Below are 61,731 nucleotides of genomic sequence, written 5' to 3'. Positions count from 1 at the left end.
AATGTGCGGATATTTTTATGGCACTCAACTATTCTGACCAAATAACTATACGTAAACGTTACTAAAAAATACATGTTGTAAAGGAAATGATAGATACACTAGTTCTTAACGCAATCGCTGTGTTAGAATTCTAAAAATAACTTCATTACGACATCCAGCTTAGGTATAGCGAGAGAGTACCCAAAATCTGGGCGCAAACGACTATTTCACATGTTCGACAGATATATGAAATAGCATCATAAAATGGGTCCCACTTTTGATGATCTTTCATCAGAATGTTGTACAAGGGGTCCTTTGTCGGGAACAATCGTTGTTTGGATTTAGAATGTCCTCTTCTCCAGTCAATTAGCACGGAAAGCTAGCAAAGTGGCGCTAAGCTCTCCTTCCTGAACAAAGGCACACAACGCAACACGCCTAACGTCCCGAATAAATTTCAATAATCTAATAAAACTATATTGAAAAAACATACTTTACGATGATATTGTCACATGTATCAAATAAAATCAAAGCCGGAGATATTAGTCGTCCATAACGACAGCTTATCAGAAGGCAAATCCAGGTCCCTTCACGCGCTCTCCAGAAAACAGGAAACTGGTGACACGTCATGCCGAGAGCTATTGTTCGACCCCAGATCAAGTTACACACTCCATTTCTTCTCTCACTGCTTGTGAATCTAGTGGAAGACGTATGAAGTGCATGTATTCTAATAAATATCAAGGACCTTTATAGGCAGGCCCTAGAACAGATCATCGATTTCAGGTTTTCCACTTCCTGTCAGGAAGTTTGCTGCAAAATGAGTTCTGTTTTACTCACAGATATAATTCAAACGGTTTTAGAAACTAGAGAGTGTTTTCTATCCAATAGTAATAATATTATGCATATTGTACGAGCAAGAATTGAGTACGAGGCCGTTTGAAATGGGCACCTTTTATCCGGCTACTCAATACTGCCCCTGCAGCCCAAACAGGTTAACCTGTACATCCAACCAGGATCCAGTGCACCTGCTCACTTTGTGAAAGCCAATGTGTTCAAATAGGTTGAATTCTATTGGGCAATGCAGTGGTGTGCAGTGGAATGGATCAAAGGCCAAATGCGTTTCAAGTCTCTAAACTCTGATGTGTTCAAGAGACTCACAGGTACAAAGGAATCCTGTAGGACATAAAACGATTGTCCATACGCCTTAGGCCTTAATAATAAAAAAAACACAGCTGTATTATTTTGTAGCAGCTACAGTATAACCATTATACAGCCGTTTGAGCAGAGCAGAGGCTTTATCTTTTATCTCTACTCTCTAAGCCACCAGATGCTGCAGGAAATATGAAATGGTTATAGGCCCCGGCCTAGCACCATATTTTATGGAGCAGAGTGCACTGTTATCACTGCACTGGACTATGTCAACCTGGGTGAGAGGGGCAGTGGGGGTGACCTGACAATCCCCCTCACAGGAAGCAGGCAGGCAGAGAGCAGAGGGGCTGCCCAGGGAGCTAAGTGCTGCCTCTGCAGTAAGCAGCAACATGTTTAACTCCAGTCTGGGAGGTGCTCTCTATCACTCTCTCCGTTGGATGAGTGTGGATGCCCTCTCCATCTGTTCCTTATTCTCTTTCTCTAATATCCCCCCATTTCTCTCTCTGTGGATAACCAAATGAACTCCCTACTGTCTTTCTTTTTCTCTAACTCTCTCTCTCTCTCTTTTTCTCTCTCTCTCCTTCCCTCCCTCTCTCCATCTCTCTGTGAAGGATGCTCCCGTCTGGGCTTGCTGCTCTCTGATGCAGCGCTGCAGTATATGAATGAGGGATGGACTGTTAAGACAGAGCGGGTCCAGACAGGAGAACCGATCGAGGAAAGAGAGAGAGAGAGAACAAAAGAAAGAAAGAAAGAAAAAAAGAAAGAAAAAGAAAGAAAGAAAGAGGGATAAAGGGGTAGAGAGGGGTGTAAAGGGGTAGAGGGTTGTAAAGGGGTAGAAGGGTGTAAAGGGGTAGAGAGGGGTGTAAAGGGGTAGAGAAGGGTTTAAAGGGGTAGAGAAGGGTGTAAAGGGGGGTAAAGGGGTAGAGAGGGGGGTAAAGGGGTAGAGAAGGGTGTAAAGGGGTAGAGAAGGGTGTAAAGGGGTAGAGAAGGGTGTAAAGGGGTAGAGAAGGGTGTACAGGGGTAGAGAGGGGGGAAAAGGGGTAGAGATGGGGGTAAAGGGGTAGCGAGGGGTGTAAAGGGGTGGAGAAGGGTGTAAAGGGGTAGAGAAGGGTGTAAAGGGGTAGAGAGGGGGGAAAAGGGGTAGAGAGGGGGGAAAAGGGGTAGAGATGGGGGTAAAGGGGTAGAGAGGGGTGTAAAGGGGTAGAGAGGGGTGTAAAGGGGTAGAGAGGGGGGTAAAGGGGTAGAGAAGGGTGTAAAGGGGGGTAAATGGGTAGAAAGGGGTGTAAAGGGGTAGAGAGGGGTGTAAAGGGGTAGAGAGGGGGGTAAAGGGGTAGAGAAGGGTGTAAAGGGGTAGAGGGGGGTGTAAAGGGGTAGAGAGGGGTGTAAAGGGGTAGAAAAGGGTGTAAAGGGGTAGAGAGGGGTGTAAAGGGGTAGAGAGGGGTGTAAAGGGGTGGAGAGAGCGGTAAAGGGGTAGAGAGGGGGGTAGAGAGGGGGGTAGAGGGGGGTGTAAAGGGGTAGAGAGGGGTGTAAAGGGGTAGCAAGGGGTGTAAAGGGGTGGAGAGAGGGGTAAATGGGTAGAGAGGGGGGTAAAGGGGTAGACAAGGGTGTCAAGGGGTAGAGAAGATTGTAAAGGGGTAGAGGGGGGGTAACGGGGTAGAGAGGGGGGTAAAGGGGTAGATAAGGGTGTAAAGGGGGGTAAAGGGGTAGAGAGGGGGGTAAAGGGGTAGAGAGGGGTGTAAAGGGGTAGAGAGGGGGGTAAAGGGGTAGAGAAGGTTGTAAAGGGGGGTAAAGGGGTAGAGAAGGTTTTAAAGGGGTAGAGAAGGGCGTAAAGGGGTAGAGAGCGGTGTAAAAGGGTAGAGAGGGGTGTAAAGGGGTAGAGTGGGGTGTACAGGGGTGGAGAGAGGGGTAAAGGGTTAGAGAGGGGGGTAAAGGGGTCGAGAAGGGTATAAAGGTGGTAAAGGGGTAGAGAGGGGGGTAAAGGGGTAGAGAGGAGGGTAAAGGGGTAGAGAAGGGTGTAAAGGAGGGTAAAATGGTAGAGAGGGGGGTAAAGGGGTAGAGAGGGTGTAAAGGGGTAGAGAAGGGTGTACAGGGGTAGCGAAGGGTGTAAAGGGGTAGAGAAGGGTTTAAAGGGGTAGAGAGGGGTGTAAAAGGGTAGAGAAGGGTGTAAAGGGGGGTAAAGGGGTAGAGAGGGGTGTAAAGGGGTAGAGAAGGGTTTAAAGGGGGGTAAAGGGGTGGTGAGAGGGGTAAAGGGGTAGAGAAGGGTATAAAGGGGGGTAAAGGGGTAGAGAGGGGGTAAAGAGGTAGAGAGGAGGGTAAAGGGGTAGAGAAGGGTGTAAAGGGGTAGAGTGGGGTGTAAAGGGGTGGAGAGAGGGGTAAAGGGTTAGAGAGGGGGGTAAAGAGGTAGAGAGGGGGGTAAAGGGGTAGAGAGGAGGGTAAAGAGGTAGAGAATGGTATAAAGGGGTAGAGAAGGGTGTAAAGGGGTAGAGGGTGGATTAGTGGGATATGTTTCCCCCTAAACAGATTCACACAAAGGTGACCCAATGTCAAACCTCAGGGCACCCTTCACCCCACTACTCCCCCCCCCCCTCTCCTGAATTTCCCTCTCCCCTGTTCATCAGGACTGTGTTAAGTGGGGGTAAGAGGGAGAATGCTCTCTTCCTCTCCTCCTCTCATTATCTCCTCCACTCTCCGCTGACCATCATGACTGACATGACACATCATTGTGGTTAGTGGGGGCGAGAAGGAAATAAAATGCTCTCCTCCTCTTCCACCTCCTCCTCTCTTCCCCCTCCTTTGATCATTCTCCTCTCTCTCCTCCTCCACCCGCTCCTCCTCCTCCTTTCCTGGAGCTGCTCTCTCCCTCCCTACCTCTTTCGCTCCCTCCCTGCCTGCTGAGTCACACGTCAACCTTGATTAAAAGCCTGTCTCACCCCTGACCGCATTTGTCCCCACGCCGCCCTCCGCCTGCCCGCCCGCCACCGCCACAAACCAGCTGGTCAGGAGCCACTCTACCCCAGTGAGCCCATGACCTTGGCGGGGACAGCACATGCACGCACACACACATACACACAAAAAACACAAACACAAGTACACACAAATTCACACTAACACACACAAGCACACTGCTCTTCTCCTGGGAGCTGCCATTTCAGAAGGCTGTGATTATCCTTGCAACCATGCCATCACTATGCCACCACCGTGCCACCATGATGACACCATTATGCCACCACTATGCCACCATGATGCCACAACCATGCCACCATCATGTCACCACTATGCCATCACCATGCCACCATGATGGGGTAAAGGGGTAGAGAGGGGGGTAAAGGGGTAGAGAAGGGTGTAAAGGGGGGTAAAGGGGTAGAGAGGGGGTAACGGGGTAGAGAGGGGGATAAAGGGGTAGAGAAAGGTGTAAAGGGGTAGATAGGGGTGTAAAGGGGTAGAGAAGGGTGTAAAGGGGTGGAGAGAGGGGTAAAGGGGTAGAGAAGGGTGTAAAGGGGTGGAGAGAGGGGTAAAGGGGTAGAGGGGGGGGGGGGGGTAAAGGGGTAGAGGGGGCAAACATACCACCACTATCCCACCACCGTGCCACCATGATGTCACCGTTATAACACACCATGATACCACTACCATGCCACCATGATGTCACCACTATAACACACCATGAAACCACCACCACTATCCCACCACCATGCCACCATGAAACCACCACCATGCCACCACTATCCCACCACCATGCCACCATGATACCACCACCATGCCACCATGATGTCACCACTATAACACACCATGATACCACTCCATGCCACCATGATGTCACCACTATAACACACCATGAAACCACCACCATACCACCACTATCCCACCACCATGATGTTACCACTATCCCACCACCATGCCACCATGAGGCCACCACCATGAGGCCACCACCATGAGGCCACCACCATACCACCACCATGAGGCCACCACCATACCACCACCATGAGGCCACCACCATACCACCACAATGAGGCCACCACCATACCACCACCATGAGGCCACCACCATAACACCACCATGATGTCACCACTATAACACACCACTATCCCACCACCATGCCACCATGACGCCACCACTAATCTACCAGGATGCCACCACCATACCACTACCATGCCACCATGACTCACCATGACGCCACCACTAATCTACCATGAGGCCACCACCATACCACCACCATGAGGCCACCACCATACCACCATGAGGCCACCACCATGCCACCATGAAGCCACCACCATGAGGCCACCACCATACCACCACCATAAGGCCACCACCATGCCACCATGAGGCCACCACCATTCCACCACCATGCCACCACCATGCCACCATGATGCCACCACTATAACACACCATGGTACCACTACCATGTCACCATGATGTCACCATGATGCCATTACCATGCCACCAGGATGCCACCACCATGCCACCATGATGTCACCACTATAACACACCATGGTACCACTACCATGCCACCACCATGCCACCATGATGCCACCACCATGCCACCATGATGCCACCATGCCACCACGATGCAACCACCATACCACCATGATGCCACCACCATGATGCCACCACCATGCCACCATGATGCCACCACCATGCCACCACCATGATGCCACCACCATGCCACCATGATGCCACCACCATGCCACCACCAGGTTACTAATAATAACATAATAAAGTCGGGTTGATTTCACATAATACATTCCCCATGGATAGTTTCTAAGTAGTTTACCTAATGTGAAACTCAATGGCAGTGTATTTAGATACAATCAAGAGAGTGCCTCTAAAAAACACTAGAACACCAAAACACTACCTTACACCTCCACCGCTTCTGATCTGATCACAACATTAGCATTTCACACCCTATACCCAGATTGTGGATGATCGCAAGTGTGAGTTGATTAAAAAGCTGCTTGCTTACTGTGTGTGTGTGTGTGTGCGTTCGTGCTTGCGTGTGTGGTAGTGTGCGTGCGAGACTGCTGATGTCTCTAAATCAGCCGTCATCGCAGCAGTAGTCTGATCCCCAGGCGCTGAGCCCTGACTCTACCTCTACATAGATCAATAATTAATACTGCCTGCTCCCGTCTCTTCCCAGCACTCAATGGACACTTACCTTCAAATACCTCCGTTTCTCCGTCCTTAACAACAGAGTGAAAGTTTCAGTGAGTGAAGGATAGAGAGAGAAAGACACAGAGAGAGAGAGAAAGAGAGAGAGAGAGAGAGAGAATGAGAGAGACAGAGCGAGAGAGAGAGAGAGAGAGAGAGAGAGAGAGAGAGAGAGAGAGAGAGAGAGAGAGAGAGAGAGAGAGAGAGAGAAAGAGAGACAGAGAGAGCGAGAGAGAGAGGGGAGGGAGGAGAGGGAGAACACTGCATCAGCTCACCTACAGAACAATGGGAAAATGTCTGCGCACACACATAATCCATCATACACTCCCGGTAGGGAGCTGTCCGTAGGACATGAGGTGCTGAAAACACAATATCCCTGCACCGATGAGTTGTAGAAAGATAGGGGAGTTGGAGTGTGGAGTGTGGAGCTATGCAAGGTGTTGAAATCAGAGGGGCCAGTAAGGTGAAGCCTCAGCACAGCAGGAGCTGTCCACATAGGTGTGGTGCTGAAATAGTAGCATCGCTCTGGCTGTTAGGGCGGCTCCACTATGGTGAAAGGGGGAAAGTTGAGGTGTGGATCTGTCTATGTTGCTGAAATTAGAGGGCCAGTAAACTGAAGCAATACAAATCAAATCAAATCAAATTGTATTGGTCACACACATATATTTAGCAGATGTTATTGCTGGTGTTCCTAGATCCAACAGCGCAGTAGTATTTAACAATTCACAATAATACACAAATCTAAAAGTAAAAGAATGGAATTAAGAAATATATAAATATTAGGATGAGCAATGTCTGAGTGGCATTGACTAAAATACAGTAGAGTAGAATACAGTATATACAGTCGTATAAACAGTCGTGGCTAAAAGTTTTGAAAATGACATAAATATACATTTTCACAAAGTCTGCTGCCTCAGTTTGTATAATGGCAATTTGCATATACTCCAGAATGTTATGAAGAGTGATTAGATCAAGTGAAATTAATTGCAAAGTCCCTCTTTGCCATGGAAATGAACTGAATCCCCCAAAAACATTTCCAATACATTTCAGCCCTGCCACAAAAGGACCAGCTGACATCATGTCAGTGATTCTCTCGTTAACACAGGTGTGAGTGTTGACGAGGACAAAGCTGGAGATCACTCTGTCATGCTGATTGAGTTCGAAAAACAGACTGGAAGCTTCAGAAGGAGGGTGGTGCTTCGAATCATTGTTCTTCCTCTGTCAAACATGGTTACCTGCAAGGAAACACGTGCCGTCATCATTGCTTTGCACAAAAAGGGCTTCACAGGCAAGGATATTGCTGCCAGTAAGATTGCACCTAAATCAACAATTTATCGGAACATCAAGAACTTCAAGGAGGGCGGTTCAATTGTTGTGAAGAAGGCTTCAGGGCGCCCAAGAAAGTCCAGCAAGCGCCAGGACCGTCTCCTAAAGTTGATTCAGCTGTGGGATCGGGGCACCACCAGTACAGAGCTTGCTCAGGAATGTCAGCAGGCAGGTGTGAGTGCATCTGCACGCACAGTGAGGCGAAGACTTTTGGAGGATGTCCTGGTGTCAAGAAGGGCAGCAAAGAAACCACTTCTCTCCAGGAAAAACATCAGGGACAGACTGATATTCTGCAAAAGGTATAGGGATTGGACTGCTGAGGACTGGGGTAAAGTCATTTTCTCTGATGAATCCCCTTTCCGATTGTTTGGGGCATCCGGAAAAAAGCTTGTCAAGGTGAAGACAAGGTGAGCGCTACCATCAGTCCTGTGTCATGACAACAGTAAAGCATCCTGAGACCATTCATGTGTGGGGTTGCTTCTCAGCCAAGGGAGCGGGCTCACTAATAATTTTGCCTAAGAACACAGCCATGAATAAATAATGGTACCAACACATCCTCCAAGAGCAACGTCTCCCAACCATCCAGGAACAGTTTGGTGACGAACAATGCATTTTCCAGCATGATGGAGCACCTTGCCATAAGGCAAAAGTGATAACTATATATACACTGCTCAAAAAAATAAAGGGAACACTTAAACAACACTATGTAACTCCAAGTCAATCACACTTCTGTGAAATCAAACTGTCCACTTAGGAAGCAACACTGATTGACAATAAATTTCACATGCTGTTGTGCAAATGGAATAGACAAAAGGTGGAAATTATAGGCAATTAGCAAGACACCCCCAATAAAAGAGTGATTCTGCAGGTGGTGACCACACACCACTTCTCAGTTCCTATGCTTCCTGGCTGATGTTTTGGTCACTTTTGAATGTTGGCGGTGCTCTCACTCTAGTGGTAGCATGAGACGGAGTCTACAACCCACACAAGTGGCTCAGGTAGTGCAGCTCATCCAGGATGGCACATCAATGCGAGCTGTGGCAAGAAGGTTTGCTGTGTCTGTCAGCGTAGTGTCCAGAGCATGGAGGCGCTACCAGGAGACAGGCCAGTACATGAGGAGACGTGGAGGAGGCCATAGGAGGGCAACAACCCAGCAGCAGGACCGCTACCTCCGCCTTTGTGCAAGAAGTAGCACTGCCAGAGCCCTGCAAAATGACCTCCAGCAGGCCACAAATGTGCAACAGCATGTGAAATTTATTGTCAATCAGTGTTGCTTCCTAAGTGGACAGTTTGATTTCACAGAAGTGTGATTGACTTGGAGATACATTGTGTTGTTTAAGTGTTCCCTTTATTTTTTTGAGCAGTGTATTTTGGGTCCATGGCCAGGAAACTCCCCAGACCTTAATCCCGTTGAGAACTTGTGGTCAATCCTGAAGAGACGGGTGGACAAACAAAAACCCACAAATTCTGACAATCTCTAAGCATTGATTATGCAAGATTGGGCTGCCATCAGTCAGGATGTGGCCCAGAAATTAATTGACAGGGCGGATTGCAGAGGTCTTGAAAAAAAAGTGTCAACACTGCAAATATTGACTCTTTGCATCAACTTCATGTAATTGTCAATTAAAGCCTTTGACACTTATGAAATGATTGTAATTATACTTCTGTATTCCATATTAACATCTGACATAAATATCTAAAGACACTGAAGCAGCAAACTTAGTGGAAATTAATATTTGTGTCATTCTCAAAACTTTTGGCCACGACTGTACATATGAGTTGAGAAAAGCAGCATGTAAACATTATTAAAGTGACTAATGTTCCATTATTAAAGTGACCAGTGATTCCATGTCTATGTAGATAGGGCAGCAGCCTCTAAGGTGCAGGGTTGAGTAGCCGGGTGGTAATCGGCTAGTGATGGCTATTTAACAATCTGATGGCCTTGAGTTTTTCAGTCTCTCGGTCCCAGCTTTGATGCACCTGTACTGACCTCACCTTCTGGATGATAGCGGGATAAACATGTTATGGCTTGGGTGCTTGATGTCCTTGATGATCTTCTTGGCCTTCCTGTGACACCGGGTGCTGTACATGTCCTGGAGGGCAGGCACTGTACCCTCGGTGATGCGTTGGGCAGATCGTACCACACTCTGGAGAGCCCTGTGGTTGAGGGCGGTGCAGTTTCCATGCCAGGCGGTGATACAGCCCGACAGGATGCTCTCAATTATGCATCTGTAAAAGTTTCTGAAGGTCATTGGGGCCAAGCTGAATTTCTTCAGCCTCCTGCGGTTGAAGAGGCGCTGTAACGCCTTCTTTTTCACACTTTCTTTGTGGTTGGACCATTTCAATTAGTCAATGATGTGTATGCAGAGGAACTTGAAGCTTTCCACCTTCTCCGCTGTGGTCCCATCGATGTGAATAGGAGCATGCTCCCTCTGCTGTTTCCTGAAGTACATGAACACCTCCTTTGTTTTGTTGACGTTAAAACCATTTGATACTGCTAGTGCTGGCGCATGAAAACTCCTTATGGTGCCGGAAGTATTTGAATTTATATCGCGCCATATTGCTGAATGGGGCTGAATGTCAGAAAAAAATCGCTAAGGATCATGGTGAAAGTGGTCATAACTAGCAAAGGATCATGGCAAAGGATCACGGCAATGGATCATGGCAAAGGATCATGGCAAAGTCATTTTCATCCACCTGAGAGTGTCTGGTTTTAATGTCTATGGTGCCTCCTTGTCGCCCGTGATTGGTCGGTGTCAGCACGTGGTCCTGTGTCACAATTGAGGCAGGAAGAGCTTGAAGCTGCATGTGAGTCACACACAAGCAGAGCCACACATAACACAACACCCTTTCGTTCTCTCCATCATTATTGTTCTTTTTTGTCCCTTTGTTTTTTGCCAACTGATGCCTGAATTGCTATGAATTTCTGAGTATTTGTGGATAGGATCCATGCATGGGTGAGAGGACAGTAGGGAGTTACTACCACAACACACACATGTCTACACACACCTGTTTGTTTTACTATCCTTGTGGGGACCAAACAATTGATTTCCATTCAAAATCATATTTTCCCTAACCCTAAACCTAACCCGAACCCGAACTCTTAACCTAACCCTAACCTTAACCTCAAACCCCTAACCCTAACTCCTAACCCTGACCCTTAACCTAACCCCTAACCCTTAACCACTAACCCCTACCCTCTAACCGTAACCCTAATTGTAAACCTAAACCCAAAATAGCCTTTTGTTATTTTGGGAATGGCCGAAATGTCCCCACTTTTGCTATCCTTGTGAGGACTTCTGGTCCACACACACACACACACACACACACACACACACACACACACACACACACACACACACACACACACACACACACACACACACACACACACACACACACACACACACACACACACACACACACACACACACACACACACACACACACACACACACACACACTCCACTGGACAAAACTGTGAACGTAGTGGTATTCAAATTTGGGGTCGGCAAAAATGTTTTAAATAAAAATAAAACAAATAATTTAGGAACAAAAAATTAAGAGTACATATTATTGTATGGGACAATATACACACGTTTTTGAGAAAAATAATTTGGAAAATACAATTTTATTGAGTAAATGAAATTCCTGTGAAACAAATGGGGTCCCCAGAAATTCTGGCAGTAAAAATGGGGTCCCTGCTGAACAAATTAATAACACGGGGGGTTAATGGATGTTGTGATAAATGATAAATGTGGGAATCTTCATCCAAATATTGGCAGAGTAAGCTGTGCATTACCTACTACAACTGTCACAGAATCATATAGAAAACATACTGTATGCCCTATGGAAAACTCCATATCATTAGAGCCATGATTAATGAAACAAGACGTCAACAGCAGTCAAACAAGATGGTAACCATTAATCATTTATGACTTACACTGAAAAGTGCTGAGGCAAACCACCGGGGACTACTAAAGTTAAGCCATGGGATGGAAGACAGCTAGAACACAATCAACCTAAGCATCCTGGGAGGTTCGCTCAGAACAAAACCAACTAGTGAGAAAAAAAAGATCAAATCAACAAAGAGCAAGTTAAAAGACGAGAACAATACTGTTTCTCCCTCCATTGACTTCTGTTTCCCGTTGCCGTGAGGAAGCGAGCCAAGTCTTGAAGATGTATGGTTGGAAACAGAACAGCGGGGTTACACACTGAGCAGTGGGTAACTAGAACAATCTGCCCCTTGCAGATCCTACCCAGTCCTGGATCCTTGGAGAAAATTGCTTGGCAAGAGCCTTGAATCGATAAGCCTTCCGAAGAAGTTTGATAGGCTTGGGAGAAGCTGACCTTTCTCCACACAACATCTTTACTTAGATGACTTAGGGGTTATAGTGTGTAGTGTGTGTGTGTGTGTGTGTGTGTGGGGGGGGGGGGGGGTTTGTGTGAGTTGGTGCGCGAGTGTGTACATACATGTTTGTGTGTTTCCAAATACAGGTGTGTGAGACTGGCCGTAGAGGCAGAGGGACAGAGGTGGAGGCAGACTGAACACAGAGGGGGAGACAGACTGAAGACAGAGGATGAGACAGACTGAAGACAGAGGATGAGACAGACTGAAGACAGAGAGGGAGACAGACTGAAGACAGAGAGGGAGACAGACTGAAGACAGAGAGGGAGACAGACTGAAGACAGAGGGAGGAGACAGACTGAAGACAGAGAGGGAGACAGACTGAAGACAGAGGGGGAGACAGACTGAAGACAGAGGAGGGAGACAGACTGAAGACAGAGGGGGGAGACAGACTGAAGACAGAGGGGGGAGACAGACTGAAGACACACGGGGAAACAAACTGAAGACAGAGGGGGGAGACAAACTGAAGACAGAGGGGGAGACAAACTGAAGACAGAGGGGGAGACAGACTGAAGACAGAGGTGGAGGCAGACTGAACACAGAGGGGGAGACAGACTAAAGACAGAGGATGAGACAGACTGAAGACAGAGAGGGAGACAGACTGAAGACAGAGGGAGGAGACAGACTGAAGACAGAGGGGGGAGACAGACTGAAGACAGAGGGGGGAGACAAACTGAAGACAGAGGGGGAGACAGACTGAAGACAGAGGGGGAGACAGACTGAAGACAGAGGGGGAGACAGACTGAAGACAGAGGGGGGAGACAGACTGAAGACAGAGGGGGGAGACAGACTGAAGACAGAGGGGGGAGACAGACTGAAGACACACGGGGAAACAGACTGAAGACAGAGGGGGGAGACAAACTGAAGACAGAGGGGGAGACAAACTGAAGACAGAGGGGGAGACAGACTGAAGACAGAGGGGAGACAGACTGAATACAGAGGGGGGAGACAGACTGAAGACACAAGGGGAGACATACTGAAAACACACGGGGAGACAGACTGAAGACACACGGGGAAACAGACTGAAGACAGAGGGGGAGACAAACTGAAGACAGAGGGGGAGACAGACTGAAGACAGAGGGGGAGACAGACTGAAGACAGAGGGGGGAGACAGACTGAAGACAGAGGGGGAGACAGACTGAACACAGAGGGGAGACAGACTGAAGACAGAGGGGGAGACAGACTGAAGACACAAGGGGAGACAGACTGAAGACACACGGGGAGACAGACTGAAGACACAAGGGGAGACAGACTGAAGACACAAGAGGAGACAGACTGAAGACAGAGGGGAGATAGACTGAAGACAGAGGGGGGAGACAGACTGAAGACAGAGGGGGGAGACAGACTGAAGACACAGGGGGGAGATAGACTGAAGACACAGGGGGAGACAGACTGAAGCCAGAGGGGGGAGACAGACTGAAGACAGAGGGGGAGACAGACTGAAACAGGGGAAGCATCAGAGAGGAAAGCTGTCAGAATGGGCTCTGCTCTGGAGCCTGGGCAAAGGAACCATCTGTGGGACACACACACACAAATACACACACACATTTGCACCACAAATATCTACACATACTCATTGGCAGACCAGGCTGGTGTGTATGTGTATGTACTGGGGCCATATCTATCCATATCTAGTGTTTTCCCGGGTCATTGCCACAGAGCAGAAGCAAACACCACCACAGAGCCAAATGGTGAGTCACACCCATTGAGTTATAAAAGAACTGGAGACTGCTTCCAAGATGGACGCCCGTTGTTTTCAACACAATCTACTCACATTTCTCATACTCTGTTTCCTTGTCGCTGCCATCTACTTCACAGAGCTGATGCTGCCTGAGCACTAGCACTTAGTGCACACTGGAGCAAGCGATGACATCATCACAGCCCCATCTCATCAACAGGGCTGTAGTGGAGCAGGTTAAGAGCTTCAAGTTCCTTGGTGTCTGTTACGCACGCCTCTGAGAAGAGGGAACGCAACTCCCTGCTATAACTCAACTCTCTGAAGTGCAAGAGGTATGGACTGTAGGTGCGAGTAAGGATGACACAAAAGCAGATTTTACCGTTTACTAGAATTTATTTTCTTACACGGTAATATGGGGAAAAGGGGCTGGACGGAACCAAAGCAAAGAAAGTAAATATCAAAGTTCCCCCTCTCCTATCTAACCTGCCTACCCACTTAACTTACCTAACTTAGCACCGTCTGGTGCCCTAACCAAAATACAGGGGGTGGTCCGCCCAGGTCTTACCTAGTGTGCCTAGACAGTAAATATACTACGGGTATATGTATGCCCGCGGGCCTCTTGCCTAAGCACTCCCAAAGTGCCTTCTCCTTCCCCCCTGGGAACACATGAAACAGAGTAATTATTAATGATTTCACAAACACTCAAACACAGGACATAGAAAAACTGCTACCAACAACAACATTACATACCACACTTTCTGATACACAACCCACACTATATCACAATCTAATTTTTCTCTCTCAATCTCCAAATCTCTACTCCAAATCTCATCTCCTCTCTCTCCTGGCAGAACACTGGCTTTTATCTTCAGGTGGCAATGGTGATTAGAGTCAGCTGCTTCTTGACGAGGGGGGGGTCAGCTCCAATCACCAATTAGCCTGGGGTTGACCAATCAGCTGGTTGGGGAGTACTTCAGGAAGCCATCTCCTGAAACACACACACTAAAATACAAAACAGAACACAGAAACTGGGGAACGTAACACGCCCACCACAAAAATTGCAAACATACAGTTTGTGATAACAAAAACCAACGCTTCCCCAGTTAGTAAACCCGTGATAGAGCGTCAGCAACCACATTCGCTGAGCCCTTCCTATAGGCTATCTGTACATTATATCCTTGTACAATCAGAGCCCACCGCATAAGGCGGCGGTTCTGATTGTACATTTGCTTTAAGAACACTAAAGGATTATGGTCCGTGAAGACCATTACAGGAAAGGCACTGGATCCCACATATACCTCAAAGAACTGTAAGGCTAGCAATAAAGCTAGTGTCTCTTGTTCAATTGTGGAGTACCTTGACTGACACGAGTTGAACTTACGAGAGAAGAAACTGACGGGCCGATCCACTCCATCTTCATCTTCCTGTAAGAGAACCGCACCCACCCCCACTATACTAGCGTCAACCTCCAACTTAAAAGGTTTGTCAAAGTTGGGGGCGGCAAGCACTGGGGCACTACAAAGTAGCGCTTTAGCGGACTCAAAAGCATGGTTACAGTCCTTGGACCACCTAAATGGTACCTTGGGACTAAGCAGAGATGAAAGGGGAGCTACTACCGTCGAGAAATTCTTACAGAATGTACGATAGTACCCTACCATCCCTAGGAATCTGCGCAACTGGCGTCGAGTCGTGGGAGCAGGAAAAGCAACAATTGCTTCCACTTTGCCAGTTACTGGGCGCACTTGACCTCGTCCCACTTGTTTCCCTAAGTAAGTCACCGTAGCCTTCCCAAACTCACACTTGGCCAAATTGAGGGTTAAAGAAGCATTCTCCAACCGCTGAAACACACTTTTCAAAGTGGAGAGATGATCAGACCAAGTAGACGAATGTATCACCACATCATCAAGGTATGCAGTACAATTTGGCACATCTGCAAACACAATGTTAACTAGACGCTGAAAAGTAGCAGGTGCATTACACATGCCAAAGGGCATCACAGTGTATTGTACAAAGTTATCAGGCGTAACAAAAGCCGATATGTCAGAAGCTCTAGAGGTCAGAGGCACCTGCCAATAACCTTTTAACAAATCTAACTTACTAACGTAAGAAGCAGAGCCAATTCTATCAATGCAGTCATCTAATCGAGGTAGAGGAAAAGAATCAGACTTTGTAACTGCATTTAGACGACGATAGTCCGTGCATAAGCGGGACGTACCGTCAGGCTTAGGAACAAGAATACATGGGGAACTCCAGGAGCTGTTACTGGGTTTTGCCATGTCATTCTGTAATAAATAAGCTACCTCACTTTTCATTACCTCCCTTTTCTTTGCATTAACCCGGTACGGATGCTGACGTATAGGAACAGCGTTCCCTACATCCACGTCATGTTCCAAGATGGACGTGCAACTTGGAACGTCCTGAAACACACTGAGAAAACTGTTTATCAATAGGATAAGGTCCTTAGTTTGATCGTTATCCAAATGTTCCATTTGAGAGGGCAACTTCTTCAGCATCTCTGAATTACATAGGCGTTCACACTGCTGTAACGTATGGCGTAACTCCAACCCATCCTCCTCTAGGTCCCAGCCAGGCTTCAGCACCACCGCAGCCACACTGGAGACGGCGGGCTGGACCGGCTTACTTGAGGAGCTGTCTGGAGAGTCACGTACATAATATTCTTTTAGCATGTTAACATGACACACACGGGAAGAACGCCTTCGATCTGGGGTCTTTATCACATAGTTTGTGTCACTGAGTTTCTTTTCCACCAGATATGGTCCAGAAAAACGTGCTGACAGAGATGAGCCAGGAATTGGCAACAAAACTAATACTTGATCCCCTGGTGCAAAAGAACGGCCAACAGCCTTTTTGTCATAATGCACCTTCATGCGTTTTTGCGAAGAGGAAAGAGACTTTTGGGCCAACGCACATGCGGCGTGCAGTCTCTCCCGCATCTTACTGACATAATCCAACACATTTTTAGGGGCGCTACTGGGTGTAGGAGATAAGATATGCTCCTTCAACACTTTCAGCGGACCCCTTGGGGTATGTCCAAACACAAGGTCAGCAGGGCTAAACCCTAAGGACTCTTGTATCGTTTCCCTAATAGCAAATAGGACAAAGGGCACCCCCTCATCCCAATCGGTACTGGTATCCATACAATACTTGCGTAGCATTGCCTTCAGCGTCTGATGCCAGCGTTCGAGAGCCCCTTGACTCTCTGGATGATACGGACTTGAGACCTGATGGGAAATACACAATGTCTTTAACACATTTGAAAACATTTTAGACATAAAGTTGGATCCCTGATCAGTTTGGATTACTTTAGGGAGTCCAAACGTAGAGAAGAACTTCACCAGTGCCTTCACCACAGTCTTAGCCGTAATAGTACGGAGAGGAATAGCCTCTGGGTATCGAGTAGCACTGCACATTATTGTTAATAGGAACTGGTTACCTGACCTGGTTTTTGGCAACGGACCTACACAATCAACTATCACTCTTTCAAACGGTTCCCCCACCACAGGAATCGGGTAGAGCGGTGCTCTAGGAACTGTTTGATTCGCTTTCCCAGTGAGTTGACATACGTGACATGTTTTACAAAATTGGACCACATCAGACTTCAAACCTGGCCAGAAAAAATGACGAAGGACCCGGTTATAAGTCTTTGTGATCCCCAAATGTCCAGACCACGCCTGGTCATGGGCGAGTGACAGCACCTGCTGTCGGAACGGTGTAGGAACAACCACTTGACACACTTCACTCCAGTCATTAACGGTGTCATGAGCTGCCCATTTACGCATCAAAACTCCTGCTTCCATAAAGTAGGCAGTCTCTCTAGTTTTAGCTTCTTCAATGGAAATTACCGAAGCAAAACACTTACGAAGACTGGTGTCTCCTTTTTGACATTCAATCACCTTCTCAGGGGTGACAGACAAAAGAATGTCATGTAATTGGGGCGCGATTTCGCAGTCCCCTTCCTTAGTTTTTACAGGAGTAAAAACTGTCGGACTTGCAGAAGGAATACTCGGTGCATTTTCTTCTACTTCAACATTCTCAAAAATGGAACTAGCCAAATCCACCACATCTCCAAGCTTGCGAGATTGTGCCCTCGTTAAGACACAAGCAGGAAAAACATGTGGAAATGCTTGAACCAATTTCTCATCTGCAATTTTAATTTCTGGATTGTCTACTACCTCTAATACAGGAGTAACGTTACCACCAGCAATATCATTCCCTAATAGCAATGTGACTCCTTTTACTGGCAATGTAGACACTACACCAACACGGAAACGTCCTGATACCAAGTCTGACACTAAGTGGACCCAGTGTAATGGTACAGGTACTGTTTTTGTCTCTATCCCTTGTAATATAACATGCGAGCCACAATACGTTTCAGGAGACCAGGGTAAAGCATCAGTAATGATTACTGACTGCGCCGCCCCGGTGTCTCGTAAGATTTTAATTGGCTTTTGATCAGCTTGTTCTCCAGTTAAGGAAACACAACCGGTAGAGATAAACGGAGCATAAACAGGATCCGGTTTCTCAAACGCTGAATCAATATATCGGACCAACGGACGAGCCAAAGACTTGACTAAACCCAAACTTTTCCTTTTTGGGGAAGGTGACTGGGACTGTTTCGGTTTATTTTTCAAAACTGGGCAGTCCGCAATCACGTGACCCTTTTGGTGACAGTAAAAACATTCACGGATCTCATGAAAAGGCTTGTCAGAGGAAAAGCGACCTGAATGAGGCACTGATGACGTAATCAGTCTACCTTCAAAACGAGGTGCACCAAAGACAGTCTTGTGTGTCAAAGCGTACTCATCTGCCAACACTGCTGCCTGGGCCAATGTCACCACTTTCTGTTCATTTAAATGAACTACAATTCTATCAGGGAGGTTGCTTTTAAAATCCTCCAACAGCATCAACTCCCGAATATCAGCAAAGGTTTTAGCTTTGCTGGCTGAACACCATCGATTAAACAGAGACTCTTTGTCCCTAGCAAACTCAACAAAAGTACGGTGAGAGGGTTTCTTGTGGTTCCTGAAGCGCTGTCTATAAGCTTCAGGCACCAACTCATAAGCCCGCAACACGGTAGTTTTAACTGTATCATAGTCTAAACTGTCTTCCAGGGAGAGAGCAGCTACTACTTCCTGGGCTTTCCCAGACAATTTACATTGTAACAGGAGAGGCCAAACCTCGAGTGGCCAATGCAGCGCAGCGGCCACACGCTCAAACGCAGAGAAATAGGAATCAACTTCCGACTCTCGGAATGGTGGGACTAAAGCGATATTTTTACTTACATCAAAGTGGGCTTGATGATGAGCAGCTTTTGGAGTCGTACCGGAGCCAGCATCTAGCTCTAGCTGTCGGATCCTCACCTCCTTGTCGGCTTCTATTTTCCTAATTTCAAGATCAAAATGCATTTGTCTCTCTTTATCTTTTTGCTCCATTTCTAACCGGGCCAGCCTCACCTTTAGCCTAGCGGTCCCGTCTGAACGACCTGAAGCAGAAGATAAAGGATCGAATCGAGGCAATGTAAAGGGGGTACGAGCAACCCCTTCCTCCGCCCTGTCCTCCGACTTGACATCGGAAGGTCTACCCGTCTCCTCTCCTTGCAATGAGAGAATTCTCTCTCTCACTAAACCCTCCCTGACTAGCACCAAAAGCTCAGCCTTTAGGGCTTTCTCAGGGATAACAAATCCATAATGGTCAGCTATAGCTATAAGGTCTACTTTTCGAAACCTCACCAAACAATCAATAGAGGGCGCATCAATGAACTTGGAGATGGCTGAGGCAGCCATCTTGTACACAGCAATTTACTGAACACACAAACTAAACCAGTCATCCAAACTCACAACCTACCATCACACCTCAATCACTAACAGAGAGCTCAGTGCAGCAGTGTCCGGTGGGTTTAATGGAATCCCGGACGAGCCCCCATTATGTTACGCACGCCTCTGAGAAGAGGGAACGCAACTCCCTGCTATAACTCAACTCTCTGAAGTGCAAGAGGTATGGACTGTAGGTGCGAGTAAGGATGACACAAAAGCAGATTTTACCGTTTACTAGAATTTATTTTCTTACACGGTAATATGGGGAAAAGGGGCTGGACGGAACCAAAGCAAAGAAAGTAAATATCAAAGTTCCCCCTCTCCTATCTAACCTGCCTTCCCCCCCTGGGAACAAACGAAACAGAGTAATTATTAATGATTTCACAAACACTCAAACACAGGACATAGAAAAACTGCTACCAACAACAACATTACATACCACACGTTCTGATACACAACCCACACTATATCACAATCTAATTTTTCTCTCTCAATCTCCAAATCTCTACTCCAAATCTCATCTCCTCTCTCTCCTGGCAGAACACTGGCTTTTATCTTCAGGTGGCAATGGTGATTAGAGTCAGCTGCTTCTTGACGAGGGGGGGGGTCAGCTCCAATCACCAATTAGCCTGGGGTTGACCAATCAGCTGGTTGGGGAGTACTTCAGGAAGCCATCTCCTGAAACACACACACTAAAATACAAAACAGAACACAGAAACTGGGGAACGTAACAGTGTCCACATCAACAACAAACTATCCTGGTCCAAACACACCAAGCCAGTCGTGAATAGGGCACGACAAAGTCTATTCTCCCTCAGGAGACTGAAAATATTTGGCATGGGTCCTCAGATCCTCAAGAAGTTCTACAGCTGTACCATCAAGAGCATCCTGACTGGTTGCATCACCGCCTGGTATGGCAACTGCACGGGCCTCCGACCGCAAGTCACTACAGAGGGTAGTGCGTACGGCCCAGTACATCACTTGGTCTAAGCTTCCTGTCATCCAGGACCTCTATACCAGGTGGTGTCAGAGGAAGGCCCTAAACATGGTCAAAGACTCCAGCCACCGTAGTCATAGACTGGTTTCTCTGCTACCGCAGACTCCAAAAGACTTCTTAACAACTTCTACCCCCAAGCCATAAGACACCTGAACAGCTAATACATTGGCTACTCTGACTATTTATAGCCTCACTATTGTTATTTTACTGCTGCTCTTTAAATATTTGTTACTTTTATTTTTTACTCAATTCTTATTTTTCTTAAAACTGCATTGTTGGTTAGGGGCTTGTAAGTAAGCGTTTCACTGTAAGGTCTACAACTGTTGTATTCGGCGCATGAGACAAATAACATTTGATTTGATCATCCAGAAGCATGACAGACATTGGATGAATATGACATGTTAATATCTTCGGATGTGAATTGATAAAAAAAAAAAAATTAAAAAATGACTGAATAAATTCAATGGATTTTTTTGCCACAAAGGTGATAGCGAAAGTGTCTTTTTAGGAATTGTGGTCTCGGCATCAGTGAAAATGCAGTATCAAAATTGTCCTCTGAGCACAGTGGAAAGTATGCTTCCAGACTGGAACCCTGGCCCCATGGTCACACCAGATGAATGAGGGGAAAAAACGCTCTGCCAACGGGAAATGAAGGGAATATAGACCTGCATCCCAATACGTACTGAAAAACGAATGAACAACCGCTGATACTATTGTGACACAGATCCCCAAACTATTTGAGCCCTGATAATCAATTTCTGGATGGGGCTTAGAGGCTGGGAGAGGGTTGTGGGAATGTTGTGTAACTGTTGATGAGAAACACCATCAATGGTTATTATGGGGAGATCATGTGGGGAACAATGAGATCATGTCTTTTTTTTAGATGCATTACAATTATGTATCACTACTGCAATGCCTTGAAAAGTACATAATACTGGAAAATGGAATATAGAGAAAATAAGTAATAAACCCCTATGTACTTCATCAGAGTAAGTCAGCAACTTTGTAAACAGGTCAGACATCTGACTGGCCGTGGAGAGGAAGAGGATGTGAGGAGGAGGAGGAAAGTAGGAGGCAGGGAGAGCTGTGTCTTTTGTGTCCCCTCGCTCTCTGCTAGCAACCTCTGACACATCCGGACAGATCACGTCTCAGCTTTTTCCCTTCAAAACCAGAGAGCAGAAGAGCGCCCTGGCGGGCAGAACTGACTACTATGACACACCCTCAGTCACCCCCGACGACCAAAGGAAAAACAGCAACACTGGGGCCGCCATTAGAGAAACTTAGAACACAGTGAAGTGACACTAAGACGGGTCACCATGTCCACAGTCAGAAGAGTTTAACTTCCAGAAATTCAGAATAAATAGAAAATAACTACAAAAGAAAGAAGAAATAAACATACAGCAATTCGAGGACATTGGATTGATTTTCAATACTGTCGTTGCCCTCTTATTGCGACCGCTTATCCGTAAATACACCCAATCTGTTTATCGCTCACCACAAAGGTGAGAGAGGATGCAGATAATTGCATGACCCCTCTCGTTCATCCAATGTCCTTGGTGGTTGTGTGTAGTCTATGAATGGGTGTCATGAACCAAATGGTGTTTGTGCTATACTGTACCCCCAGGTCTTCTGCAATCAGGGAACCAGCCTCTCTATGATGGCTAAGGCTGATGAAGGCATGCTCTTTGTACAACCCCAATAGAGCCACCGTTGCCCCACTGGCCCATTCTAAGAAGCCCCATTGAGGCTGGGGAGCCACCTCTTACCCTTTCCTCAAGAGGACCCTTTGTGCTTCTCAAATAGGCTTTCCTTGCAATCGCTCTGTCCGATATTGCGCCACACAACCAGTGTGTATCTCAACCCCTATCGCCCTCCTCAACCCCTATCGCCCTCCTCAACCCCTATCGCCCTCCTCAACCCCTATCGCCTTCCTCAACCCCTATCACCCTCCTCAACCCCTATCGCCCTCCTCAACCCCTATCACCTTCCTCAACCCCTATCGCCTTCCTCAACCCCTATCGCCCTCCTCAACCCCTATCTTCCTCCTCAACCCCTATCGCCTTCCTCAACCCCTATCGCCGTCATCAACCCCTATCGCCTTCCTCAACCCCTATCGCCTTCCTCAACCCCTATCGCCTTCCTCAACCCCTATCGCCTTCCTCAACCCCTATCGCCTTCCTCAACCCCTATCGCCGTCCTCAACCCCTATCGCCTTACTCAACCCCTATCGCCTTCCTCAACCCCTATCGCCCTCCTCAACCCCTATCGCCCTCCTCAACCCCTATCGCCCTCCTCAACCCCTATCGCCTTCCTCAACCCCTATCGCCGTCCTCAACCCCTATCGCCTTCCTCAAACCCTATCGCCTTCCTAAACCCCTATCGCCTTCCTCAACCCCTATCGCCCTCCTCAACCCCTATCGCCCTCCTCAACCCCTATCGCCTTCCTCAACCCCTATCGCCGTCCTCAACCCCTATCGCCTTCCTCAACCCCTATCGCCCTCCTCAACCCCTATCGCCCTCCTCAACCCCTATCGCCCTCCTCAACCCCTATCGCCTTCCTCAACCCCTATCGCCTTCCTCAACCCCTATCGCCTTCCTCAACCCCTATCGCCTTCCTCAACCCCTATCGCCTTCCTCAACCCCTATCGCCTTCCCCAACCCCTATCGCCCTCCTCAACCCCTATCGCCTTCCTCAACCCCTATCGCCGTCCTCAACCCCTATCGCCGTCCTCAACCCCTATCGTCCTCCTCAACCCCTATCGCCTTCCTCAACCCCTATCGCCCTCCTAAACCCCTATCGCCCTCCTCAGGCCCTATCGCCCTCCTCAGGCACTTTTACCCTCCTCAGGCCTTATCGCCCTCCTAAACCCCTATTGCCCTCCTCAGGCCCGAACACCCTCCTCAGACTCTTTTACCCTCCTATACCCCAATCGCCCTCCTCAGACCCTTTTACCCTCAACAATTCCTATCGCCCTCCTGAACCCCTATCCACCTCCTCAGGCGCTTTTACCCTCATCAACCCATATCGCCCTCCTCAACCCCTATCCCCCTACTCAACACCTATCTCCCTCCTCAACCCCTATCGCCCTCCTCAGGCCCTTTTACACTCCTCAACCCCTATCCCCCTCCTCAACCCCTATCACCCTCCTCAGGCCCTTTTACCCTCCTAAACCCATATCCCCCCCCTCAACCCCTATCCCCCTCCTCAACCCCTATCGCCCTCAACCCCTATCGCCCTCCTCAGGCCCTTTACCCTCCTCAGGCCCCATCGCCCTCCTCAACCCCTATCCCCCTCCTCAACCCCTATCGCCCTCCTCAACCCCCATCGCCCTCCTCAACCCCTATCGCGCTCTTCAACCCCTATCGCCCTCCTCAACCCCTATCCCCCTCCTCAACCCCTATCGCCCTCCTCAACCCCTATCGCCCTCCTTGGGCCCTTTTACCCTCCTCAGGCCCCTATCGCCCTCCTCAGGCCCTTTTACCCTCCTCAGGCCCCTATCGCCCTCCTCAGGCCCCATCGCCCTCCTCAACCCCTATCCCCCTCCTCAACCCCTATCGCCCTCCTCAACCCCTATCCCCCTCCTCAACCCCTATCACCCTCCTCAGGCCCTATCGCCCTCATCAGTCCCTTTTACCCTCCTAAACCCCTATCGCCCTCCTCAACCCCTATCCCCCTCCTCAACCCCTATCCCCCTCCTCAACCCCTATCGCCCTCCTCAACCCCTATCGCCCTCCTCGGGCCCTTTTACCCTCCTCAGGCCCCTATCGCCCTCCTCAGGCCCTTTTACCCTCCTCAGGCCCCTATCGCCCTCCTCAGGCCCCATCGCCCTCCTCAACCCCTATCCCCCTCCTCAACCCCTATCGCCCTCCTCAACCCCTATCCCCCTCCTCAACCCCTATCCCCCTCCTCAACCCCTATCACCCTCCTCAGGCCCTATCGCCCTCATCAGTCCCTTTTACCCTCCTAAACCCCTATCGCCCTCCTCAACCCCTATCCCCCTCCTCAACCCCTATCGCCCTCCTAAACCCCTATCGCCCTCCTAAACCCCTATCGCCCTCCTGAGGCCCTTTTACCCTCCTAAACCCCTATCGCCCTCCTCAGGCCCTATCGCCCTCCTGAGGCCTATCGCCCTCCTCAGGCCCTATCGCCCTCCTCAACCACTTTTACCCTCCGAAACCCCTATCGCCCTTTCTCAGGCCATATCACCCATCTCAAACCCAGCCCGCTCTTCTCTTTCTTCCCAGGGGGGGACAGTCTAGACTCATTATGTACAATAAATAGCAGGGAGAAATCCAGCATTGAATGGGACTGTGACTCAATCTCTCTCACAGTCTCACAATGGCATTTTTGGGTTGAAGGGAACCTTATTTTCTTACATAAAAATTATTTGGAAAGATGTGTTTGGTCGCAGAGGACTGTGAGGAGAGACAGAGAGAAGGGACTGGCTGCGGGAACAAAGAGAATATCTTGTATAAGATAAGCCTGGGCTGACTGGCTGGCTGCATGAGTGGCTGACTGCCTGACTGGCAGACTGACTCTTTGACTGGTTGGCTGAATGACTGTTTGACTGACTGTGTCCAGAGCTGAAATTCTCCATCTCTGAGATGAGTCATGTTAAGTGACTTCTGGGAAATACAAGATCACCGTGATGTAGACTAACTACTGTGAAATTTTCCCTATTCCTTTCCACTTCCCGGTTCATCTTTCAAACTTTCAAGAGTATCTTTATTACAGTGAAGGACTGATGGCTTATATTAGCTCAGAGGACATTGGCATGGATTCAAGGCTATGTCTACTGCTCTGTCACTCATAAGTATGCAGCTATGAATAGGACAGAAATGGGGTAGAGTACAATTCTATGAATATGACAGAAATGGGGTAGAGTACAATTCTATGAATATGACAGAAATGGAGTGGAGTACAACTCTATGAATAGGACAGAAATGGAGTAGAGTACAACTCTATGGATTTGGAACGTCATGCAAATTTTATAGGATGGCTACAACTTGAGTGTCTCTCCTCTAATAGACACTGCCTCTAGTACACAAAGTACAATGTACACAGTACACAATCTCTCCACATGGCCATGACCCAATCCATTCAGCTAAGCGATTAACATATTACATTGGCCTTCCTGTTTAGATTTTTCTAACCGTATACCACGGTTATGACAAAACATGTATTTTTACTGCTCTAATTACGATTAAGGTTCATGGTATGTGGCCAATATTCCACGGCTAAGGGCTGTGTCCAGGCACTCCACATTGGGTCGTGCAAAGAACAGCCCTTAGCCGTAGTATATTGGCCACATACCACACCTACTCAGGCCACAATGCTTAAGTATACCAGTTTCATTTGAGGACCAGAATGTTGAAAGCGGTTCCATACAGATTACAAAATAGCTGGGAAGAGATTTTTGATGTACCGTTTCCATGGCACAGTTGATATGAGTTGATATAGAAAATGACGCAGGGATGTGTCGATGTGTCCTTGGGAAGGGCGCTTGACCCTGGTTGCTCCAGTGGGTCTCTCTGGACGGGAATCTGTTAGACAACTGAATGTAATGGAAATGTTGAGTGGTTTCACTGCAGGATGTAGATTGTATATTTGAATATTCAATTAAGCAATAAGGCTTATATCTACAGTTGAAGTCGGAAGTTTACATACACTTATGTTGGAGTCATTAAAACTGGTTTTTCAAACACTCCACAAATTTCTTGTAAACAAACTATAGTTTTGGCAAGTCATTTAGGACATCTACTTTGTGCATGACACAAGTAATTTTTCCAACAATTGTTTACAGACAGATTATTTCACTTATAACTGACTGTATTACAATTCCAATGGTTCAGAAGTTTACATACACTAAGTTGACTGTGCCTTTAAACAGCTTGGAAAATTCCAGAAAATTATGTCAAGACTTTAGAAGATTCTGATAGGCTAATTGACATAATTTGAGTCAATTGGAGGTGTACCTGTGGATGTATTTCAAGGCCTAGCTTCAAACTCAGTGCCTCTTTGCTTGACATTATGGGAAAATCAAAAGAAATCAGCCAAGACCGCAGAAAGAAAATTGTAGACCTCCACAAGACTGGTTCATCCTTGGGAGCAATTTCCAAATGCCTGAAGGTAGCACGTTCATCTGTACAAAAAATAGTATGCAAGTATAAACACCATGGGACCACATAGCAGTCATACCGCTCAGGAAGGAGACGCGTTCTGTCTCAAAGAGATGAACGCACTTTGGTGTGAAAAGTGCAAATCAATCCCAGAACAACAGCAAAGGACCTTGTGAAGATGCTGGAAGAAACAGGTACAAAAGTATCTATATCCACAGTAAAACGAGTCCTATATCAACATAACCTAAAAGGCCGCTCAGCAAGGAAGAAGCCACTGCTCCAAAACCGCCATAAAAAAGCCAGACTATGGTTTGCAACTGCACATGGGGACAAAGATCGTACTTTTTGGAGAAATATCCTCTGGTCTGAGGAAACAAAAATACAACTGTTTGGCCATAATGACCATCGTTATGTTTGGAGGAAAAAGGGGGAGGCTTGCAAGCCGAAGAACACCATCCCAACCGTGAAGCACTGGGGTGGCAGCATCCTGTTGTGGGGGTGCTTTGCTGCAGGAGGGACTGGTGCACTTCACAAAATAGATGGCGTCATGAGGTAGGAAAATGATGTGTATATATTGGAGCAACATATCAAGACATCAGTCAGGAAGTTAAAACTTGGTCACAAATGGGTCTTCCAAATGGACAACGACCCCAAGCATACTTTCAAAGTTGTGGCAAAATGGCTTAAGGATGACAAATCATGGTATTGGAGTGGCCATCACAAAGCCCTGACCTCAATCCCAAAGAAAATGTGAGGGCAGAACTGAAAAATTGTGTGCGAGCAAGGAGGCCTACAAACCTGACTCAGTTACACCAGCTCCGTCAGGAGGAATGGGCCAAAATTCACCCAACCTGTTTGGGCTGCAGGGGCAGTATTGAGTAGCCTGGATAAAAGGTGCCCATTTCAAACGGCCTCGTACTCAATTCTTGCTCGTACAATATGCATATTATTATTACTATTGGATAGAAAACACTCTCTAGTTTCTAAAACCGTTTGAATTATATATGTGAGTAAAACAGAACTCATTTTGCAGCAAACTTCCTGACAGGAAGTGGAAAATCTGAAATCGATGCTCTGTTCTAGGGCCTGCCTATAAATGTCCTTGATATATATCAGTATACATGCACTTCATACGTCTTCCACTAGATGTCGACAGGCAGTGAGAGAAGAAATGGAGTGTATAACTTGATCTGGGGTCGAATAAAAGCTCTTTGTATGACGTGTCACCAGTTTCCTGTTTTCTGGAGCGCGCGCGAAGGGACCTGGTATTGCCTTCTGAAAAGCTGTCGTTATAGAAGACTAATATCTCCGGCTTTGATTTTATTTGATACATGTGACAATATCATCGTAAAGTATGTTTTTTCAATATAGTTTAATTAGATTATTGAAATTTTTTCGGGACGTTAGGCTTATTGGTTTGTCTGCGTATGTTCAGGAAGGAGAGCTTCGCACCACTTTGCTAGCTTTCCGTGCTAATTGACTGGAGAAGAAGACATTCTAAATCCAAACAACGATTGTTCTGGACAAAGGACCCCTTGTACAACATTCTGATGGAAGATCATCAAAAGTAGGACCCATTTTATGATGTTATTTCATAGATCTGTCGTACATGTGTACTAGTAGTTTGCGGAAAGGTTTTGGGCACGCTCTCGCCAAAACGTAAACAGCATATCGTAATGAAGTTATTTTTAGAATTCTAACACGGCGATTGCATTAAGAACTAGTGTATCTATCATTTCCTATACAACATGTATTTTTAGTAACGTTTATGTATAGTTATTTGGTCAGAATAGTTGAGTGACATAAAAATATCTGCACATTCTGGGAAAAAGATGCTACGTTAGCACAATGTATAACCACTGATTTCAGCTCTAAATATGCACATTTTCGAACAAAACAGAAGTGTATGTATAACCTGATGTTATAGGACTGTCATCTGATGAAGCTTATCAAGGTTAGTCAAAAATTATATATCTTTTGCTGGTTTGTTACGATCGCTAACTTTTGCTGCTGGGGAATGGCTTGTGTTTCTGGCTATTGTGGTAAGCTAATATAATGCTATATTGTGTTTTCGCTGTAAAACACTTAAGAAATCGGAAATATTGGCTGGAATCACAAGATGCCTGTCTTTCATTTGCTGTACACTATGTATTTTTCAGAAATGTTTTATGATGAGTAATTAGGTATTTGACGTTGGTGTCTGTAATTATTATGGCTGCTTTCGGTGCAATTTCCGATTGTAGCTGCAATGTAAACTACGATTTATACCTGAAATATGCACACCATGTATTTTTCAGAAATGTTTTATGATGAGTATTTAGGTATTTGACGTTGGTGTCTGTAATTACTCTGGCTATTCGGGGCCATTTCTGACGGTAGCTGTGATGGTAGCTGCAATGTAAAACTGATTTATAGCTCAAATATGCACATTTTTCGAACAAAACATAGATTTATTGAATAACATGTTATAAGACTGTCATCTGATGAAGTTGTTTCTTGGTTAGTTTGGTTGGTTCTTGGTTAGTTAGGTTGGTTTTGTGCATGCTACCTGTGCTGTGAAAAATGTCTGTCCTTTTTTGTATTTGGTGTTGAGCTAACATAAATATACGTGGTGTTTTCGCTGTAAAACATTTTAAAAATCAGACATGTTGGCTGGATTCACAAGATGTTTATCTTTCAAATGCTGTATTGGACTTGTTAATGTGTGAAAGTTAAATATTTATAAAAATATATTTTGAATTTCGCGCCCTGCACTTGAGTTGGCTGTTGTCATAAGTGTACCGACCTCGGGCTTGCAGCCAGAAGAAGTTAATGTGGGAAGCTTGTGGAAGGCTACCGGAAATGTTTGACCCAAGTTAAACAATTTAAAGGAAATGCTACCAAATACTAATTGAATGTTTGTAAACTTCTGACCCAATGGGATTGTGATGAAAGAAATAAAAACTTAAATAAATCTTTCTCTCTACTATTATTCTGTCATTTCACATTCTTAAAATAAAGTGGTGATCCTAACTGACCTAAGACAGGGAATTTTTACTAGGATTAAAATGTCAGGAACTGTGAAAAAACTGAGTTTAAATATATTTGGCTAAGGTGTATGTACATTTCCGACTTCAACTGTATATATATAAATATTAGAATGGCCCCAACCACATGAAAAAATACTACAGTATACTTAAGCAATAAGGCATGAGGGGGTGTGGTATATGGCCGCGGCTAAGGGCTGCTCGTGTGTACGACGCAACGGGGAGTGCCTGGATACAGCCATTAGCCATGGTATATTGGCCATAGACCACAAACCCCCGAGGTGCCTTATTGCTATTATAAACTGGTTACCAACGTAATTAGAGCAGTAAAAATACATGTTTTGTCATACAGCCAATCAGTATTCAGGGCTCGAACCATCCAGTTTATAATATTGTATAAATACTATAATTTTCACTATAGTGTTTTTGGCTGACTTTAAACTATAGTATAAATACAGTAGTAAAAGAAAACTGTAGTCTGTACTACAGTAATAAATGTAGTGTTTTTTGTTGATTGTAGTATACTGTAGTATTTACTTTTTGCAGACATTACTGTAGTATTTAATACAGTGTTTTAGTTTTATTATTTTTGGCATAGAAGTGGAGGCTTTCTCTTTCAGCAAACCTACTGGAGAAATTATAAAATAAAACATTTTCCATAGACTGTAGGTAGGTAGGGAGTTAGGGAGGTAGGTAGGGAGCAAGGTAGGACTGGGGTCTAAATGGATAGTTCAGAGCTTCTGAGCTACTTTCTGTAACCTGTAGGGAACACAATATATGGTCTATGCTTGGCATGTAGGTTACTGACTCATGGGTGGCACAAATTATGGGGGAAGCTCTGAACTATCAAATCAAATCAAATTGTATTAATGATCAAATCCATTTACTATAATCCTGTAGTATTTACTGTATACTACAGTTTACTATATAAATATATAGTATGTAGTGTAGTATTCTATAGTAAACTGCAGTATTTTTTCATGCTGGTGAACCTGATATATCAATCAACGGAGAACTTACATCACTCCGTTTGCCCAACAGATACCCTTCTGAAGGCGGGGGAGGTGAGATGGAGTATTTTTAAACCAGAGAAAGCAGATGTCTTTTGTGCTGTAGTAATTTAGGTTAAATAGCTCGCTGGAGAGAGTGCTAACGCAATGCGTCACACCTAAAATGCATACCCCCAACACCCAGGTCTGGCTAAAGATATGTGGTATGACAGTAGAAAGTGAAGGAGGAGAAGGGGAAGAAGAAAAAAGAGGAGGAGAAGGAGGAGAAGGAGGGGAAGGAGGAGGAGAGGAAGGATGAGAAGGAGGAGGAGAAGGAGAAGGAGGATGAGAAGAAGGAGAAGGAGGAGAAGGCTCGCTGAGGAACCCAACTTCCATGGCTCTTTAGACACAGCAAATACATCAAATGTGGCTTTCAGTTGAGGCAAGTGCTACAGAGAAAGCATCTCATTAATTCATTGGATTTGTGTTGCTGTTTTTGGGATAACTCCAAAATGAAAAGGGCTGGGTTTGCTTCTTTCAACTATTCAGAAAAAAACCCTCATGCATGATTAAAATACAGGGCTTTTTCAACTGCAGTCCCTTTGGTGTCTCAATTGGTGTCTCAATTCTGATAATATCACTCAACAACGTTGTCATTCATCCACCAAAACCCAGAAAGGACTACAAAATGTAACATCCCCAAACACACCCAAAACACCTGCCTGCCATTACTCCTTGTGGCAAAATCCCTTCCAAGCCTAACAATCAAACTCAACTAACCCAATCAGATCAATCAATACTCCGCACTGTATTATTTTTCAGTAGGATTCAACCAATCAGTGTGGAAGACAATGAGAGGTCTTTAAGTACGTTGTTAGATCATAGGGCCTTCTCCATCAGAGGCCTCCCATAACTCCCTCGGATCTGACTGCGTAATCAAAGCACTAGATGAGGCTGAGGCTGGAAGAGGCAGGGCACGTCGCCCCTCATCACAGACACATCAACATAATGAAGGAGATAGGGGGATGGAGGGTTGCGGTGGATAGAGGGTCTTTATATTCCGGATGTGTTTTTCCATTTCCTTTTCTTTGCAATTGAAAGTGTCTGCTTGTCTGCCTCTTACCTCCCCTAAGTTTGTCTCCTCATTCCTTCGTTTGGATGAAGGAATAGAAAGATGGATGAAGGAATGGAAAGATGGATGAAGGAATAGGAGTAGAGAGTTAATGAGGCAGATTGCTCTCGTCGCTGCTGTGTGAGGGATTACAGGGAGATTACCGTGCCTGATTCTCTCTCTCTCGTTCCCTCGTTCCTCCTCTCTCCCTCCCTTCCTCCCTCCCTCACTGACAGTGATGAACCAGAACAGGAGGTCATGCCCATTTTGGCCTAGTGACGGCCTAGCGACGAGGCACGTTTCAACAGAGGTGAGAGTGAGAGGAACCCCTGATGTCTGTGTCAGGGAAAATGGCAGCTGAGCTATTCAATACCATTCAAGGACTGTCCTCTGAGTGGATAGGATTTCTGAGGCCTTGTGTCTGACATTTTGATTTATGAACCTCTCCACTACAGTACAATACCAACAAAGTATCCTGAAATGACCATGTGGCTGACATTTTAGAGATGATGAACCTCTCTTGCCCATTATAAAGCCACAATAGAATAGAATACAATAAAATAAAATACAGTAGAATAGAATGAAATAGAATAGAATATAATATAACTTTTACGTTGTGGGGCTACTTCCTAGACGAGGTACATTAATACGTGAGGCGTTTCAAAAGGCCTAGTTCAGAGGCTATCCAAGGTACCAATGGATTCTGATTGCAGAGCCATTTAAATTTAGGTTGATTATACGAGTTTCATATTTTGTATGGATTTTGTATTCAGGAAAGTTGCATAACAGTGGATAGGAGCACACAGATTTAAGCGGAGGACATTGAAACCCACTTTTGCACTCAGTGAATAACCGGTCTGGAATCAATTATTCAGATTGAGGAGATTTTGCAAGTATTATAAGTCATCTCAACCCATCATGGCAATGTTAAGCACCCTCCATAAAACACAGTGAGTAGAACAATATATAGAAAGTGTGAATATAGATTCTACACATCCTCATCTGTTGGCAGCGCCACAGTGTTAAATATGTAAGCATACTAGAGAAGATGCTAATTAGCCTATGCGTTATTAATTGATTATCAACTCACTGTCAGTCAAAACCCTTTTACAGACCAAAGTCAATAAACATGGTATGATGTCCCTAAAAGAGTACTTCAATCAATAGCTTGAGACAAGATGATCACATTTCAAATGATTGAATTCTTTGTATTTGTTGCGATTTCCTTTAACACAATTGTGAGATGAGCTGAACATGCAAGGGATAAACAATATATTCACCCAGTCATTTGCGATTGTATAGACTTTAGCTGAAACCAACCTCCCTTCATAATACAGTCCAAACATAATTAGATCGTAATATTACAAATAACAGAATAGAACAGAAATGAGGTTGCGAGGAGTGGTATGGAGGCTATTAAACTGGCGATGATGTACGAAGAGTGTACAAAACATTAAGAACACCTGCTCTTTCCATGACATAGACTGACCAGGTGAATCCAGGTGAAAGCTATCATCCATTATTGATGTCACTTGTTAAATACACTTCAATCAGTGTAAATGAAGGGGAGGAGACAGGTTAAAGAAGGATTTTTAAGCCTTGAGACAATTGAGACACGGTTTGTGTATGTGTGCCATTCAGAGTGTGAATGGGCAAGACAAAATATTGAAGTGCCTTTGAGTGCTGTGCTGATAGGGGGTGCAACTCAATATTAAGAAGGTGTCCTTAATGTTTTGTATACTCAGTGTATACGTGTGTGTGGGTGTGCATTTGCGTGTGTGCGTGTGTGCGTGTGTGCGTGTGTGTGCGTGCGTGCGTGTGTGCGTGCGTGCGTGCGTGCGTGCGTGTGTGTGTGTGTGTGTGTGTGTGTGTGTGTGTGTGTGTGTGTGTGTGTGTGTGTGTGTGTGTGTGTGTGTGTACTGTATATGCATGGTTTATGCAGGGTTGGGGAGTAACTGGTTACAAAAAACTGTGACTGTAATCCCTTATGTTACCAGCAAAGTATTGTAATTACAGATACTTTTTAAGACCTAGATGTTTACTTTTAGGATTACTTTAAAATTCAGAAAATATGTTTGCGAAACATTTGTTTGACACCTTTGTGTTTTCTCAATGTCATTCAAATCAGCAATGGCAAAAGGAGCAAGCTTAAGTTTGTTTCACCTGAGCGAGTCTCACTACAAGTCAGAGACCACTACGATGACACACCAAATACGTGTGACTGATCGTGGGAAAATACCGGGAATAGGTTTTTATAGGTTACATTCCAAGCTATGCCTTCCAATGGTGCGACTGCTGTCGGCATCCAAAGATTATCCAACTTGAATTAATGCTTGGAGGTAAGGACGACAGCACTGGTGTAGCCTACGGGCGATCCGGATATCACTTATTATTGAAATCTACATAGCGCATTAATGTAAATCACACTGCTGCTCTGTCATATTGCTATTTGCGGCTTTCGGATTGTGGTTTGTTGTTGATGGCTGTTCACAAATGCACATGTGTATTTTAACCCAATAATGGTTGAATTGAAGAAGGTTAAACTGCCTATCAATCATAGTTTTGTGGACAGCCAGTGAAATATGCGCTCTTTCAACTGCTCTATCGCAGCCTATGGAATAGACATTTGAGGGAGTACCTAACTTCTCCACACTGTACTGAAACAGCTGGGAGCAGGAACCCTCGAACCCTCGACCTTCTAGCCCGAAGTCCAGCGCGCTATCGACTGTGCCGCAAAAGCACGCTCAAGCGGCAGAGTCGATTTCCGCGCTTATAAACCCAGAGTCGTTACAGTACTGTCAAAATTAGTTTACTTTAAGAAGACCACTAGTGGGACTTTTATTGCTCAATCTAATTTGTGGTGATTAAACAAAAAATGTATGATAGGCTTAATGGACACATGCTCAAACTCGCGCACTTTTGATAGACGTAAACAGCTGCAAATTATCGAGATATCAAAGTGGCACCAACAAAAACAGAAACAATAGGCCTATATCAAATGCAGCATTATGTTGTTACATTTGTACGTGCTAATAGCACTTCTCGGTAGTACTCAAAGCATGCCATTCCATGAGAGCAGCGAGCAGCATTTCTTTTTCAACTCGAAGCAATGGGCAAGATAACAACAGAGTAGACTAACAAATCCTTCGTTTTTGGGTTACGCTCAGGTTAAACAATTTGGCTAATCTATATTTCCATATTTCCAAGTCCTATTCTTGAAGATCAAGGGAAATTAAATGAATTGGAATGACTAGAAATCTGACAGACTTTAGTTTTTTTACGTAAAGTTATTAGCTGTAATAGAAAGCAATGTGTTACATAACAAAGTCTCACAGTTTAATGCAACATCCACGCATATTTCTTATTTTACTAGGCAAGTCAAATAAGAACAAATTCTTTTTTACATTGACGCCTACCGGGGAACAACTGCCATATTCAGGTGCAGAAGGACAGATTTTGACCTTATCAGCTCGGGTATTCGATCCAGCTACCTTACGGTAAATGGCCCAACGCGCTAACCACTAGGCTACCCGCTGCCCCATTTGTAGACAGCTATGTCAACCCCAACATTGATTTATCCTGTAATAGCAATTTTTGTCTTCTTGTAATGCCTCTTAAGGGAAAGGTAATCTAAAAGTAACCAGATTACGTTACTGAGTTTGGGTAATCCAAAAATGACGTTACTGATTACAATTTTGGACAGGTAGCTAGTAACTGTAACGGATTACAATAACCTCCCCGACCCTGTTTGTATAGGTACAGTATGTCTTTAGGAGGGGTTGGATGAAGCGGAAAGTCACATTTTGTTGGACCTTGTGGACCAACTGACAAATAAAGTGATCTTAATCTAGATGTTCACTTCAGAACGGTCATCATGTCCAATGATTTGACCCAGGGGTCTGTATTGGAATTAGAACACAGCCTGTTCGATAAGTGATATACACCACCGCCTGGTCTATGTGTGTGTCAATCAACTCCAGGCCTCCCTCCTACCCCTATAGCTATCCCCAATGAAGCACAAGTTTTCATGTAAACGTAACCATTAACTGTCGTGGAACATGGTATTTTTCCGCTCTCTATCTGATATTGAGGGACCCTAAGGAGAGACGGTTACGCACCCCAGTGGGCTAAGGTATAGCGACACAGTGGAAAACATTTGAGTCGCATTTGCTATACTGCTATTATCAAATATCAAATATATCGCATTTGTCATTAAAAAAGGTAAACTATGCTATAATAATGTGATGTAATAAATATATATATATATATATATATATATATGTGTGTGTTCGTAAATGCAGCTATAATGCAATAGAGCCGGATCGTTTTCAGACAGAATTGTAATGCGGTGTTTCAGAGACCAAATAATGCATGGCCTCGAGTGGCCTAAACTATTCAAGCCTTAAAAGATCATTGTAAAGCGCCAATAAAACGTATTTAATGAAGTCCATGTTGTGAACTTCAATATTTATATGTCCTGAGCTCCCAAGTCGGCTCTCAAGTAAATTCAAGCTATAAATTCTTCCTTTGGAGGATTTGGAAAAGGTGTAGGGGGACATCACTAAAGAGCGTGATTGATAATAGGTGAATAGACAGTGGACTCATTCTCTGCAGCAAGAGGCATATGACCATCTTTCTGAACTTGGTTTGATACTGGAGCCTTGGAGGTCTATCCAGACTGGGCAATGAAAAGACGCGCTCGTCTCACATTGGATTCTCCGATCATAACATAGCCTAATATTACAATCATAAGGTATATACATTTCTACAGTAATCACATTAATCATATTTTTCTGAACATGTGAACATTGAAACGCACTCCTGTTTTTTGTGTGTTTTTTTTTTCATTCTCGGTAATGTAGCCTATTACAAACAGCGTGCCAATTTCTGGACGCAGAAAATAGAGCAGCAGTCTGCCCGCTTATAGGCTATGTCTCATCCCAAAGAAGGACACTGCTGCCAGGTCCGACTAATCCCCTCCAAAATATTGACCCATTACGCATCCCTCCATCTACAGTCATGTATACATTCTTCTCTAAGGAAACGGTGTCCTATTATCATGATGACAACATACTAACCTATCCTATCTCTTTCAATACAAACATGGTTTCAGAACTGCAGTCGACAGTAAAAAGGTCCGTAGTCTGATATAACCATGCTCTGATGTTTGTCACGCTGTCCGAACATCCCACATCCTGCTTCCAGCACAGCAGCGCTGTCAGAAAACGCAGACAGACAGACGCAAAGGAATTGTGACCATAGAAAAACATAGAAGAAAAAGTCCTTACTTGTGTCTTTCTGAAATCCCTCTCGATAATTCTCCAGACATCAAAGGTGTAATATTCCTGGTCTGGATATGCCGCTTATTTTGTTATCCAGTGCGTGAAGCAGGTCAGAATGCAGTTTTTTCTTCTTCTCCAGCTAACAGATGCGAATGGAGCTAGCCCTGTCGTTCCACCTGCAGCCGTGGAATTGAAGAGACAGCATCAGCACCGCACTGGAGCCCGCCCACCGCGACACGCCCCGCTCCGGCTAGGCTACTTCCAACCAAGGCGAGGGAGGAGTTGGCGAAACAGCTCGGTCGGTTGTCTATCGCTGAGACTCTGCTGCTGCGCTGAACATCTACCAGTTCCCCCAGGCGACACACATAGTGACAACACTCAAGATCCAACTTGAACTCTGAACATTAATATTGGGCATTTGTGGAAGGCCTGACCGATACCGCATTACTTAAGAAGGTTTCAATTCATTCCAAAATGTTAAAATCTCAATTGGCATGTAAAAACAGTGTTGAAAAACAACATTATAGGCTTACTGGCACACCTAGCCAATTTCAAATGGCAGGTGACCTAATTAGTCAATTAAAATCAACAGTGCCAATGGACCAATGAAACCTGAACATTCAAACAATTGCCAAACTTGATTGGAAAACTGTTTAGATATTTTTTTGCAAATATTTGTTTTCAAAGTGAATGCAAATGAACAGTTTAACAATTGAATGCAAAGATATGATGAGCGATGTACTGTGAATTTTAAAGGTTACACAATAAAAACAGAACTTTCTTAATTATCAACAGTTTTACAATGACAATTCTTCAGAAAGTTATGAAAAATTGAGAATGAATGTACCCATTCTTTGTCCTAGTCTTCATTATCTGTGGACCAATTCCCAAACCAATTATACAATGGTAAATGGAAAATCACACCATTTTTATTTTGTTAATCAATTGCTAAGCTATTTGACAATTTCTGATCAGCCCACTACTATTTGGAGAATAAGTCCATTTTTTGACTCACATACACTCGCACACACACGCACACACACACAGGCACACACACACACACACACACACACACACACACACACACACACACACACACACACACACACACACACACACACACACACACACACACACACACACACACACACACACACACACACACACACACACACACACACACACACACACACACACACACACACACACTCACACTATCTCTCTCCCTGCCACTGACAGACATTGGCTGGGGCTGCAGCTCATTAGAAGGCTAGCGCCTCGTCTGATCTGGTCTGGTCTCCGTGGGACTGTGACTGTGACTGTGATTCACTCCTGTCCCAAATCATGTCAGCAAATTGCCACAGCTGATTACTTTATCTCAGCACATGTTTTTATCTCCCCATTTACTTTGACCTGTAACAATATGTCTCTGTATCAAGTTATCTAGTAGTAATGGTGGTTGTGGGAACTGAAAGAACAATGGACAGACCAGAGAGAAATGTGAACTGTAGGTGTCCATTTTTAATGTTCCTCTGTTTTGTAACATGTCTAAATCAGAAGCCTGTGTCCTTGATGGAGAAATCAGACACTTTGTCCATGAAGCTGAAGGGAGGGTATCAAGCATTCTTACTTAGTAATGTTGACAGGGACAGTCATGTAGAGAATTGTTCATAATATCCTCCAGGGCTACTCACGTTCTGTGAGACGGGAAAGAAAGGTGAGGTCACAGATCTCAAGGTCACTAAGCAAAGACTGCTAGGTCTAAGCAGGACCAGGGGTTGAAAAGAACTGCAAAGCTCAGTGTAAAGATTTATTTTGTAGCAAGGACTGCTTCTATACTCAATATATTTGTGTATGCATTATAAATAACTCTACTGTTTCTTCTGCAGCCATATGCTGTAAGTCATTTGAGAATATAGACATAAACAAATCCACTGAGTGCCCAAAACTATAGGAACACCTTCTTAATATTGAGTTGCACCCCCTATTGCCCTCAGAACAGCCTCAATTAATCGGGAACATGGACTCTACAACGTGTCAAAAAAGTTCCACAGGGATGCTGGCCCATGTTGACTCCAATGCTTCCAACAGTTGTGTCAAGTTGGCTGGATGTCCTTTGGGTGGTGGACCATTCTTGATACACACAGGAAACTGTTGCGTGTGAAAAACCCAGCAGTGTTGCAGTTCTTGACACACTCAAACCAGTGTGCCTGGCACCTACTACCATACCCCATACAAAGGCACCTAAATCGTTTGTCTTACCCATTCATCCTCTGAATGACACACATACACAATCCATGTCTCAATTGTCTCAAGGCTTAAAAATCCGTCTTTAACCTGTCTCCTACCCTTCATCTACACGGATTGAAGTGGATTTAACAAGTGACATCAATAAGGGATCGTTGCTTTCACCAGGATTCCCATGGTCAGTCTATGTCATGGAAAGAGCAGGTGTTCCTAAAGTTTTGTACACTCAGTGTAACTAGTTCAAACGCATAAAAGGAATCCTGCTATTGAATTATATTCATAAGCAGAAATTCTCATGGTGGGTGCACGTTTGCCCAAACCTAATATAAATAATATATCAGATCAGATGTTACATGAAAATAGAGCAGGTCAGCTCAAAGTGATAATCTCTTTGGAATTAATTTAGGCATTCGGATAAACTTTCCCTTTAAAAGCCCAGTGTAACCAATTTCAAATGTACATTTTCCGGTCTTATGATTTAATATTCTCAACATCTAAAGGGTTTGTTGATTTTATAAGCTTTTACTCATGAGTAATTCATTTCATTGTTGGGAGCCCGTTTTTTCTTATTTCTACCAGTTGCACTAATTAAATTAAATGTAACTGTTTTGCAGCGAGCCTTCCCTGCAGTGGGCCTATCCAGTCTTGCTCAACCCTGAAATGGAACAAATCAACTGTGCAGTGTAATCAAACAAAAGCAAGGCATTGCTTTGCCATCCCTCCTATTTGTTATTATTGTGATTATAATATCATCTCTTCTCCAAATTTTCATATGATTAGCTTGACAATAATAAGACAGGAGGGCTGTGGGCTCTGTGAGCTGGCTGATTGGCTTGCCTTGGATTTGGCACTTGTTCTTCACTAAGACAATGCCTTCATTAGCTTATTTACACTAAGGATGTTTTTATTATGAATCTTGATTCATATTATTAATACTGATTAATCCTACTTATAGTTGGAGGTAAGGCAATACCTCAGTGAGCTTGTCTGCAATCAAATGTCAGTTCTCTCCAAGAGCGAGAGAGAGCGAGAGAGCAGTGGTGAACAATTGGGCTTCTGTGCAGCCATATCACGCCAAAGGAAAGAAGTGCTGAAGCCTTCAGCAGCCACCCTATGACAATAAAGGGTGGGTGGCAAGGGGAAAGACGCTTCTCTTCAAGACTTGCAATCTCTTCACTCAATCTCTCTCTCTCCCACCCCTCGCTTAATCTCTCTTTCTCCCTCTCTTTTCAATTCAATTTAATTTGCTTTGCTGGCATGAGAAGTATGCACTTATATCAGCAAAGCATCTGCAGTGGTAATGGATGGACCAATAAAGGAATGGAAACAACGTTTTATAGCAGAAAGATATAAGCATTGTTATTGAACCATTAAATAAGGTTGGAATGTGTGTGCCTAGTGAAGCGGGATAGAATCGGTCACTCACAGGATGGGTATGCCACTCATGGTCTCTGCAACCCAGTGACTAGGAGGCAATGTACAATCTCACTCATAATACAACGCAAGGAGAATGGACATGCACTTTCCTTCCATATTCTCTTATTTTTCAATGACAGAGACAGGTATGAAATCAAGGGGACACAGAGAGACGGGAGATGCAGAGCAGGGCTGGTAGATGCGGGGATTTGTACCAATGCAGGCAGAGGAATTGTATATGTGCGCATTTAATCACATTAGAGTGTGGCGGCCTTGACCGCAAGGCCACCCTCAGGCAAATTCAATGTACCATGTCAATAGATGGAACAGGGATTGCTATTTTATTTTGCTGTGGACGTATGTTTTCAATGTACACATTTCGCCCAAGACCAAAGTACTGTCAATAATTTAGTATATTTCTATTGATTGAATACTATAAGAACATATGCAGGGGTTGAAATGAGCACTCTGTCAACATGATCTCACGAAACACAAGTGATTTGCTCTTTTCTTTTTATAATTGGTTGATTCACTAGTAATAGAATGTGTTATGCACCTGATTATCGCGCATGTCAGCAAATCAAATCAAAATCAAATCAGATTTTATTAGTCACGTGAGCTGAATACAACAGGTGTAGACCTTACAGTGAAATGCTTACTTACGAGCCCCTAACCAACAATGCAGTTTCAAAAAATACAGATAAGAATAAGAGATAAAAGTAAAAAGTAATTAAAGAGCAGAAGTGAAATAACAATAGCAAGACTATATACAGGGGGGTACCGATACAGAGTCAATGTGCGGGGGCACCGGTTATTTGAGGTAGTATGTACATGTAGGTAGAGTTATTAAAGTGACTTTGCATAGCCAACAGAGAGTAGCAGTGGTGTAAAGATGGGTGGGGGGGGGGGGGGGCATTGCAAATAGTCTGGGTAGCCATTTGACTTGATGTTCAGGAGTCTTATGGCTTTGGGGTATAGGCTGTTCAGAAGCTTCTTGGACCTAGACTTGGCGCTCTCGTACCGCTTTCCGTGCGGTAGCAGAGAGAACAGTCTATGACTAGGGTGGTTGGAGTCTTTGACAATTTTTAGGGCCTTCCTCACACCGCCTGGTATAGAGGTCCTGGATGGCAGGAAGCTTGACCCCAGTGATGTACTGGGCCGTTCGCACTACCCTCTGTAGTGCCTTGCGGTCGGAGGCCGAGCAGTTGCCATACCAGGCAGTGATGCAATCAGTCAGGATGCTCTCGATGGTGCAGCTGTAGAACCTTTTGAGGATCTGAGGACCCATGCCAAATCTTTTCAGACTCCTGGGGAGAATAGGTTTTGTCGTTCTCTCTTTACGACTGTCTTGGTGTGCTTGGACCATGTTAGTTTGTTGGTGATGTGGACACCAAGGAACTTGAAGCGCTCAACCTGCTCCGCTGCAGCCCCGTCGATGAGAATGGGGGCGTGCTCGGTCCTCCTTTTCCTGTAGTGCACAATCATCTCCTTTGTCTTGATCACGTTGAGACAGAGGTTGTTGTCCTGGCACCACACGGCCAGGTCTCTGACCTCCTTCCTATAGGCTGTCTCGTTGTTGTCGGTGATCAGGCCTACCACTGTTGTGTCATCGGAAAATGTAATGATGGTGTTGGAGTCGTGCCTGGCCGTGCAGACATGAGTGAACAGGGAGTACAGGAGGGGACTGAGGTGCCCCTGTGTTGAGGACCAGCATGGCATATGTGTTGTTACCTACCCTTACCACCTGGGGGCGGCCTGTCAGGAAGTCCAGGATCCAGTTGCAGAGGGAAATGTTTAGTCCCAGGGTCCTGAGCTTATTGATGAACTTTGAGGGCACTACGGTGTTGAACGCTGAGCTATAGTCATTCTCACATAGGTGTTCCTTTTGTCCAGGTGGGAAAGGCAGTGTGGAGTGCAATGGAGATGCATCATCTGTGGATCTGTTGGGGCGGTATGCAAATTGGAGTGGGTCTAGGGTTTCTTGGATGATGGTGTTGATGTTGATGTGAGCCATGACCAGCTTTTCAAGGTACTTAATGGCTACAGATGTGAGTGCTACGGGACGATAGTCATTTAGCCAGGTTGCCTTAGTATTCTTGGGCACAGGAACTATGGTGGTCTGCTTAAAACATGTTGGTATTACAGACTCGGACAAGGAGAGGTTGAAAATGTCAGTGAAGACGCTTGGTCAGCGCATGCCAGTTGGTCAGCACATGCTCGCAGTACACGTCCTGGTGTTCCGTCTGGCCCTGCGGCCTTGAGAATGTTGACCTGTTTAAAGGTCTTACTCACATCGGCTGCGGAGAGATCACACAGTCTTCCAGAACAGCTGGTGCTCTCATGCATGTTTCAGTGTTATTTGCCTTTAAGCGAGCATAGAAGAAGTTTAGCTCATCTGGTAGGCTCGTGTCACTGGGCAGCTCTCGGCTGTGCTTCCCCTTGTAGTCTGTAATGGTTTGCAAGCCCTGCCACATCCTACTCGGGTCAGAGCCAGTGTAGTACGATTAGATCTTAGTCCTGTATTGATGCTTTGCCTGTTTGATGGTTCGTCGGTGGGGATAGCAGGATTTCTTATAAGCTTCTGGGTTAGAGTCCCGCTCTCTGAAAGCGGCAGCTCTAGGCTTTAGCTGAGTGTGGATGCTGCCTGTAATCCATGGCTTCTGGTTGGGTTATGTACGTACGGTCACTGTGGGGATGACGTTATCGATGCACTTATTGATGAAGCCAATCACTGATGTAGTATACTCCTCAATGCCATCAGAGGAATTCCGGAACATATTCCAGTCTGTGCTAGCAGAACGGTCCTGTAGCTTAGCATCTGCTTCATCTGACCACTTTTGTATTGATCTAGTCACTGGTGCTTCCTGCTTTAATTTTTGCTTGTAAGCCGGAATCAGGAGGGTCCAATTATGGTCAGATTTGCCAAATCGAGGGCGAGGGAGAGCTTTGTATGTGTCTCTGTGTGTGGAGTATAGGTTATCCAGAGTAGTTTTTCCTCTGGTTGCATATTTAGCATGCTGATAGAAATTTGGTAAAATGGATTTAAATTTCCCTGCATTAATGTCCCCGGCTACTAGGAGCGCCGCCTCTGGGTGATGTGTTTTCTTGTTTGCTTATGGCGGAATACAGCTCAGTCAGTGCTGTCAAAGAATACAGATGAAAACTCTCTCGGTAGGTAGTGTGGTCTACAGCTTATCATGAGAAACTCTACCTTATGCGAGCAATAGCTCAAGACTTCATTAGATATCGTGCACCAGCAGTTGTTTACAAAAATAAATAGACTGTCGCCCCTTGTCTTACCAGACACCTCTGTTCTATCCTGCCGGTACATCATATAACCAGCCAGCTGTATGTTGATGTTGTCGTCGTTCAGCCACAACTCTGTGAAGCATAAGATGTTACATTTAACGTTCAGTTGGTAGTTTGATCTTATGCTTAACTCGTCGATTTTATTGTCAAAAGATTTCACTTTTGCAAGCAGGATGGAGGGAAGTGAGGTTTATTCGATCGCCTATGAATTCTCAGAAGGTAGCCGGACCTCTTTCTCCACCTCCTCTTCACGCAGATCATGGCGATCGGGGCCTGTTCCCGAGGAAGCAGCGTGTCCTTCGCATCGGGCTCGTCAGAGTTGTGAAAGGAAAAAGAGGATTCTGCTTGTCCGTGGTGAGTAATCGCAGTCCTGATGTCTGGAAGTTATTTTCGGTCATAAGTGATGGTAGTGGCAACATTATGTACAAAATAAGTAAAAGAAATAAGTTACAAACAACGCAAATAAGCGAACAAAAAAACTAAATCGGCTGGGGGCACGTAAAACGTCTGCCATCTTCTCCGGTGCCATCTTACAACAGCATCGCAACCTTGCATCTCTGCTCTCATCTATATTATGTGAAAAGAGAGAGTTCAAAGAGAGAGAAAGAGAAAGACAGACAGAGGTAGACATAGAGGGAGCTAGAGAAAAAGACAGAGAGGGAGATGGCAGTCCGCAAATGGTTTTGGCCTTCTCCGGTACTGTTGCATACTTTTTAGACAGCACTTGTGAAAATAGCACTCATGAGCCAAAAGTGGACCCTGAAGATTGTGTACTACGTCACATATTCGGAGATATGTGCACCATGTTATTGTTCTCTCTCACTCTGCTGTGGGTGACCCATGTTATTTTGTTCTCTCTCACTCCGCTGTGGGTGACCGATGTTGTTGTTCTCTCTCACTCTGCTGTGGGTGCACCATGTTATTGTTCTCTCTCACTCCGCTGTGGGTACATCATGTTATTGTTCTCTCTCACTCCGCTGTGGGTACACCATGTTATTGTTCTCTCTCACTCCGCTGTGGGTACATCATGTTATTGTTCTCTCTCACTCCGCTGTGGGTACATCATGTTATGGTTCTCTCTCACTCCGCTGTGGGTACACCATGTTATTGTTCTCTCTCACTCCGCTGTGGGTACATCATGTTATTGTTCTCTCTCACTCCGCTGTGGGTACACCATGTTATTGTTCTCTCTCACTCCGCTGTGAGTGCACCATGTTATTGTTCTCTCTCACTCCGCTGTGGGTACACCATGTTATTGTTCTCTCTCATTCCGCTGTGAGTGCACCATGTTATTGTTTTCTCTCACTCTGCTGTGGGTACATCATGTTATTGTTCTCTCTCACTCCGCTGTGGGTGCATCATGTTATTGTTCTCTATCACTCTGCTGTGGGTGACCCATGTTATTGTTCTCTCTCACTCTGCTGTGGGTGCATCATGTTATTGTTCTCTATCACTCTGCTGTGGGTGACCCATGTTATTGTTCTCTCTCACTCTGCTGTGGGTGCATCATGTTATGGTTCTCTCTCACTCCGCTGTGGGTGCACCATGTTATTGTTCTCTCTCACTCTGCTGTGGGTACATCATGTTATGGTTCTCTCTCACTCCGCTGTGGGTACATCATGTTATGGTCCTCTCTCACTCTGCTGTGGGTGCATCATGTTATTGTTCTCTCTCACTCTGCTGTGGGTGACCCATGTTATTGTTCTCTCTCACTCCACTGTGGGTGCACCATGTTATTGTTCTCTCTCACTCCGCTGTGGGTGCACCATGTTATTGTTCTCGCTCACTCCGCTGTGGGTACATCATGTTATTGTTCTCTCTCACTCTGCTGTGGGTGACCCATGTTATTGTTCTCTCTCACTCTGCTGTGGGTACATCATGTTATGGTTCTCTCTCACTCTGCTGTTGGTGACCCATGTTATTGTTCTCTCTCACTCTGCTGTGGGTACATCATGTCATGGTTCTCTCTCACTCTGCTGTGGGTGACCCATGTTATTGTTCTCTCTCACTCCGCTGTGGGTACACCATGTTATTGTTCTCTCTCACTCCACTGTGGGTGCACCATGTTATTGTTCTCTCTCACTCCGCTGTGGGTGCACCATGTTATGGTTCTCTCTCACTCTGCTGTTGGTGACCCATGTTATTGTTCTCTCTCACTCTGCTGTGGGTACATCATGTCATGGTTCTCTCTCACTCTGCTGTGGGTGACCCATGTTATTGTTCTCTCTCACTCCGCTGTGGGTACACCATGTTATTGTTCTCTCTCATTCCGCTGTGAGTGCACCATGTTATGGTTCTCTCTCACTCCGCTGTGGGTTCACCATGTTATTGTTCTCTCTCACTCTGCTGTGGGTACATCATGTTATTGTTCTCTCTCACTCTGCTGTGGGTGACCCATGTTATTGTTCTCTCTCACTCTGCTGTGGGTGACCCATGTTATTGTTCTCTCTCACTCTGCTGTGGGTACATCATGTTATTGTTCTCTCTCACTCTGCTGTGGGTGGATCATGTTATTGTTCTCTCTCACTCTGCTGTGGGTACACCATGTTATTGTTCTCTCTCACTCTGCTGTGGGTACATCATGTTATTTTGTTCTCTCTCACTCTGCTGTGGGTACATCATGTTATTTTGTTCTCTCTCACTCTGCTGTGGGTGACCCATGTTATGGTCCTCTCTCACTCTGCTGTGGGTGCATCATGTTATTGTTCTCTCTCACTCTGCTGTGGGTGACCCATATTATTGTTCTCTCTCACTCTGCTGTGGGTGCACCATGTTATGGTTCTCTCTCACTCCGCTGTGGGTGCATCATGTGTATCTTGCTACCTGTCACTTAAATGGCGAAGGACTGAAACTCATTCGTTGAAGTCGAATTGCTACGGGGCTGGTCGCACGTGGGGGAAAATGTAGGAAAAATGGCACAGCACAGCTTCCAGAAAAGCAGTCGCTTTTAAACTAGGGATTTCGTGACTAATTGTGTGTCGTGGTCATAGAATTAGGAATTAGAATGCCAGAATGGACATGAACCTTCTTATGATGGGATAAAGGTCAGAGAGTTGGTCAACCAAAGCGAGGTCCATACAGAAATGGTTTGTCGAGATGAGTGGGGAAGAACTTGACTAGCCTGCACAGAGCCCTGACCTCAACTCCATTGGGATGAATTGGAACACCGACTGCAAGCCAGGCCAAATCACGCAACCTGACTAATTTTCTTCTGGCTGAATGGAAGTAAGTCCCTGCAGCAATGTTCCAACATCTAGTTGAAACCTTCCCAGAAGAGTCGAGGCTGTTATAGCAGCAAATGGGGACCAACTCCATATTAATGCCCATGATTTTGAAATGAGATATTCAACAAGCAGGTGTCCACATACTTCTGGTCAGGTAGTGTATCACAAAAAAATGTTTAACCTTTATTTAACGAGGCAAGTCATTTTTATTTACAATGACAGCCTATGAACAGTGAGTTAACTGTTCAGGAGCAGAACGACAGGTTTTTACCTTGTCAGCTCAGGGATTCGATCTAGCAACCTTTCGGTTAATGGCCCAACGCTCTAACCACTAGGCTACCTGCCACCCAACATGTTAATTTTCTAAGTGTTTTGGAGTGCAATGTTCAACCTAGTATCCAAAAACGTTGTCTCTGTTGAAGTTTGTGGGTCTTCCAGCAGCGAAACACCTAAACACACCTCAAAAGAACCCTGGAATTATTCTAGAAGAAACACTGGAATTTTCTGGAGTGGTCAGTGAAGAGTCCAGATCTGAATCACATCCAAAACCTGTGGACAGATATGAAAACAGCAGTTGGTGGATGGCACCCCTCAAACATTGAAGAATTAGAGCAGCTTGCTGCTGGAAAGGTGGGCCAAATTGCTAGTAGAAATGCGCAGCAAGCTCATTGTTGGCTGCTCGGAAGAATCTGTTAGCAGTTATCTTAGCCAAAGGCTGTGCTACCAGTGTAGCTCCGGGGTCCTAGTGATTTGGTCCATGCCATTTGTCTTTATTTTCTAAATGAAAATTGTAAACTTAAGTTTACAATAATAAAATTGTTTCTGCAATTTTGAAAATTCAATTACAAGGTGTGTTTGTTTTAACGTTGAGAAATGAAAACACTTTACATATCTTCCCCCATTTCAATTCATAAGTATTTGGACAGATTCATTTACAGGGTATTAAAGTAGTCAAAAGTTCATTATTTTGTCCCATATTCATAGCACGCAATGACTACATCAAGCCTGTGACTCTACAAACTCGTTGGATGCATTTGCAGTTTGTTTTGGTTGTGTTTTGGGTTATGTTTGCTCAATTGGAACTGAATGAATGGTAAAACATTGAGATCATATGAAACACTTGATCTCAGTATAGAGCCAAATTAATGAAGTAAGGAGGTAAAGCAATAAATAGGCCATAGTGGCGAAGTAATTACAATTTAGCAATTAACACTGGAGTGATAGATGTACAGATGAGGATGTGCAAGTAGAAATACTGGTGTGCAAAAGAGCAGAAAAACAAAAACAAATATGGGGATGAGGTAGGTAGTTGGAGGGGCTATTTACAGATGGCTGTGTACAGCTGCAGCGATGGGATAAGCTGCTCTGACAGCTGATGCTTAAGTTAGTGAGGGAGATATAAGTCTCCAGTTTCAGTGATTTTTGCAATTCGTTCCAGTTATTCACTGCAGAGAACTGGAAGGAAAGGCGGGTTTGGAGATGACAAGTATTCACTAGTCATCCCCAAAGACAACAACTCCTTTGGCTGCCTGAATATACCTACTGGAACGCGTGCTATAGGTGGGTGTTGCTATGGTGACCAGTGAGCTGAACGAAGGCGGAGCTTTACCTAGCAAAGACGTATAGATGACCTGGAGCCAGAGGGTTTGGCGACGAATATGTGGCGAGGACCAGCCAACGAGAGCATACATGTCGCAGTGGTGGGTAGTGTATGGGGCTTTGGTGACAAAACGGAGGGCACTGTGATAGACTGCATCTAATTTGCTGAGTAGAGTGTTGGAGGCTATTTTGTAAATGACATCGCCAAAGTCAAGGATCAGTAGGATAGTCAGTTTTACGAGGGTATGTTTGGCAGCATGAGTGAAAGAGGCTTTGTTGCGAAATAGGAAGCCGATTCTAGATTTAATTTGGGGTTTCGAGATGCTTAATATGAGTCTGGAAGGAGAGTTTACAATCTAGCCAGACACCTTGGTATTTATAGTTGTCCACATATTCTAAGTCAGAACCGTCCAGAGTAGTGATGTTGGTTGGGCGGGCGGGTGCGGGCAGCGATCGGTTGAAGAGCATGCATTTAGTTTTACTTGCATTTAAGAGCAGTTGGAGGCCATGGAAGGAGTGTTGTATGGAATTGACGCTTGTTTGAAGGTTTGTTAACATAGTGTCCAAAGAAGGTCCAGATGTATATATAATGGTGTCGTCTACATAGAGGTGGATCAAAGAATCACCAGCAGCAAGAGCGACATCATTGATGTATACAGAGAAAAGAGTCTGCCCAAAAATTTGACCCTGTGGCACCCCCATAGAGACTGCCAGAGGTCCGGACAACAGGCCCTCCGATTTGACACACTGAACTGTATCTGAGAAGTAGTTAGTGAACCAGGTGAGGCAGTCATTTGAGAAGCCAAGGCTGTTGAGTCTGCCGATAAGAATACATTGATTGACAGAGTCGAAAGCCTTGGCCAGGTCGATGAAGACAGCTGCACAGTACTGTCTTTTATCAATGGCGGTTATGATATCGATTAGGACCTTGAGCGTGGCAGAGGTGCACCCGTGACCAGCTCGGAAACCAGATTGCACAGCAGAGAAGGTACGGTGGGATTCGAAATGGTCAGTGATCTGTTTGTTAACTTGGCTTTCGAAGGCTTTAGAAAGGCAGGGTAGGATAGATATAGGTCTGTAACAGTTTGGGTCTAAAGTGTCTCCCCCTTTGAAGAGGGGGATCTCAGAGTGTCCCCCTTGAAGAGGGGGATCTCAGAGTGTCCCCCTTTGAAGAGGGGGATCTCAGAGTGTCCCCCTTTGAAGAGGGGGATCTCAGAGTGTCCCCCTTTGAAGAGGGGGATCTCAGAGTGTCCCCCTTTGAAGAGGGGGATCTCAGAGTGTCCCCCTTTGAAGAGGGAGATCTCGGAGTGTCCCCCTTTGAAGAGGGGGATCTCAGAGTGTCCCCCTTTGAAGAGGGGGATCTCAGACAATACGAAAGAGAGGTGGAATAGACTAGAGATAGGGGTTGCAACATTGGCGGCAGATCATTTTAGGAAGAGAGGATCCAGAATGTCTAGTCCAGCTGATTTGTAGGGATCTAGATTTAGCAGCTCTTTCAGAATATCAGCTGTCTGGATTTGGGTGAAGGAGAAGCGGGGGGGGGGCTTGGGCCAGTTGCTGCGGGGGGTTCAGAGCTGTTGGCCGGGGTTGGGGTAGCCAGGTGGAAAGCATGGCCAGCCGTAAAGAAATGCTTATTGATATTCTTGATTATCGTGGATTTATCGGTGGTGACAGTGTTTCCTAGCCTCAGTGCAGTGGGCAGCTGGGAGGAGGTGCTCTTATTCTCCATGGACTTTACAGTGTAAACGTTTTGGGAATTAGTGCTGCAAGATGCAAATGTCTGTTTGAAAAACAGTTTGAAGAACAGAAGGGAGTGTAGGTTAGGTCTATACAGTGAATGCTCTGTTGAGTTTTTTATTTTTACCCATTTAATGCAATCTGAATTGTATTACAGAGGGCTGGCTGCTTATGTGCCAGTTCGTTTATAGTGTGAAGATTAAAGTATCCACTGAAATATGGGCAGACATTTGCATATTTTCTTGCCCCGTTTTGTAGCCACAAGTAGCAAATAATATTCGTAACCCAACTATTATTAATTATTAGATATAATATGTACTATATGTATTTTACAGATACTTTGTTAGCCTATCTAATAAATCATTACATGGTTCACATAGAGGCTCGGTCAACTTTCTTTCCTCTGTCCCCATCACTTAATATTCAAATGTTCCACCTATCCCCTGGCTCTATCCACTCATGTGTTCTAATTAGAATTAGTGGTGGTGGGGTGTGTATGAACAGGTGCATCAAACCATACACGTAGCTCATTATTTTCCCACAATTGGATCCCGTCTCATCGAGTGACCACGCTGGGAAACCCACGGCAACAACATGTAAGCATTACCTGTGGCAATGCGTCCTGGGTCGTTTGTGACATAGAAGGTAACTGTCACGAACCCAACGGCGTCATGCTGTTACTGCCATAGCTACAAATGTGGAAATGATTACCAATCTGTTGTTTTCTCTAGGAGTCATCGCCGGTAGCGTGTGTATATGGAAAACAACATAAACAGAGGCAAATGTCAGATTCTGATGGAAATAAATTGGATGGAGGTGTATTTAGTAACACTTTACTTAATGTCTGCAGGTATAATAACTTAGCAGAGGCAAATGTCAGATTGTAGCGGATTCGTAAGGAAATGTATTGTTTGTGTGTTTTTATGGATAGGTGAAGGAGGTCTAACCGGGTGCCATTTTTAATTCCCTTGGAGTAGGTACTTTAGTTAGTTAGACACATCTGAAGATGGAGCAGGTGTTTCAACCATTTTACTGAGTTACAGTTCATATAAGGAAATCAGTCAATTGAAATAAATTCATCAGGCCCTAAACTATGGATTTAATATGACTGGGCAGGCGCACAGCCATTAAATGTGGCATAGGCCCACCAACTGGGGAGCCAGGCCCAGCCAATCAGAATTAGTTTTTCTCCACAAAATGTCTTTATTACACCTAGAAAAACTCCTCAGGTTCATCAGCTGTCCGGGTGGCTGGTCTCAGATGATCGCGCAGGTGAAGAAGCCGGATGTGGAGGTCCTGGGCTGGCGTGGTTACATATGGTCTGCAGTTGTGAGACCGGTTGGACGCACTGCCAAATTTTCTAAAATGACATTGGAGGCGACTTGTGGTAGAGAAATTAACATTAAAATCTCTGGCAACAGCTCTGGTGGACATTCCTGCAATCAGCATACTAATTCCACACCCTCAAATCTTGAGACATCTGTAGCATTGTGTTGTGTGATAAAACTGCACATTTTAGAGTGGCCTTTAATTGTCCCAGCACAAAGTGCACCTGTGTAATGATCATGCTGTTTAATCAGATTCTTGATATGCCACACCTGCCAGGTGGATGGATTATCTTGGCAAAGGAGAAATGCTCACTAACAGGGATGTAAACAAATTTGTGCACAACATTTTTGAGAAATAAGCTTTTTGTGCGTATGGAACATTTCTGGGATCTTTTATTTCAGCTTATGAAACATGGGACAAACACTTTTACATGTTGCGTTTATATTTTTGCTCAGGAAATAAATATACCGGCACAGCAGCGAGAGTGTTTTTAAGGTAAACCTTTGTATTAATCTTTGCCTTTAAATACATTTTATTGGACAGGCCTGGGTATGAAACAACAACCAGCAAGAATCCACTCCAAACACTTAACTTCAGAATTACAATATACAGTTCTACAGTTATATACCACATCTAATTTTTAGGGAAGCGGTTGGGGAAGCGTTTCCGGGACAATTATTTTTCCATATGCTCCTGTAAATATTTTACAGAGCTCAGAATATAACAGCAGAAAAATAATACCTATTGTATTAAGTGTGTAGCTATACTCCATGTTATTCTACTGTCCTGTTTGTTTCTCACGTGCAAGGCAGGGGTATATGAAGAGTGTGACCTAAGCTTGCCTTGTCACACTAAAACCCGAGACAATCATGTTTTGTGGTTGACTTGGACTCAATCCCCCAGAGCTAAGCAGGAGCGATATCCCAGAAGTACCCTCCAGAGGCCAGTCATAACAACCTCTACTCTGTCTATTTCTGCATCCCTGACCCTCTCTCTCCCCTCTCTCTTTCTGCTTCTCTCTCTCTCTCCTCTCTCTTTCTGCTTCTCTCTCTCTCCCCTCTCTCTTTCTGCTTCTCTCTCTCTCCCCTCTCTCTTTCTGCTTCTCTCTCTCTCCCCTCTCTCTTTCTGCTTCCCTCTCTCTCCCCTCTCTCTTTCTGCTTCCCTCTCTCTCCCCTCTCTCTTTCTGCTTCTCTCTCTCTCCCCTCTCTCTTTCTGCTTCATTCTCTCTCTCTCTCTCTCTCTCTCTCTCTCTCTCTCTCTCTCTCTCTCTCTCTCTCTCTCTCTCTCTCTCCATCCCTGTCTCTCTCTTTATCCTTTCATAACACAAAGAGAGTGTGAGCCTTAAAGGATCCCTATAAAGACTGTGAGTAGCTTGTGAAGTGACAGGAAGTAGAGTGCAGCTTATTTCGATGGGAAATAGCAGGGATTCTGGAGTGCATGTTTGAATTGTTTTTCTCTCACTCCCTGTGACTTTGACCCCCACCTCGGTGAAGGAGTAGCCGACCGATTGAGGCCAGAGTAGCTGTACTGTAACTATAGCTATACTGTAGTTGTACTGTAGCTGCACTGTTTTGTACTGTAACTGTAGCTGTACTGTAGTTGTACTGTATTGTACTGTAACTCTACCGTACCTGTACTGTAACTGTAGCTATACTGTAGTTGTACTGTAGCTGCACTGTTTTGTACTGTAACTGTAGCTGTACTGTAGTTGTACTGTATTGTACTGTAACTCTACCGTACCTGTACTGTAACTATAGCTATACTGTAGTTGTACTGTAGCTGCACTGTATTGTACTGTAACTCTACCGTACCTGTACTGTAACTGTAGCTGTACTGTAGCTGTGCTATATTGTACTGTAGCTGTACTATGTGGTACTGTAACTGTACTATATTTTACTGTAGCTGTACTGTAACTGTACTGTAGCTTTAGCTGTAGCTGACCTGTATCTGTACTATGTTGTACTGTAGCTGTACTGTATCTGTACTATGTTGTACTGTAGCTGTACTGTAGCTCTATTATACTGTAACTTACCCGGTTCAGCCCATCTTGCCCTGGTTATTTGTTAATATGTCCTGGGTTATGGCTGATAAGGTTCTATTTTAATATTTTAAAATTGTATGTTAATATGCTCTGGGTCTTGGGTCTTGTCTGGTAAGGTTCTATATTAATGTGCCCTGGGTCTTGGGTCTTGTCTGGTAAGGCTCTATGTTAATATGCTCTGGGTCTTGAGTCTTGGCTGGTAAGGTTCTATGTTAATATGCTCTGGGTCTTGGCTGGTAAGGTTCTGTGTTAATATGTCCTGGGTCTTGGCTGGTTAGGTTCTGTGTTAATATGCTCTGGGTCTTGGGTCTTGTCTGGTAAGGTTCTATGTTAATATGCTCTGGGTCTTGAGTCTTGGCTGGTAAGGTTCTATGTTAATATGCTCTGGGTCTTGGCTGGTAAGGTTCTGTGTTAATATGTCCTGGGTCTTGGCATGTAAGGTTCTGTGTTAATATGCTCTGGGTCTTGGCTGGTAAGGTTCTGTGTTAATATGCTCTGGGTCTTGGCTGGTAAGGTTCTGTGTTAATATACTCTGGGTCTTGGCTGGTAAGGTTCTGTGTTAAAATACTCTGGGTCTTGGCTGGTAAGGTTCTGTGTTAATATGCTCTGGGTCTTGACTGGTAAGGTTCTGTGTTAATATGTCCTGGGTCTTGGCTGGTAAGGTTCTGTGTTAATATTTCCTGGGTCTTGGCTGGTAAGGTTCTGTGTAAATATGTCCTGGGTCTTGGCTTGTAAAGGTTCTGTGTTAATATACTCTGGGTCTTGGCTGGCAAGGTTCTATGTTAATATGCTCTGGGTCTTGGCTGGTAAGGTTCTGTGTTAATATGTCCTGGGTCTTGGCTGGTAAGGTTCTGTGTTAATATGCTCTGGGTATTGGCTGGTAAGGTTCTGTGTTAATATGTCCTGGGTCTTGGCTGGTAAGGTTATGTGTTAATATGCTCTGGGTCTTGGCTTGTAAGGTTCTGTGTTAATATGCCCTGGTACTTGGCTGGTAAGGTTCTGTGTTAATATGTCCTGGGTCTTGGCTGGTAAGGTTCTGTGTTAATATACTCTGGGTCTTGGCTGGTAAGGTTCTGCGTAAATATTTCCTGGGTCTTGTTTTGTAAGGTTCTGTGTTAATATACTCTGGGTCTTGGCTGGTAAGGTTCTGCGTTAATATACTCTGGGTCTTGGCTGGTAAGGTTCTTTGTTAATATACTCTGGGTCTTGGCTGGTAAGGTTCTGCGTTAATATACTCTGGGTCTTGGCTGGTAAGGTTCTGTGTTAATATACTCTGGGTCTTGGCTGGTAAGGTTCTGTGTTAATATACTCTGGGTCTTGGCTGGTAAGGTTCTGTGTTAATATGCTCTGGGTCTTGGCTGGTAAGGTTCTGTGTTAATATGTCCTGGGTCTTGGCTGGTAAGGTTCTGTGTTAATATACTCTGGGTCTTGGCTGGTAAGGTTCTGTGTTAATATACTCTGGGTCTTGGCTGGTAAGGTTCTTTGTTAATATACTCTGGGTCTTGGCTGGTAAGGTTCTGTGTTAATATACTCTGGGTCTTGGCTGATAAGGTTCTGTGTTAATATACTCTGGGTCTTGGCTGGTAAGGTTCTGTGTAAATATTTCCTGGGTCTTGTCTGGTAAGGTTCTGTGTAAATATTTCCTGGGTCTTGACTGGTAAGGTTCTGTGTTAATATACTCTGGGTCTTGGCTGGTAAGGTTCTATGTTAATATGCTCTGGGTCTTGGCTGGTAAGGTTCTGTGTTAATATGCTCTGGGTCTTGACTGGTAAGGTTCTGTGTTAATATGTCTTGGGTCTTGGCTGGTAAGGTTCTGTGTTAATATTTCCTGGGTCTTGGCTGGTAAGGTTCTGTGTAAATATGTCCTGGGTCTTGGCTTGTAAAGGTTCTGTGTTAATATACTCTGGGTCTTGGCTGGCAAGGTTCTATGTTAATATGCTCTGGGTCTTGGCTGGTAAGGTTCTGTGTTAATATGTCCTGGGTCTTGGCTGGTAAGGTTCTGTGTTAATATGCTCTGGGTCTTGGCTGGTAAGGTTCTGTGTTAATATGTCCTGGGTCTTGGCTGGTAAGGTTCTGTGTTTTATATACTCTGGGTCTTGGCTGGTAAGGTTCTATGTTAATATGCTCTGGGTCTTGGCTGGTAAGGTTCTTTGTTAATATACTCTGGGTCTTGGCTGGTAAGGTTCTGTGTTAATATACTCTGGGTCTTGGCTGATAAGGTTCTGTGTTAATATGCCCTGGTACTTGGCTGGTAAGGTTCTGTGTTAATATGTCCTGGGTCTTGGCTGGTAAGGTTCTGTGTTAATATACTCTGGGTCTTGGCTGGTAAGGTTCTGCGTAAATATTTCCTGGGTCTTGTTTTGTAAGGTTCTGTGTTAATATACTCTGGGTCTTGGCTGGTAAGGTTCTGCGTTAATATACTCTGGGTCTTGGCTGGTAAGGTTCTTTGTTAATATACTCTGGGTCTTGGCTGGTAAGGTTCTGCGTTAATATACTCTGGGTCTTGGCTGGTAAGGTTCTGTGTTAATATACTCTGGGTCTTGGCTGGTAAGGTTCTGTGTTAATATACTCTGGGTCTTGGCTGGTAAGGTTCTGTGTTAATATGCTCTGGGTCTTGGCTGGTAAGGTTCTGTGTTAATATGTCCTGGGTCTTGGCTGGTAAGGTTCTGTGTTAATATACTCTGGGTCTTGGCTGGTAAGGTTCTGTGTTAATATACTCTGGGTCTTGACTGGTAAGGTTCTTTGTTAATATACTCTGGGTCTTGGCTGGTAAGGTTCTGTGTTAATATACTCTGGGTCTTGGCTGATAAGGTTCTGTGTTAATATACTCTGGGTCTTGGCTGGTAAGGTTCTGTGTAAATATTTCCTGGGTCTTGTCTGGTAAGGTTCTGTGTAAATATTTCCTGGGTCTTGGCTGGTAAGGTTCTGTGTTAATATACTCTGGGTCTTGGCTGGTAAGGTTCTATGTTAATATGCTCTGGGTCTTGGCTGGTAAGGTTCTGTGTTAATATGCTCTGGGTCTTGACTGGTAAGGTTCTGTGTTAATATGTCTTGGGTCTTGGCTGGTAAGGTTCTGTGTTAATATTTTCTGGGTCATGGCTGGTAAGGTTCTGTGTAAATATGTCCTGGGTCTTGGCTTGTAAAGGTTCTGTGTTAATATACTCTGGGTCTTGGCTGGCAAGGTTCTATGTTAATATGCTCTGGGTCTTGGCTGGTAAGGTTCTGTGTTAATATGTCCTGGGTCTTGGCTGGTAAGGTTCTGTGTTAATATGCTCTGGGTCTTGGCTGGTAAGGTTCTGTGTTAATATGTCCTGGGTCTTGGCTGGTAAGGTTCTGTGTTAATATACTCTGGGTCTTGGCTGGTAAGGTTCTATGTTAATATGCTCTGGGTCTTGGCTGGTAAGGTTCTGTGTTAATATGCTCTGGGTCTTGACTGGTAAGGTTCTGTGTTAATATGTCTTGGGTCTTGGCTGGTAAGGTACTGTGTTAATATTTCCTGGGTCTTGGCTGGTAAGGTTCTGTGTAAATATGTCCTGGGTCTTGGCTTGTAAAGGTTCTGTGTTAATATACTCTGGGTCTTGGCTGGCAAGGTTCTATGTTAATATGCTCTGGGTCTTGGCTGGTAAGGTTCTGTGTTAATATGTCCTGGGTCTTGGCTGGTAAGGTTCTGTGTTAATATGCTCTGGGTCTTGGCTGGTAAGGTTCTGTGTTAATATGTACTGGGTCTTGGCTGGTAAGGTTATGTGTTAATATGCTCTGGGTCTTGGCTTGTAAGGTTCTGTGTTAATATGCCCTGGTACTTGGCTGGTAAGGTTCTGTGTTAATATGTCCTGGGTCTTGGCTGGTAAGGTTCTGTGTTAATATACTCTGGGTCTTGGCTGGTAAGGTTCTGCGTAAATATTTCCTGGGTCTTGTTTTGTAAGGTTCTGTGTTAATATACTCTGGGTCTTGGCTGGTAAGGTTCTGCGTTAATATACTCTGGGTCTTGGCTGGTAAGGTTCTTTGTTAATATACTCTGGGTCTTGGCTGGTAAGGTTCTGCGTTAATATACTCTGGGTCTTGGCTGGTAAGGTTCTGTGTTAATATACTCCGGGTCTTGGCTGGTAAGGTTCTGTGTTAATATACTCTGGGTCTTGGCTGGTAAGGTTCTGTGTTAATATGCTCTGGGTCTTGGCTGGTAAGGTTCTGTGTTAATATGTCCTGGGTCTTGGCTGGTAAGGTTCTGTGTTAATATACTCTGGGTCTTGGCTGGTAAGGTTCTGTGTTAATATACTCTGGGTCTTGGCTGGTAAGGTTCTTTGTTAATATACTCTGGGTCTTGGCTGGTAAGGTTCTGTGTTAATATACTCTGGGTCTTGGCTGGTAAGGTTCTGTGTTAATATACTCTGGGTCTTGGCTGGTAAGGTTCTGTGTTAATATACTCTGGGTCTTGGCTGGTAAGGTTCTGTGTTAATATACTCTGGGTCTTGGCTGGTAAGGTTCTGTGTTAATATACTCTATGTCTTGGCTGGTAAGGTTCTGTGTTAATATACTCTGGGTCTTGGCTGGTAAGGTTCTGTGTAAATCTTTCCTGGGTCTTGGCTGGTAAGATTCTGTGTAAATATTTCCTGGGTCTTGGTTGGCAAGGTTCTGTGTTAATATGCTCTGGGTCTTGGCTGGTAAGATTCTACGTAAATATGCCCTGGGTCCGGCCAGGATGTCATCAACTGGCAGTGAAGGAGCTTCTCTTGCAGGGATGTTGTACTTAGATGCATTTGTTGTTCAATGTATTAAGAACTGCTTTGGGGTCAGATGTTTTGTTCCTTTTCACCCAACATGTTCTTAATACATTGAACAAAACATCTGACCCCAAAGCAGTTCTTAATACATTGAACAACAAATGCATCTAAGTAAAACATCCCTGCAAGAGAAGCTCCTTCACTGCCAGTTGATGACATCCTGGCCGGACCCAGGGCATATTTACATAGAATCTTACCAGCCAAGACCCAGAGCATATTAACACAGAACCTTACCAGCCAAGACCCAGAGCATATTAACACAGAACCTTACAAAACAAGACCCAGGAAATATTTACGCAGAACCTTACCAGCCAAGAGCCAGAGCATATTTACACAGAACCTTGCCAACCCCGTGGGGGTTTTGCATCCTGACCTGATCGACACTAATTAGGCCGTCTAGAGAATCAGCGATGCCCACATGTCCATGGGGCAGAATGACACCTAGCAGTCCTCAGTGTTGTTAACCCTACACACTGATTTAAGGTCAGATTTGTGTTCCCCTCTGATGGTTAAGGTTGAGATTTGGGGAGGGAATGCTGATCCCAGAACTGTTTGTACAGTCTACTTCTACCTGAAGTGTCAGCTCACTGGGAATTCAGGGCTTAGCCCCAGGTTTAATAGTATGCTTCCTAGAGAAAGTCCCTAGAGCACTTCTAAAGTGATGATGTAGTCATAAAAATATTTTTGGTGGAGCGTTATAAAAAAAAGTGTATCTTTAAAAACAACAGGAGCATTCAACCTGTCAGTGAGTTTTAACAGTGTCCTGTGCTGTACACAAACAGCCTCAGCTTTTCCCTATCCTATTATCATCTGTGCCGCTACACTACTCCCCCTTCTCTCTTCCTTTCCCTCCCTCTCTCTCCGCTCGCTCTCACAAACTCTCCCCCTCTATTTCTCTCTCCGCTCCCCCTACCTCCCTCCATATCACTCACTGATGGTTGTTTTCTGGAGGGGAAAACACAAGAGGCTTTTCCTTGAGAAAGACAGGAGTGTGGCGATGCAGCCGCTCTGCTGTTACATAAAAAATAACATTCAGCAGAGAGTGATGGGGCTGACTCAGAGAGTGATGGGGATGACTCAGATAGTGATGGGGATGACTCAGAGAGTGATGGGGATGACTCAGAGAGTGATAGGGTTTACTCAGATAGTGATGGGGATGACTAAGAGAGTGATAGGGTTGACTCAGAGAGTGATGGGGATGACTCAGAGAGTGATAGGGTTGACTCAGAGCGTGATGGGGATGACTCAGAGAGTGATAGGGCTGACTCAGAGAGTGATGGGTCTGTCTCAGAGAGTGATAGGTCTGTCTCAGAGAGTGATAGGTCTGTCTCAGAGAGTGATAGGTCTGTCTCACAGAGTGATAGGTCTGTCTCAGAGAGTGATAGGTCTGTCTCAGAGAGTAATGTGTCAGGCTCAGAGATTGATAGGTCTGTCTCAGAGAGTGATAGGTCTGTCTCACAGAGTGATGGGTCTGTCTCAGAGAGTAATGGGTCAGGCTCAGAGAGTAATGGGTCTGTCTCACAGAGTGATGGGTCTGTCTCAGAGAGTAATGGGTCAGGCTCAGAGAGTGATGGGTCTGTCTCAGAGAGTGATAGGTCAGGCTCAGAGTGTGATAGGTCTGTCTCGGAGAGTGATAGGTCTGTCTCAGAGAGTGATAGGTCTGTCTCAGAGAGTGATAGGTCTGTCTCAGAGAGTAAATGGTCTGTCTCAGAGAGTGATAGGTCTATCTCAGGGAGTGATAGGGCTGCTTCATCTTCTAACCAACACTGCAGAGCTTTGGAGCTGGGTACAGAATCTTGGTGGCACAGCATCTTCCCGCTCATCCCCAGGATCATAGAGGGTTGTGGGACACTTCCTGGATCTCAGAACCCTAAGGGCACAGTCTTTTACGAAAGCCCCAGAGGCAGGGACTTCACTCTGGGCTATGGCCCGACTATACTAGGCCCTCTCCAGGGATTAATACTGAAGATTTAGCCTGTCAAACTAAGAGGAGGGTTTTATTTGTTTATGTGGATCCCCATTAGCTTTTACAGAAGCAGCAGCTACTCTTCCTAGTGTCCACAAAGAAACACAAAACATGACAGGTAGCAAAACATTGATAGATAAGGGCGGTCAAACACATTTAAAATACAATGATACACAAACAATACATCCAAAAATGTACAAACAATATAACAAAAAACAATGTGTGTAAGTGTGTCTGTGTGTCTGTGTGTTTGTGTGTCTGTGTGTTTGGGTGTGCGTCTGTGTCCCCTCACAGTCCCCACTGTTCCATTAGTTGTTGTTTAACACATTTTTTAAAGGTCATTTGGCTGTTTGCTTCAGTAATTGAAGATGGAAGGGTTTTCCATGCGATCATGGCTCTGTATAATACTGTGAGTTTCTGTGAATACGTTTTGGATTTGGGGACTGTGAAAAGACCCCTGGTGGCATGTCTTGTGGGGTACGCATAGGTGTATGAACTGAATGTTATTTGACTATGTAGGCAATCTGGAATTTTCATCACAGTAATATTTCTCATAAAAACTAGAAGAGAAGCAGTAAATCTCTCGTTAAGCCTCAACCAGGAAAGATGTTGTTGATGTTAGTTATTTACAGTGCATTCGGAAAGTATTCAGGACCATTGACTTTTTCCACATTTTGTTACGTGACAGACTTACTCTAAAATGGATTAAATCTTATGTTTTCCCTCATCAATGTACACACAGTACCCCATAATGAGAAAGAAAAATAGGTTTTTAGATATGTTTGCAAATGTAGGGGAAAATAAAAAAACAAAATATCTCATTTACATAAGTATTCAGACCCTTAACTCTGTACTTTGTTGAAGCACCTTTGGCAGTGTTACAGCCTCGAGTCTTCTTGGGTATTTTTTTTATGACACTACAAACTTGGCACACCTGTATTTGGGGAGTTTGTCCCATTTGTCTCTGAAGATCCTCTCACTCAAGGACGTTTAGAGACTTGTCCAGAAGCCACTCCTTCATTGTGATGGCTGTGTGCTTAGGGTTGT

At 44.9% G+C, this 61,731-nt stretch overlaps 1 protein-coding gene across 1 annotated transcript; it reads left to right on the top strand.

Moving 5' to 3' along the window:
- The first annotated feature begins 21,826 nt into the window (after positions 1 to 21,826).
- On the top strand, positions 21,827 to 24,554 carry LOC129864742 (proline-rich protein 36-like). The gene is made up of 3 exons (XM_055937035.1): positions 21,827 to 21,835; positions 22,314 to 23,236; positions 23,321 to 24,554. The coding sequence occupies exons 1-3, from the start codon at positions 21,827 to 21,829 to the stop codon at positions 24,552 to 24,554; spliced, it is 2,166 nt and encodes a 721-aa protein (XP_055793010.1).
- The last annotated feature ends 37,177 nt before the right edge of the window (positions 24,555 to 61,731 follow it).

The sequence above is a fragment of the Salvelinus fontinalis genome, chromosome 11, assembly GCF_029448725.1.
Source record: "Salvelinus fontinalis isolate EN_2023a chromosome 11, ASM2944872v1, whole genome shotgun sequence".
Taxonomy (NCBI): Eukaryota; Metazoa; Chordata; class Actinopteri; order Salmoniformes; family Salmonidae; genus Salvelinus; species Salvelinus fontinalis.
The sequence above is the reverse complement of the archived record's forward strand: the minus strand, read 5'-3'. Positions and strand labels throughout refer to the sequence as shown.

Coding starts and splice junctions, on each gene's coding strand:
- LOC129864742 (XM_055937035.1), top strand. Junction 23,237..23,320: donor CGTCCTCAACCCCTATCGCC/GTCCTCAACCCC, acceptor CGCCCTCCTCAG/GCCCTATCGCCCTCCTCAGG.